Source organism: Mustela lutreola, chromosome 15 (assembly GCF_030435805.1).
Source record: "Mustela lutreola isolate mMusLut2 chromosome 15, mMusLut2.pri, whole genome shotgun sequence".
NCBI classification, from domain to species: Eukaryota; Metazoa; Chordata; class Mammalia; order Carnivora; family Mustelidae; genus Mustela; species Mustela lutreola.
Genome location: NC_081304.1, coordinates 25,951,348 through 26,012,295, shown reverse-complemented (window position 1 = coordinate 26,012,295; position 60,948 = coordinate 25,951,348). Strand labels below are relative to the sequence as shown.

General features: G+C 49.8%; 3 protein-coding genes and 1 long non-coding RNA gene across 4 annotated transcripts; 1 reads left to right on the top strand and 3 right to left on the bottom strand.

Annotated features, from left to right (window-relative positions):
* Positions 1 to 6,534: 6,534 nt before the first annotated feature.
* LOC131817113 (uncharacterized) lies at positions 6,535 to 24,071 on the bottom strand. Its single transcript, XR_009348331.1, has 4 exons — positions 23,328 to 24,071; positions 10,397 to 10,509; positions 6,808 to 7,047; positions 6,535 to 6,600 (listed from the first exon to the last, which is right to left on the bottom strand). It is a non-coding gene; the product is annotated as an uncharacterized LOC131817113 (long non-coding RNA).
* A 58-nt stretch (positions 24,072 to 24,129) lies between these two features.
* LOC131815614 (basic salivary proline-rich protein 1-like) lies at positions 24,130 to 25,936 on the bottom strand. Its single transcript, XM_059147405.1, has 2 exons — positions 25,868 to 25,936; positions 24,130 to 25,038 (listed from the first exon to the last, which is right to left on the bottom strand). Exons 1-2 carry the CDS (start codon positions 25,934 to 25,936, stop codon positions 24,130 to 24,132), a joined length of 978 nt encoding a protein of 325 aa, XP_059003388.1.
* Positions 24,216 to 28,354, top strand: TOB1 (transducer of ERBB2, 1). The gene is made up of 2 exons (XM_059150544.1): positions 24,216 to 24,517; positions 26,421 to 28,354. The coding sequence occupies exon 2, from the start codon at positions 26,566 to 26,568 to the stop codon at positions 27,601 to 27,603; it is 1,038 nt and encodes a 345-aa protein (XP_059006527.1). The 5' UTR covers positions 24,216 to 24,517; positions 26,421 to 26,565; the 3' UTR covers positions 27,604 to 28,354.
* Positions 28,355 to 46,694: 18,340 nt separating this feature from the next.
* WFIKKN2 (WAP, follistatin/kazal, immunoglobulin, kunitz and netrin domain containing 2) lies at positions 46,695 to 52,629 on the bottom strand. Its single transcript, XM_059150536.1, has 2 exons — positions 51,869 to 52,629; positions 46,695 to 49,180 (listed from the first exon to the last, which is right to left on the bottom strand). The coding sequence occupies exons 1-2, from the start codon at positions 52,067 to 52,069 to the stop codon at positions 47,660 to 47,662; spliced, it is 1,722 nt and encodes a 573-aa protein (XP_059006519.1). The 5' UTR covers positions 52,070 to 52,629; the 3' UTR covers positions 46,695 to 47,659.
* Positions 52,630 to 60,948: the final 8,319 nt, after the last annotated feature.

The following is a 60,948-nucleotide window of genomic DNA, read 5'->3' as shown; positions in this document are numbered from 1 at the left end:
ACGGTCAGGGGTGCCCCAGCAAGGAGGGAAGGGCATGGAGATAAACTTCAGAATGTGGGGAAGTAGGTCCAAGAGGACATACCCTGGCCTTCGCTGGAGGGATGGGGAGCCAGTGCTCAGCGCACAGATGTGTCAGTAGGTGGCTGAAAGACATGGGGAAAGATTATGTAACTGGGGTGTGGAGAAGGAGAATAGTGGCCCATTGCTGGAGACCTGATAAATTGAGAGCCTTCTTCCTGGGGGCGTGGGCCTGAAAGAAGGTCCAAGATGGCTTAATTACCCATGGTGGTCTGCACCTGGGATGAGTCACAGGAGAACTGTATTAACCCCCTTGGGCTTTCCCTGCCCCGGGGCTTGGGACAAAGCAGCGTCCCAGGCTGACCAACCACGGTCCCCTCCCCCGCTTCCTCTCTGGGAGCTGGGGGATTTGCATCATCAGGCACCTGCTGGAGGTGAGTGTCCTCCCCCGCCCACAGCCGCCTTCTGCAGGCTGAGCAGGTGTAGGTGGACAGCTGGCAGGGGTGGGTGGTGGGGTGGGTGGGGTGGGGGCAGGGTTGCTGGGGGCAGCCGCCCTGTCCTTAGGAGGAGCCTGATTTTTACAGGAGTGGATTCATGAGGTTGGAAACTGGTGGCTAGCGTGGCGACCAGAGCCAGCTTCTGTCACATCCGAAATGGAAGTAAGAACCTACTGGAAGAAACCGAGGAGCCGAGAGGTCTTTCCTCAGGGCCTCTGGGTTTCCGTCAGACTCCCCTCAGCAGAGGGCGTGTGACATTGGGCATTTCATTCAACCCCTCAAAGTCTTAGTTTGACTGCAAAATGGTGGTGACATACCCGCTCTCTGGCACTCAGACTACTACAAGTGGACCCTTATGAAGAGCTCATTGTGGGTGCCAGGCTCTGTTCGAAAGGCTCTACATACTCTACATACCTAGAGAATATTGTGTTATATTCATTAATGGCTCTACATGAGGTATTACCATGACTGCTACCCCCCTTAAAGATGAGACAGCGGAAGCACGGGGAAGTGAAGGGGCTTGCCCAAAATGGCAGAGTCTGGATGGAGACCCCTGTGCAGCCAGACTCACACACTCCACACCTCCACATGTCAGACCCCCGCCGCCTTCACCTCCTCCCTCAGCTGCGAAATCCTTTACCAACAGATGCCGGTGCGTTTTTCTCAGTCATGACTGACCTCCCCAGAATGCTGAGTTCAAGACCTCAGGCCCCACTCCCAGCGTGCCGTGGTCACCGGGGTTTTGCCTCAGGAAGGGATGGGAGTGACAGGTGTGTCCGCTGAGTGTGGGTCCTTACAAACCCGTGGAAGGCACAGGAAGGGAGACTCAGAGAACCGGCAACCTCCCACAGTCATGGAGCTCTGAAGCTCAAGAGGCTCATCTCATGGCAAAGTTCCCAGTGCAGGGTTTCTCAGACCTCTTGGAAAAGAAGCCAATTTGGTGGCTCAGGGCAAGGCCTCTAGAACCTGAGGTCGAAGCCCATTTCTGTCACTTCCCAGTTGTGGGACCTTGGGCAAATGACTTTACCTCTCTTGGCTTTGGTTTGCTTATCTGTACAATGGAGGTCCAGGGCTACCTACCTCGGAAGGTTATGGTGAGGTGCTCATGGAGTACTCTCCGTGGCTATCAGAGTGACAGCTCCAGGCTGGGGGCAAGAGTATAGGATTTGACTCAAGGTTTGCTTTGCCTAGAGGAGGCAGGATAAGGGCTATACCCAGAAACCAGAAGATTGACAGGGTGGTGGGACGTCTGTCTGGGGAAGATTCTAGACGGAAGCAAACGGTAATTTCAGGCTGGTAGGAGGGTAGCATGAGGTCCTAGGAGGCTGAAAGGCAGGTAAGTGCAGAAGGGTCTAATTGGACTGGTGGTTATTTTGGGGGGACCCACAGCTAGGCAGCTGGGTAACCTCTTTCCAGGACCTGTGCTCAGTATTCAGGAGGCCCGACCAGGCAGTCAGCGTAAGATAAGGATGTGGCCGCACGGAGTGGAAGCAGCCACCTGGAAAGGACTTTCCTCTCCAGGTGGCTGGGGGTTAAGGAACAGATCATGAAGCCTATGGGAGGAAGCCACCAGAACCGGGGCTCAGCTGACATTGGGGAGGCCAAGTCCAGATGTTAAGTAGATACAGGGGGGCCAAGGGGGTCAAACCAAGGGGAGGAGGCAATTAGCACATGCAAAAGTTTAGGACAGCACCAGGTTCAAAGGCCATGCGATGCATGTGTTGGTGGTGATGCTGTTATTTTTGATGGTCAGGATCTGCAAGCAGAAGTAACCAGACGGGGTTTTGATATCTTATTACTTCCCTCCATGAATCTGGGACCGATACTGTCTACTTTCTCATTTAGCCAAATGAGACCTTTTAAACAACCAAAAAATGCATCAGCTACCATCACCACGATTTCATAAAAGAAGAGCCATCTTCTTGCCAAAAGGAAGATGGGAGTAATCTCAGAATAGACATTTAAATTAGAAATGAAAATTAACTGTGCCAAAGGCTCACTTGCATTGTCTTTTTGTCAGGTGCAGCTGATGGAGGGAAACTTTGTCTGGAGCACAGCTACTGGGCAGAGCAGACTGGGTGACGTACTCCTCCCTGCCAGGGCTCCCCTTCCTGGGCCCTGGGCTGCCTTATGGACTTTGGTTTCGAGGAACATGAGAAAGGCTCTGTAGCCATGTACAAGGTGTCTGTCCTGACCCTGAGCTTTCATGCTCACAGCTGGGTCTCTGCTGTCCTGTGCAGGCCCTCCAGGCCCCTGGCTTCTGGGCCAGCCTGACCCCACTCCATTCCATGGCCACCTGGGTCCTCTTCCTCTTACAGCCCTCCGCTTCCCCTTTGGACGTGACACCTGAACTTGTCTTCCATTGGACCGTTGGCACTTTTTAAGGGCTTTGACAGGAACCTTGCCTTCTGCCCCTCCTGCTCCTGCCCAGCCTGCCCAAGGGACACCCTGTCCCATTCATTCCCACCCCTGGACCTCAGCCTCAACCCTTGTCCTTGATGGCTGAGGATCCACACGGAATGTCAGAGTGAAGACCAGCCCTCAGAGCCACTGTAGTGTGGACCCAGCCCTTCTACCCTGGTGCTCCTGCTCTCCCTGTGCGGGTGAGGGACAGAGGGAGAAGGCTGAGTCTCAGGTTTGCTCACAACCTAGAGAAATCAATAGGCCCAGGGCAAGGAGCTAAATGCATAATTAACCCACCACTGTGTCCGTTTGTCTCTTGGATATCTGTAAGCTCTTTGCGGTGGGAACCTTCCCTGATCATCTTCTATTTACTCTTTTATTTCCTACTCATCCTCAATTCCCAATGTCTGCCCCTCCCCGAAAACCAGCTAGTGAAGGTCATCCGAAATATATGTGTTGCCTTGAATTTGATTCTTTCATTCCATACACATTTACTGACCACCTGCCAAGAATGATACCAAGACAAAGCAGATAATGACATTGCCTTCAAGGAGCCTTCAGCCTCCCGAGTAGGAGGACCCATGGCCATGGAACTGGAAATGAAATAGAAAATACAGAATATTTCCAAAACAAGCCTGAAGGCTGAGCTGAACTGGTTTCGCCTCCAAGTGCTTGGGTGGTTTGGCCCATACGGGTCAGCCCAGCCTGGAAAAGCAATCTCCCCACTGGGGCCCCAAACATGCCCCATTCAGCCTTGAACACAGCTCTGAGCCAAGGGCGAGTCAGCCTCGCAACCGTGCAACCACCTTGTTTTGTTTCCAGAGAGGTTTTGTCCCCACCTTGGTCTGCTGGTGTTTTTCTCCCTGACCCCCTCCCACACTTATCCTGAACACGACAAGCCTCTCCTGAAAAACAAATGTCTCCCATTGCAAGATAAGGGTGCCCTTTCCGTGTTTCCATTAATTTGCTGACGCTTGTTTTCATGCTGAGTTTGGGCTGGCCTTGTACTGACCGTGGAAGGCCGAAGTTTGTTTAAGCAAAAGGACGCAAGAAAGGGGAAAACAAATCAAAGAAACACTAAATTCTCAACCAAAAAAAAAAAAAAAAGAATTTTCAGGGTGCCTGGGTGGCTCAGTCATTTGAGCCTTCAGCTCAGGTCATGATCCTGGAGTCTTGGGATCGAGTCCCGCATGAGGCTCCCTGCTTAGTGAGAAGTCTGCTTCTCCCTCTCCCCCCGCTACTCCCCCTGCTTGTGCCGTCTCTCGTTCACTCTCTCTCTCTCAAATAAATAAATAAAATCTTAAAAATAAAGAAAAAAAGAATATTCAATCAACTGGTTTAGAACAGTGATGAGGTTTCCCAAGAGGAGAGTCTAAAAGTAAGTGGGATGGGGGGACCCATCAGGCCGATGGTACAGGGCAGGGATTCCCGATTTTCTTGCTCTTTACTGCTCACTGACAGTAATGGTGGCTCAGACTTCCTATGGGGGCCGGGGGCACATCCCCAAGGGGTTCTGGAAGCTACTCCCAGGAGGCTGCCTTCTGATCTCCTTCCAGTCTCCCAAGGTAAGGCTCTCCAAACTTCCAGGAGCTTTGAGGGGGTACAGTGATCACTTTCTTCCCAATTTGTACCTGTGTGGAGTGGGGGCAGCCCAAGGGTGTGGGGAAGCATCCTGAACCCAAAGTTAGGAGTCTTGGCTGGGCCCCTGAGCAGGGCAGATGCCCTGACTTATCTGACTCAGGGAGTCTGTGATGTTCAAGGATTCTAGAATATCCACTTCCTCAGTTTTATTTTATTATTTTATTATTATTTTTTAAAGATTTTATTTATTTATTTGACAGACAGAGATCACAAGTAAGGCAGAGAGAGAGGAGGAAGCAGGCTCCCTGCTGAGCAGAGAGCCCGCTGTGGGGCTCGATCCCAGGACCCTGGGATCATGACCTGGGCCGAAGGCAGAGGCTTTAACCCACTGAGCCACCCAGGTGCCCCCACTTCCTCAGTTTTAGTTATGTAATTCTCAATCGAATGCGTGTTCGCTGTAAGAAAGCAAAGGTAGCAGAGAAATATCTCAAGACAGGTCCCTCACCCCCACCCACCACCAGCTCCAGAAATAACCACTGTTTGTTAGGGGAGCACCCTTTCAGAAATGCTCCCTGCCCACACAAAGCTATCACTGGGTACGCTCAGGCCCTGTTTCGAGTCCAGGGTTCCCACGGCTTGCCTAGTGGCTGTGGAGTTCCCCCATTTTCCAAAACAAGAATCTGCCTTCTCAACACGTTTTATTCTTTTGGCACTAAGAAAGGTTTTGCTTCTTCCTCTTCGTCTTTTTGTTTTTTTCTTTTTTAATCTGTATTCGCTTTTTCTAGAAAATTCCAAAGATAAGGAAGAGGTGTGGAGCTGGCTTGTCCAGAGCCAAAAATCAATGACTCATAGCTATTCCCAACTCATTCAGCGATGTCACACTGGTAGCTTGCAATTGGCTGCATCTGGTAGATGCTACAAGTCAGGACCCCACCCCACCAGGATCAAGTTTCCTGGCACATCCCGGGGCAGGGGTTGGGGGAGGGGTGGTGGGTGAGGAACGGGCTTTGACAACTCAGGGTAGGGGGAAGGGTCAGCCAAATGCTGCTACATAGTTTGATGGGCTCTGTGGAGTCAAGCAAACTCCATCTGTAGGTATGTCTCTGCTGGCAAAGGATGACAGAACCCCGGGCAAGATCATGGAAATAGATGTTGGCAGAGAGTGGGGACTTACGCCTCCTCCGTCTAGCCTGCTGTCCTGAAGCAAACCCTCGATAACGTTACATCCTGTAGAGAGTGCTAGAATTGTGGCCCCTATGAGCCGCAGCTTCTTGTGTCTGCACCCCTTTGCTGTGGGGGTGTTGCTGCTCCCCTCACTGAGCAGTCCCGTCTACTTTGCCAGCTCCTTGAGTCTGGACTGGCCTCGTGACCTTTCTGGCCAGCAGAATGCGTCAGAAATAACATGCACAGGGGCGCCTGGGTGGCTCAGGGGATTAAGCCTCTGCCTTCGGCTCAGGTCATGATCTCAGGGTCCGATGTAGGGATGGAGCCCTACACTGGGCTCTCTGTTCAGTGGGGAGCCTGCTTCCCCCCACCTGCCCCCCCACCTGCCTCTCTGCCTACTTGTGATCTCTGTCAAATAAATAAATACAATCTTTAAAAAATAAAAAGAAAGAACATGCACACTCTGGAGCTTAGGTCTAAAGGGGTCTTGTGTCTTCTTCCATCTCCCTCTCATAACTTTGAGGCCGCCATGCCCTGATGAAATTCCCTGAGCCCACTGGGAGATGAGAGACCACTGGAAAAACTGGCAAGCTGCCTCAACCACCAGACACGCGAAAGAGGCCATGTTGGGACACCCCCACCCCGGTCAGATGACCTTCGCCACATGGGCTCTCGCGGGATTGACTAACAGAACTGCCCACGTGGCCAACCCACAGCGCTGTGAGAAGCAACAAATCACCATGGTTTGTTATGCAGCAATAGCTAACTGAAAACAACCTCAAAATCTAGAGACACCAGTGGGCCTGGAAGGATGATGTCCCCAAGACCCCTCCCCCCATCTATAAGTGAATCCCCACTAGAGCTGTTAAATGATCAGGATTTATTTAAGCTGTTATCCCTCCCCTCCCCGGAGCTCCTGCACCTTCAAAGGAACAACCTTTTTTTTTTTTTTTTTTTTTTTTTAAAGATTTTATTTATTTATTTGAGAGAGAGACAGTGAGAGAGAGCATGAGCGAGGAGAAGGTCAGAGGGAGAAGCAGACTCCCCGTGGAGCTGGGAGCCCGATGCGGGACTCCGGGATCATGACCTGAGCCGAAAGCAGTTGTCCAACCAACTGAGCCACCCAGGCGTCCCAAGGAACAACCTTTTAACAGTGGGACTGCAGGCCCTTATCAAGGACAGATTTCTGGCCTGGGAGCCTCCTGCCTGCTCTTCAGAAGGCACATCCTTTGACAGCTTTCAGCTCATTTTGCAAAGGTGATGGGGCAGATCTACTTCAGAGGAGACAGCTGGTTGGTAAAGTAGAGGAAGTTGTGAGGAGACACTGAAGCACGTCCAACCTTCTTTGTAGCCAAACAAAACCATTTCAAATCCCAAAAGAGTCCTAGGGGAAAAAATAAACAAGGATTGGAAAGATGACAGAACGTGGGGGCAAACACATAGGTCGTGCCCTATACATGTCAGTGACATAAACATAGTAAAATGTGGGGCATCTGGGTGGCTCAGTGGTTAAGCCCCTTTTTTTTAGCTCAGGTCATGATCCCAGGGTCCTGGGATCGAGCCCCACATCAGGCTAGCTGCTCAGCAGGGAACCCGTCTCCCCCTCCCCCTCTGCCTGTCTCTCTGCCTACTTGTGATCGCTGCCAAATAAATAAATAAAATCTTAAAAAAAAAAAATAGTAAAAAGCCAGGTAGATCAAGCTAGAGTTTGACATCGTTCTCAATGTGCTTTCCCTCCCTAGACTGTAAGCCTCTTGGAAGCAGGGATCATGAATTGCTCATCTTTTTGACGAAGAGCCTAGCATGGGGCTTTGCACAGGGCAGACACACAGTGAATTTATACAGTGAAGTATAAATTCGAGCCCAAAGAACAGGGTGCGGAACATAGAAGCCAGTATGTCCCACGGTTTTGAGATTTTGAAAGGTTTGAAATGTCTGCGGAGGAGTCCAGAGAGCAGAGGTCTGGGCCCTTGGAAATGGCTGCAGGCAGGGTCCTGCAAGCACTTGGCTCCCCAGCACTACCCTTGGCAGGAGTCCATGCCCCAGGAGGTCCCTGGGGACCCTGGGAACTTCCAGGTGAGACTGCAAATCCTCAGACCCTGGTGCCCCTTTGAGCCCCCTTACTCACCAACCTTGTCCAGAAAGAGGTGGCCTTGGGCAGAGTGGAGCCTACCTGTGCCAAGACCTGGAGCCTGGAGTCAACCCCTCCACAGTCCTGAGGCCAAGCCAAGAGAGTAGAAGAAACCCTGGAAGGCAGAGAGCCCCAGGCATCCTCCCCCAGACAGTGGGCAAGTTGTCATTCTCCCTGAGAGGTCTCCCCAGGCAGCGGGCAAGTTGTCATTCTCCCTGAGAGGTCTCACCTTGACCCATCTCCTCCCTCTTGCCTGCACCCTTGGGGCACAGGGCCCTGGGGGTCCTGGGGGCTCCCCAGAACCTCTCTGGGTGAATGTGGGGGCTCTGGGGAGCGTCTCTCCCTCTCTCTACTACTCTAGCTCTGGTTTGTATATCTGGGGACAGAGCCAGGTAAAGGGGCCCCTCGAACAATGTCCCTTCCAAATCCCCTGCCACTTCCTTGAAACCAAGAGCATGTTCTCTGGCCCTCAGAGACTTTGTTTCTGGTCTGCAGAAGGAAGGGAAGCAAGGAAGAAGGAACGGCAAAGGGAAGGCAGTGGGAAGGGAGTCCTTACAACCCACCCAGCTTCCTCCATTACCTACGGCATAAACTTCAAGTCCTTTTATGGTGTGCAGAGCTCTTGCCAGGTGGGCTGCCCCACAGCTCAGTCTAATCTCTGCCTCCTCCCTTGGACCTGACAACGCAGGGCTGAAAGGCCCTTCCCCCTCCCACCTTTCAAGGCCTCCTTCTGTTCTTCGTGTCTTCCTCCTCTGCCGCCTTGGCCCCTTCTCTCTAGTGACACAACAGGGTCCCCCCGCTCCTTTCCTCCTTCCTTCCTTCAACAAGTGCTCAGTGAGCACCCGCATGAGCCAGACTCTGTGCCTGGTCCTACAAGGATACCACAAAAGAGACACTGTTCCCTTACAGGGCCCCCTCACAGACAGGTGTGGAGTCATGGGGGTAAAGAGCTCGAAGTGGGCACGGGGACAGCCTCCCACGGAGAAGCAAAATTAACAGCTGAAAGCGGTATAGAGGTTAATGAGGGTAGGGGTGAGGGCGGTGAGAGGCCCCAAAGTGGAAGGGAACCTGATATATACTTCAGGAAGTAGAAGAAGTGGTGGGGGGGAAGGTTGGGTCGACTCTGGGCTGTGGGCCTGGTAGACCACAGTGAGGACTCTGGGCCTCCTCCTGGGAGAAATGGGAGACACTGAGAGGTTTAGCCTGGTGGGGCTGGAGGGATGGGAACATGTCTGATTTGCACGTGGAGTGGTCAGTGATGGGGGCGGGAGTGAAACAGGAGAGCCCGCAGGAGGCCGCTGGAAAAGTGGAGGAAAGAGGCGCTTGCGTCCTAGACACTGGCGGGTGGACCAGATCAACAGGTGGGAGGTCGGACTGATGGTCAGGTTGGCAAGAGGGACAAGGTGACAAAAGGGCGTGTCCAAGATGGCTCCCTGGTTTCTGCATCGGGAAGGGTCTGTGCTCTGGCTAGCCTGGGGCTTTTCTAAGTTTTCAAGCCTCTGCACCCAGCATAGCATCTTATGAAGAGGTTGTGGAAGGGAAATCCAGACACCAGAGAACAAACGGGCAAAATCTCTCTATTCAGGAGAATGTCAGGTGTTGACTTCAAGCCATTTTAGCCACACTTTTTACAGAATCCTGGTAACAAACAGGTACTTCCAAATGCACAAAAATCAGATTCCTTCCAAAGTGGTAAATTAATGCTTTTGGAATGTAGGCAGATAGGTGGGGCATAAGCATTCTGTTCTCATTTTTCAAGATAATAGTTTGAACTAAAGGAAGCTTCTGGAAAAAAAAAACACTACATTAACAAAGAAGGAAGCCTTAAATATTAAGATATTTGAAGATATAAACTAGATATACTATGTTATATGATAAGTATTAAATATATTTAATATGATATTATATTTTTTTCTTTGTTTAAATCCTTTTTTTTTTTTTAAAGAGACAGCGAGAGAGGAAGCACAAGCAGGGGGAGTGAGAGAGGGAGAAATAGGCTTCGGGCTCAGCAGGGAACACAATGCAGGGCTTGATCCCAGGACCCTTAACAACTGAGCTACCCAGGTGCCCCTCTTTGTTTAAATTCTTTTAAATACAATACTATTTTTAATTGCAGTAGTACCTGCTTGCTGTGAGAAATTCCAGCAATATATAAAGAATGTTGTCAAAGTGAAGGTCCATTTCTCCAACCCCCCAAACTCTCTCTCATCAAATGTCACCATTTTTTCCTATGAACCAAAACATGTTTCCACTTTTCATAAATATGAGATTGTTTAATACCTTTCTGTGACATGATTTTCTCCCCATATCATAGTCATGTGGAAGCATGACTTAGGGTCATGGTCAAGCCACAGACTTTGGAGCCAGATCACTGGGGTTCAAGTCCCAGCTCTGCCAACCACGTGTGTGATCTTGGATGAGTGAGTCACCCCACTGTGCCTTGGTTCCCTCATCTGTGAAATAGCACAAATTATAGTATCTTCCTCATTGGGCTTCTGGAAAGATTAAATAGACAAAAAGCTTGGAGAACAGTGCTTGGTACATATGTTATCTTCCCGCATCAGGACAGCTTCCAAGTATAAGATGAATCGAAATTATTCACCTCTCCTTTGGGGATGGATTCCGTCTCCTTTGTAATTCTAAACTGCAATTATATGTTATCTGTAAAGGATCTTTAAAGATGTGTCTTTCCTGAGGAATCACAGATCTGTACCTCTGAAACCAATAATACATTACGTGTTAATTAATTGAATTTAAATTCAAAAATGTTTTGAAAAATGGCAGTACGGAGGATTAAAAACTAATCCTTGGGATTAGACACTGAAATTCATAGTAAAATAATTTTCTCCGGTAAAATTTTTTTCTAAAAAATAATAAATTGAAAAGAAAAGATGTGTCTTTTTGCAAACATGTGGGAATTCGTGTTCTTACTACAAAATGGCATCAATGTTCACTCCTACCCTCGTACTGAGCCGATTCGAATTCCTGTTAGAGATCCCTTTCCCCACGCTTTTGTCAATGCTACCAATCAGCAAGTTTTGGTAAGTTTCATCAAACCAGTGGGGGGGGGGGGGATATCTCCTTGTTGTCATTTGTGTTGCCCATTTTATTCATGAGATAATCATTTTATATGTTTATTAATAAGTTGTGGGGCTTTTTTTTCTCCTTCAGTGAATTGATTCCATTTTAATGTTGGGCAATTTCCATTGAGTTTATATCTTTCAGTTGTTGATTTGTAGAAGTTCTTTCTATATTAGGCATTAATCTGCTCTTTGCTTAAGTCGCAAATAGTTTCTCTTGGGTGTTTGTCTTTTAGTATTGTTTATGGTTTCTTTAGGTATACCGGAGATTTGTTTATCTGTTAATCTGCTTATTAATGGATAAATCGGTTTATCTGTAGTCTATCTGTTAATCTTTATGGACTTCGGGATTGGAGCCTTCCCTGGAAAGGCCTACAGCAAGTTAAGATTTTAAAAACATGTTCTTACATTTCTCTTGTGTAAAGGCTTTAAAAATGTTTTGATTTCAGGGGAGTCTGGGTGGCTCAGTGGGTTAAAGCCTCTGCCTTCTGCTCAGGACCTGGTCTCAGGGTCCTGGGATCCAGCCCCACATCAGGATCTTTGCTCAGCAGGGAGCCTGCTTCCCCCTCTCTGCCTGCCTCTCTGCCTTACTTGAGATCTCTGTCTGTCAAATAAATTAATAAAAATTTTTAAAAAGTTTTGATTTTTAAACCACCTTGAATTTCCTCCTCAAATTGATAACCAGTTGTCCCAACAACATTTTGCCCATTAAATTGTGATTGCCATCATTTTTATAAACTAAGTCCCTATTTATACAGGACATACTTCCGGACTCTTTGTTCCTACAACAATACCTCATTTTTTATTATTATCATCTTTGGTATCTTCGTTGTATGTCTTGCTGTATATAACAGGAGGTGCTCTTCTCATTATTCTTCTATTTCAAAATGTTCTTGGCTATTCTTGTATGTTGACTCTTCCCAGTGAATTTCAGAATCAGCATATCCATAAAAAGTCCTGCTGGGATGTCAATAGGAACTAATTTGGAGGAGAATTAATATCTTTTTAATTCTGACTTTTTTCATCATTTTCAGAAGATAAGTTCTTTCTCTTTAGAGTCTATATCTGTAAATCCTTTCATAAAGTTCATAAGTTTTTTTTTCCATAACTCCTGTACATTTTTGACAATTTGTTCCTAAGTACCTTTTTGTTTTTATTATTAATGCGAGTTATATCTCTTTTCTTTCATATTTCCTAATTCATTATGCTGATATATACGAAAGCTGCTGGCTTTTGTGTGTGTGTGTATGTTTCCTTTCTAATTTGCCACCTTGTAAGATTCTTCTATAAGCCATAATTATTTTTCGAGGTGTTGATGTTGGAGGTTCTACAGGAATAATCATAACATCTAGAAATAATGCCATTAGTCTCTTTCCATGTTGATGTGTACCTCTTCTTTCTTTTTTTTTTTTTTTAAGATTTTATTTATTTATTTGACAGACAGAGATCACAAGTAGGCAGAGAGAGAGGAGGAAGCAGGCTCCCCGCTGAGCAGAGAGCTCGTTTTGGGGCTCAATCCCAGGACCCTGGGATCATGACCCAAGCCGAAGGCAGAGGCTTAATTCACTGAGCCACCCAGGCGCCCCTACCTCTTATTTTTTCATCTTACTGCAATGACTGGGTACTCCAGGCAAGTGTACTAATAATAATGGTATTGGTGCTTGTGGGTAGCTCAGTCGGTTCAGTGTCTGCCTTCGGCTCAGGTCATGATTTCAGGTTCCTGGGATCGAGCCCCATTTCGTTTTGGGCTCCCTTCTCAATGGGGAGCCTGCTTTTTCCTCTCCATCTTCTGCTCCCCCTGCTCATGCTCTCTCTCTCTCCCTCTCTCAAGTTAATAAATAAAATCTTTAAAAAAAATAACAACCATTTCAACTTGGTTTGTCTCAATCCTGCCTTTTAAGAAAATGCTTATACCTTGCCATTAAGTTTAGCATTTTCTGTAGCTGTAGGTTTCTGATGGAGACTTTATTAAGTTCAGGATGTTTTCTTTCTTTTTTCAGCTTATTTATTTGAGTAACCTCTACACCCAGTGTGGGGTTCAAGCTCATGACCCTGAAATCAAGAGCTGTGCATTCCACCCACTGAGACAGCCAGGCACCCCAAAGATGTTTTCTTTCCCACTTCACTTGTGAGAAGGTTTTCTGTGTTGTTTTGTTTTTCCAATCATGAAATGGTATTGTATTTTATTAAATGTGTGTAGAGGTTTTTTATTTTTGCTTTCTGGGCTTTTTGTTTTTGTTTTGTTTTGTTTTGTGTCAGTTGAAATGATCAGAAGTTTCCTCTCTTTGATATAATAAAGTAGTGAATTTCATTAACAAATATCTTAATGTTGAACCATCCTTGCATTGCTTGAATACACTGGTGCAATTTGCTAACATTTCATTTAGGATTTTAAAAATCTGTGTTTATAAGCAAATTTAGCTTTTGCTTTCCTTCTTGGTGGTTCTGTGCTTGTCCACTTTGGTATCAGAATTATGCCAGCCTCATGGAATGAGGTCATGAGATCTTACCATAAAAGCACACTGGCCTGGGGCGCCTGGGTGGCTCAGTGGGTTAAGCCGCTGCTTTTGGCTCAGGTCATGATCTCAGGGTCCTGGGATCGAGTCCCACATCGGGCTCTCTGCTCAGCAGGGAGCCTGCTTCCTTCTCTCTCTCTCTGCCTGCCTCTCAGTGTACTTGTAATTTCTCTCTGTCAAATAAATAAATAAAATCTTAAAAAAAAAAAAAAAAAAGCACACTGGCCTCATTTCTTTTCCATGGGTAGATTTGACTTTTTAAATTTTTTTAAAGTAGGCTGTATGCCCAACCTGGGGCTGGAAGTCAGGATGCTGAGATCCAGAATCACATGTTCCACCAACTAAGCCAGCCAGGTGCCCCACTGTGGGCAGATTGGAAACTGTTTTCTTCCATTCTGGGTGGTCTACTTGAACTTGACACTATTTATTGAGTCAGTTGGGATCATTTATAATTTCCCTGAGAATTGTAATATTCACCCCGATTTAATCCAGTTGCACATAGGATTCTCTAAATTCTTTAATAACCTCTGTTTCCATAATCATGTTCTCTTCTTGTTTCTTTAAAATCATCAGTTTGGGCTCTTTCCCCTTAATCAGACTTATACAAATCTTATCTATTGTATCAAACATCAGCTTTTGATTTGAGAAAACTGATATTTGTTATTTTGTCCATTTTGTCTTTATTAATTCTTATCTTCTACTTGAGTTAGGTTTATTTTCGCTTCTCTTTTTTCCAGCAACCTGAACTGCATGCTTAGATGACTTAGTTTCAGTTTTTCTTGTTTTCTAATGTTTAAGGTAATAAATTTCCCTCCAATTTCCACTCTCTCTGCATCATATAGAACTTGGCATGTAGTGTCCATGTTGTCATTACTCTAAAGTGATCCATGTTTCAGCTTTGATTTCCTGTTTCGCTACAGATCACAGAAGTCTTGGTTCTGATTTCCTCTTTAATGCAAAAACTACTGCAAAAAGTGCCTTAAAAATGCAAATGGATAGATTTTCTTTTCTTTTTTCTTTTTCTTTCTTTCTTTCTTTTTTTTTGCTACATTTTTCGTTGATTTCTCACATTAAGGCTCTGTGGACTGTTTGGGTCAGAAGGTTTCTACTCTGGCAATTTATAGAAATCTTCTTTGCGATCTACTACACAGGCAAATTTAAACTTCTCCACGGATGCTTAAAAAGAATGCCTGTCCTTGGCAAGTCCTACAAGAGTACAGGTATCTATCTCGTAGACGACCTGCTTCTGAATCGGGGTTTCGTACGTAGCAGAGCAGCTCCCTCCCTGCAATCTATTGAAAGTCAGCCCTCAAAACAAGGGTTTGTCAAACAAAATTAAAAAAAAAAAAAAGAATACAGGTATCTACTGAATCAAGCGTGTAACTCAAACCTTTACTTTTTATCTAATTAATAAATCAATTTCTGCTTATGATTTAATTATTTCCTTCTGATTGTTTTCTTCACTCTTAACTTCCGGAATTCCAATTTTGGTCATTATTTAATCTCCTAGAGCTCTGCATGTTGCTTAGTATTTTTTCATATTAACCATAGTGAGACTAGAAGAACAGTGATTTAACTTTAGAATCCAAATGCCACTGGGCATGTGAAGTCATGTGGTGATTCATTGTGTAAGTACTGCCCAAGCGACACATTTTTAACGAGTTAAAAAAACACAGCATACATTGGGAGAAACGTGCTGGTGTGCGAGTGGCCGAATAGCAGAAGGCTGAAATTTATGAAATGGAAAAAGTCAGTTCAGCCAAATATTTACGAAGCGTTCTATGAATGGCACAGGCACAGGGAAGTGGAAGGTTCTGCCCTGCCCTGGTGGCCACACAGACCTCTTGGACAGCCAGGACCTGCACTGATTTTATATAGTTAAGTAACCAAAAGACAGCACAAATTTCCCTGCCAAATGAATGGCCCAGGCATCGAGTGTTACCACAGTCCAGGGAAAGGGCAGATGGAAGCTGTGAACACAAGACTGCTTATGTAGAAACCTACCCCAGCTGCTTATAGCCAAAAACCCTTAGATGCCTCTTAGGCACCCTTAGGTTCTCTTGGCCTCACCTTCTTTCCTTCTAATGTCTCCTTCCAGGCGCCGCACAAGCTCTGGCTAACTTCTCGCCGCTCAATCGGACAGCTTCCCAGCTCACCCTGTGTCACTGGCCTGCTACCTCGAGACTTCCCAGTTGACATGGAGGTGCAGGACCCTGCTTGTTCTCCAAGCGATTTCACAGGCATGATCTGGTTCGATCTTGACACAGCTCAGCCAGAGTTACTGCTTCCATATGTCAACTGAGGGCCAAGGCTCTGTGCAGCCGCACCAGGCTCATCCTTGGCAGAACAGGACTTAAACACAGACGCTCTCATTTCCAGTTCCTCATGTTTCCACTGCACTTGGCTACCGCTGAGGTAGCCACAAGGTGGGTGCAATGCTGGATATATCCTATGTCCGCACGTGAGTGTGCAAAGGCGAGAGGGACTATTTCAAGTAGTCACCACTCAACAGGGTGATGGGGCAGAAACATCAAGGAGAAAGAAGATTGAGTAAAGTCACTAGAATTGTTGTTGTTGCTTTTTTAAAGCACTGATAACCTTCAAATCGAGCCAAATGCTAAAAAGTCAAACAATAGATAAGAAATCAAGGTTCTAGGGGTGCCTGGGTGGCTCAGTGGGTTGAGCCTCTGCCTTCAGCTCAGGTCATGATCTCAGGGTTCTGAGATCAAGCCCTACATCAGACTCTGCTCAGTAGGGAGCCTGCTTCCCCCCCCCCCCGCCTCTCTGCCTGCCTCTCTGCCTACTTGTGATCTCTCTGTCAAATAAATAAATAAAATCTTAAAACAAACAAACAAACAAAAAAAAAAGAAATCAAGGTTCTGCAAAGAGGTGGAAGACCTGTACTCTGAAAACTATAAAATATTGATGAAAATAATTGAGGGCCATTGAGTGGCTCAGTCGGTTAATCGTCTCCCTTCAGCTCAGGTCATGATCCTGGGGTCCTGGGATCGAGTCCTGCTTTGGGCTCCCTGCTGGGAGACTGCTTCTCCCTCTCTCTCTCTGCCTGCTGCTCCCTCTGCTTGTGCTCTGTGTGTGTGTGTGTCAAATCAATAAATAAAATAACTGAGGATGACCCAAAGAAATGGAAAGACATTCCAGGCTCATGATTTGCAAGAACAAATGTTGTTAAATGTCTATACTACCCAAGGTGATCTACACATGTAATGCAATCCCTACCAAAATACCAACAGTGTTTTTCACAAACTAGAACAAACAGTCCTAAAATTTGTATGGAGCCACAAAAGACCCCAACTAACTGAAGCAATCTTGAAAAAGAAAAGTACAGCTGGAGATATCACAATTCTGGACCTCAAGTTACATTACAAAGCTGTAGTCATCAAAACAGTATGGTACAGGCACACGGGTCAATGGAACAGAATAGAAAATCTGGAACTAAACCCACAATTATGTGGCCAGTCAATCTTTGACAAAACAGGGAAGAATATCAGATGGGGAAAAGATAGTCTTTTCAACATATGGTGTTAAGAAAACTGGACAGCAACATGCAGAAGAAGGAAACTGGACCATTTTCATATACCAAGTACAAAAATAGATTCAAAATGGATGAAAGACCTAAAGTGAGACCTGAAGCCATAAAAAATCCTGGAAGAAAACCCAGGCAATAGTTTCACTGACATCTGCTGTAGCAACTTTTTGCTAGATAGGTCTCTGGAGACAAGGAAAACACAAGCAAACATAAACTGTTGGAATGACGTCAAAATAAAAAGCTTCTGGGGTACCTGGGTGGCTCAGTGGGTTAAAGCCTCTGCCTTCGCCTCAGGTCATGATCTCAGGATCCTGCTCAACAGGGAGCCTGCTTCTTCCTTTCTCTGCCTGCCTCTCTGCCTACTTGTGATCACTGTCAAAAAAAAAAACCCCAAAAAACAAACAAAACAAAACAAAACAAAAAAACCACAAAAAAACCTTAAAAATAAATAAATAAATAAGGTGGATGAAAAGTACAAGGGGAATATAGTCAATGATGTAATAACATTGTATGGTGACAGACAGTGACTACACTTATCCTGATGAGCACTGAGTAATGTCGATAGAACCGTCAAATCACTATGTCTTACCCCTGAAACTAATACGACATTGTATGGCGAATCTACTTCGGTAATAGATTTAAAATATTTTTTTATGTTTGTTAAATATAATTGTTTTTATACAGAAGAATTGTTAAGAACCCACATGCTGAGCAACAATCAAAGTATTCTAAATCAGCTAATGCAATCCGAATCAATGATAATTATGACAATGTTGAGTGTCAGGGGGAAATAGAAATAACACAATGCTGAGTGCGCTGCAGGATACAGATCTACAAATGTGGTAGAAATTCATTCATAAAGAATCAGAGCAGGATGCTTACAGTGGTTATCATCACAGCATGGAGAGATGAAAGGTGATCACTATTTTCTTTATCCGTGTTTTCCAAATTTTCTACAATGACCATTTTTTTGTTTGTTTCTTTGTTCAAGTAGGCTCCATGCCCAGCATGGAGTCCAGTGCAGGGCTTGAACTCATGACCCTGAGATCAAGACCTGAGCTGAGATCAAGAGTTGGATGCTTAACCAATGGGGTGCTTGGGTGGCTCAGTGAGTTAAGCCTCTACCTTTGGCTCAGGTCATGATCTCAGGGTCCTGGGATCGAGGCCCACATCGGGCGCTCTGCTCAGCGGAGAGCCTGCTTCCCTCTCTCTCTCTCTACCTACTTGTGATCTCTCTGTCTGTGTCAAATAAATAAATAAATAAAATCTTAAAAAAAATTAAAAAAGAGGTGGATGCTTAACCAAATAAGCCACCCAGACACCCCTCCAGGTTTTATAAGGAGAAAGTCTAGATAATATTCAGACTAGATAAATTTTCATTTTTTTTTTTTAAGAATCCCAAGTTCAGGTTTCCTTAAAAGATGTTAAATCAGTGTTTTCTTTTTTTTTTTTTTTTTAATTTTTTTTTAAAGATTTTATTTATTTATTTGACAGAGGGAGATCACAAGTAGGCAGAGAGGCAGGCAGAGAGAGAGAGGAGGAAGCAGGCTCCCCGCTGAGCAGAGAGCCCGATGCGGGACTCGATCCCAGGACCCTGAGATCATGACCCGAGCCGAAGGCAGCGGCTCAACCCACTGAGCCACCCAGGCGCCCCAAATCAGTGTTTTCGATGAGAATATGTTCAGCTGTAAGTCATGGAGCATTTCATGTGGGTTAAAAAGTAGAGTAGAGCTAGGTAGTCACTAGCTTTGGTCAGAGCCTATATCTCTGTGATTATCTTGCATCCTCTTCATGGTGCTAAAAAGGCAGCTGTAGTTCCTGCTATCAGATTCATGTTAAGGCAGAAAAAAGGTGGAAATTTCCCAGTGGTGATTTTTTTTATAATGGTGCCAAATTCATTGACATTCCTCCCTTTAGAGGTGGGGAGGGCGTCTCTGTGATTTCCTCTTGACTCTAGACAGGCTTATCATTACTTCCACCAATGGATATGGCAGTAGTGGTGCTTTGTGACTTCCAAGGCTTGGTCAATAAAAGGCCATGGACCTTTCATGTCCTTTTCTTAGAATGTTCGCTCTTCAGAGATCCCCCCCCACACACACACCCTTGGGATGCCTCCTCTCAGAACCAACTGCCATGCTGTGAGAAGCCCAAGCCACAGGGAGAGTTCAGAGGCCATTTGCAGATGTTCCAGTGGACAGTGCCCTGAGCCCAGCCTTTGGTCATCGCAGCCCAGGTGCTAGACAGATTAAGCAAAAACGCCTCCAGATTCATGCTGTTCAACTCAGGAGCCACTGACCACCTGTGGTTATTTCAATTACATTTAATTAAAATTAAATGAGAACGTTAGTTCCTCAGTCACCCTGGCCACCTTTCCAGGTCTCAATATTCACATGTGACTGGTGGCTATCCTATTAGACAATATAGGTACAGCAAGTTTCTATCATTAGAGAAAGTTCTATTAGACACATCTGCTCCAGATGATTCTTGAGTGCTTGAGTCCCCCCCCCCCCCCACCGCCGGCTGAAGCTCCAGATGTTGTGGGGCACAGAAAAGCCATCTGTCCCCTGCACCCTGTCTGAATTCCTGACCTATAGGATCCCAGAACACAATCAAATGGGTGTTTGATGCTACTAAGTTTTGGATAGTGTGTTATGTAGTAGTAGCAACTGGAATAAGTTCCTTTGATAAGAAGAGCAAAGCTTTCTCAGAAACCATCCCGGCTAACCTCTGTTTATGTCACATTGGTACAGCAGTGTCACAATGTCACCCTGTTGCAGTGAAGGCTGGGAAAACATGGAGTTGGCTCTTACGGTTTTGTGCATGGGTCGGTGTGTGTTTGTGTGTGTGTGGGTGTGAGCGTGTATTTTCTTTCTCAAATACCATATATATATATTTCTGGACCTTGTATCTATTGTATAAACTAGAATTTGGTGTATGTAATTCACTGAGTAAGCATAGCTGCATAACAGATGCAATCTATGCTTTAAGTTTATGTATTATTACAATAGAGCACTTTCAGTTTTTCTTAACATAGTACACAATAGGTGAGATCTAGAATTCATATAGTTAAAGCATTCTGATATTATTAATCAATGTAAATCAATTAATGTTCTTGGCATGCAGACTGTTGTGAACACTGTTTCACTCCCAGAATCTGCAACTACGATCTCTTCCTCCTTGGCTAATGGAAAGAAATTCAAAGATTTGGCTTGGATTTTTGTTCACGGAGATAATAGGGAGTTAAAAAAAAAAAAATAAGGAGTAAGCAAGTTATAAGGACATGTTCTCCTATCCGACCAATTCCTTCAGTGGAAATGCTTGCTCCAAAGATTAGTGGGTTTATTCAGTGTTATCTAGTTATTTTTCAATTCCAAATATCTGTGTACCCATCTTTTAGAGAATGTGTGGCCCTCCTTCACTAACCCCTATGAGAAGCCGTAGGAAACCACACTGAGGTTCCATTAGTCATAAATGTGCAACTTTCTTTGAAAAGTGTTTAGGGAAAAGTGGGCTTACTTGGTTTTTAATAAGTCAGTGATTAGTTTATAATTGTTCCTTGCCAATAATTTAAAATTTTCTACAGTTCAGGTTACATGACTGTCCACAAGAAATCAATGACATTAATGACAGAAACATTATGCTTGTTATGTCATCTTTCAAGTAAAGATACAGGGCTGATTCTCTAGAAGTGAAACAACCCTTAGTAGGGACACATTAGGTGATGGTGACTCTCCTATAATCCTCAGTTTACAAAGAAACAGAATGAAAATTCGAAGGTTTAGGTTTAGGATACATTTGTCAGAAATCCAGGTGTGAGTATGTGTGTGTGTGTGTGTGTGTGTGAATGAGATAATAATTCAGAGCACTTTCAAGAATCGTGTTTCACAATAATATTGAAACACATTCGTTTACCAAACAATCATAAGCTTCAGTGTGAGGCACTGCTCTAGTAATTAATTGTGTGGAACACAGGCAGGGAAAGGTAAAGACTGTGATTTTCAGTGACTATTAGTTGCCCACAAAGAGGAATTCCTATTGTTGTGATACCACTCAGAGCCTCATATCAATGCTTTTTTTCCCCTCCATAAGTCAAAATAATCATTTGGCAATCCAGTCCCCTGTGCAGTTTCAAAGTAAATGTGAAATAGTAACAAGTCATCAAGGGGCCTTTAAAGATTAAAACTTGGATAAAGGGAGTTTTATCCCTTGTGACTTGGAAGGATATGAATCTGGTTTCCCTTTTACTTGCAATCTATATCTTTAAAACAACTACATTGTTTACCTTAGGGGCACTGAGTTTTAAACGTGGAATTTTTTAATTGAAAGAGATATTAGAGATTATATAATCCAACCCCTTTCTGTAGGTGAGAGAACTGAAGGTTGATAGAAATGGATAAAATTCAGATCTTCCAACACCTGCCCTTCAGATGACATGGGACCTCTGTGTGTTTGTGTGTTTGTATGTGTGTGTGTTCATATTTGTTTTGAAACATTCTCATACCCTTGGACTAAGCTGCAATAACTCATACATTTTTGACGTCTAAATTTTTTTTTTAAAATTCAATTTACCGCTATCGCTAATTAATCAGAACCTATCAGATGTCTGCTCTTGAATTTTAAGCCTGAGATTATAGATTGGGGACGTTCAGAAAAGAGAATTTGTGCCTTCCCTTTGAGAATTTGTGGAAAGTATAGATAAGGTTGACAAAATTACAATTCATCTATCTTTGGTTAGACATTTTAATCTCAGCTGAGCCTAATATACTCCTCTAATTATAGTGATATACTTTCCAAATTACAAATCAAGACACATGGCCAAACACAAGGTCCTGCAATGCTGGGTGTTTGGTACAGCAAATATTATTTGCCTAATGGTAAGAGAAATTATGCCTTGGGGCACAGGAAAGATGAAATGTTTCTCTTGATAGGCCATTCCCCAAATATCCTATCTTTCTTCTTGTAATTACTGCCCTCAACTAATTATAAAATTAAAAATAACTCATTTTTTAATAACAAATGGAGTGGATATTCATTTTAGAAAACAAACAAACAAAAAAAACCCGACTGAGCAAAAAGTAGTAAACACTGAAAGAATATATCTTTTTTTTTTTTTTTTTTTTTTAAGATTTTATTTATTTATTTGTCAGAGAGAGAGAGAGAGCAAGAGTGAGCACAGGCAGAGTGGCAGGCAGAGTCAGAGGGAGAAGCAGGCTCCCTGCGGAGCAAGGAACCCGATGTGGGACTCGATCCCAGGACGCTGGGATCATGACCTGAGCCGAAGGCAGCTGCTTAACCAACTGAGCCACCCAGGCGTCCCTGAAAGAATATATCTTGATGCAGAGAAACATTTAACTTAAAATGTTTCCAAAAATAAAATAAAATAAAACACATCCACACTTTCGCAATCAAATCCCACTTTTCCTTGTTACAAAAAAACCCAAAGACTAAAAAAATCGGAATTTAAGGAGTCTTTGAGTAAAACTTGAATGTTCTTAAAACACGCCACCTGAGCTTTAGGAATCCGTGCAATAAACATGAAATCGGCCACCTGACCACTCCCACCCTCAACCCATCGCACACACCCTTCCCTCCTCCTCCGGCACACATCGGGGACTTTAGATATATCCCCTATTGATTGGGTTCCTTCTAAAGGGGAACAGGGGGAGGGGGCGGAGGCAGAGGGCATGAAAGGGTGGAGAAAAAGGCTACGATCGGATCTCGCATCCCTAAAGCGCAAAGCCTCTAGGCCTAACACCTACAGCGGGTGCGTGTGCAAAAAGCACAGCTGGTCTACACAGCCGGCTCCGCGGACACCCTACTCCGCGGGGAGTTGCGCTTTAACTTCCTTAGAGCAGGTTGAGAGTGCAGGCCCCACAGTTTTAAGAGGAAGGCGGAGCCCCAACTGGTGTTTTTCCAGGAAGCACTTCTGGAGTGCAGAGCAAAGGGAGGAGAAGGCCAGCGCTGGGCGTTTCATTCATTGCTCCTCTCTTTCCCCTTCCACCCTTCCCTCGCCTTAGACTTTCTCTCCCCTTTCCCCTGGCGCGTTTGACGTCGGTCTCCTGGATACCAGACAGCCAATCGCCTAGCTGCTACGGGAGAAGCGCGGCCAATCAGGCGTCGTTGCTACCTGTGAGCAATATTTTTAGCAGAGAGGGACGCTCGGTTCCACGCCCAGGCAACTTCTTGTCTTTCTCCGCCGCAGGTTGTGAAAAGGGGCGCTTACCGGCTTCCCTTGAGTCCCTCTCGTTCCGCGCTCCCTATTTACCCGCTCGTAGTTCAACCGAAGAGCATCCTAAACGCACCTTCCAGGCGGGCACCGTGTGTATTGTGTGTATTGATGGTAAAGGACACTTGAAATACACGCATGTATATATACACTTAGATACGTACGCAATTTGGCACGGAGGCCTAGGCTAGGACATTGGGAACAAAACGTGGTTCTTCTTACAGTCTCAGGCCACCCGCACGTCCGAGTTGCTGCCGGGTCGCACGGGGAGGTTGTGATGTGGGATGCAGAGGCAGTTAAACTGTCACCCAGGCGGGAGGTGTGGCCAGGTGGAGTCCCTTCCCCACCCCCAGCCTAGCACGGCCGCTTTGGGTTCTGCTGTTGCCACTCTCTGGGTGGCAGTTGGCCTAGGCCCCGGAGGTGATTGATATTCAATTAACCGGGTGCGGGTGCACGAGTCCCTGTCACACAGTTCGCCCTTTCTCTCGGCTCTCCCGGGTGCACTGGAGACCGATTTGGTAGCTCGTCCACGAGTGGGATTTTCCTGGGCCACAGTCCCACTCGGGTAGGGCATTTTTTGTAAACTGTCCCCTCCCTCTCGAGGCCTCGGGCTCTTCTCCCCGTTGTTCCCCGCCGCTCCGCCACCTGCCTCGCTCCCCTCCCCCCTTCTCTCCCGGGCTCTCCTCCAAGACCAAGCGTCAGCTGCCCCACCCACCACCGTCGCCCTCACTGGCACTTCTCTCCTCCAGTCCCTTTCCTAGTTTTCTCTTAGTCCCGCCCACAGTGCCGCCAGGACGTCGGTTCATTGGCCGTTGTGGAGCCCGAGGGGTGTGGCCTTACGTACGGGGCCCTCCGCCGCCCGTGGGGACATGGGCAGGCGGGACCTGGCCAATGGCGTCGAGGGGCAGGGCAGGGGCGGAGCCGCCGCGGAGGGTCTGGGGTGAGGGGCGGGAGGGCGGGGAATGGTTACGCGGCCCCGAGCTGTGTGACGCGAGGCGGGCGCGCGCGCACCCCTACGGGAGGGGATGGGGGCGGGGAGGAGACTATAAAACGAGAGGCGGGGCGCGCGCCGCGGCAGAAGGAGCGAAGCTCTGGCCCGGCGCGCAGTGGTCGTACTACGGGGATGCTGGGCCGGGCACCGGGCTGTGTGGAGAAGTGAGCGCGCTCGCCTGACCTGTCCCCGTCACCCCGAGCCCCAGGGGGCGAGTTCCCGAGGCCCGCGCCGAGGCCCCCGTCCTCCGCCCGGCGACGCCGTCTTGCATTCAGCCTGCTGGCCGCTGCCGATCCTCCCGAGCCCCCGCCCTGCCGCCCCTTCTCCCCCGCCCCGCGGCCGGCTCTGTGGTGGAAGCAGCCCGTAAGTATCGAGGGGCGGCGGGCGGGGTCCGGGGACCGAGGGGCTCCGGCGGCGTCGAGCCCCGGGCCCTCGGGGACGGCGGATTCGCGGCCCGGGCGCAGAGAGGAGCGGCTCCGAGGGGAGCGGCTCCGAGGGCCCCCAGCGCGCCCGGGACCTGGAGGCGGGGCCGGCAGGCGCGTCGGGCTCGGCCGGGCCGGGAGGGTAAACGGGGAAGGGCTGCCCTGGCCGAGCTGACCGGGAACCGGGGGTCGGGGCGCCGGGGAGGAGCGGCGAGCTCGAGGGAGACCGCGGGGTCCGCGGGGCTGGTGGCCGCCGGGACCGAAAAGGGTGCGGGGGAGCCGGTGCTCCCCGGGCTCTGGCCGGGTCCCAGGAGCCTCGGGCGGGGGGCGGGAGCGGGAGCGGCGGGTCAGGTTACGGCGGGGGGAGGGGAGCGGCTGACCCGGAGCAGCGGGCGCCCCGACCTGCCCGGTGCCCGGCCCCGAGTAGTTGCTTTGCCATTTCTCGTGGCCTTCCTCCTCCTCCTTTTTGGAGGAGACTTGTACTCTCCTCTCCCCTCTCCGTCTCCTCCTCCTCCTCCTCCTCCTCCTCCTCTTGCTGCTGCTGCTCCAGCGCTTGGGCTCCGAGGGCTGTGAGCAGAAATCTAATGAGACCCAACTGGCTGTTTATGTAATTCTTCACACTCCTGTCTTAAGGCGTTGCTTTAAAACTACCTTCGGCGGAGCCTGAATTTCGCTCGGTGGCACCGTCAAGCGTTTTGGCTAAATCAGCTGCCTCTGCCGGCGTTCAGGCTTCGAGCTTGCAAAGTGTAGTTTGAGGGCAGCCAGGGATCCTTTTCCCTTTGTCACCACGAATATGGAAAATGGAACAGATGGATTAATACCAACTTGATTTTTAAAACGTCCTTGTAAATCAACCTCAGTGTACAAATAGATCCCTTTTGCAAATATCTTCTGTTTGCCCTTGATCTTTTCTTATCCCCACCCAGTGCTGATCCAGCAAACGTTTAAAGGTCGACCTTATCGTACAAGCCTCTCCGGCGGTCCTCTTATCGTGAAGGAGGGAGGTGGTTTTGAAAATCAGAATAGAACTCAGAAACCCTGGCCTTTAAAGAGAAGAATCAATAGAGTTTTGAAATTAATTGTTGCCTTTGTTACATTTGCTGCCAAAGAGGTATTTTCTGATTTTGAAAAATACACACTGAAAAGAAGAGAGAAGCTCGATTATTACATTGTATGCCCTTATATGTGTATTTAAGACGGCAGCTATGTAGGATAATTTGGTTCATAATTATCCTTCACTAGGATGGCAATTCATTTAGCATTTAGTATTTTTAATTTTAGCATCATGTACTTTGGAAATTAATTTTCCTAACTTCTCCAGTGTCTGAAGGTTTAATGATAGTGCAGATCTAAGGAGCATATATACAGGATGAACTGAAATACAGAATTCACTCCTAAATTAGTGAATAGGAATATGATCGCTTTCTAAAACTGGTATAAATGTGTGTGGAGGTAGGTGGATGGGTGTGCGGAGTAGAGTTTCCAATAAATATTCTTTTGAGAACTGAGGGAAGAAACACACTGCATATGCTGGAGATATATAGATACAGATATATATCTATATCTATTTTTAGAGTTGTATTCAGAAAAAAAGAAGTAAATAATAGGATTTTAAATACATTGTTTTAACTGTAAATCCCAAATTGTCCTGTGAGATTTTGAACTTTAATAAACAATTTTGTATTGTATGTTCCTTTATTTTGTGCTGATTTTATTTTTCTGACTTTCAGCCTGTTAGACTTTTTTCAAAAGTAAAATTACTCTGGGGGTAAGAAGAGGTTGTGGGACTTAGATTTCTCTTATTTGGACATGTTTGTTTTTGTTTTGTTTTGTTTTTCTTTAAGGAGCAAGACCACTGAAGGTGAAGGATAATCTACAAAGTACCAGCACTTTGAATGAAAATTTGTTTCTCTGCCACAAACTGAACACTTTTGTGTGCGTGTGTGGGGGGAAGTTGAAACACAAATCTCACTTTGTGGCATAGCAGCTATGCAGCTTGAAATCCAAGTAGCACTAAATTTTATTATTTCATATTTGTACAATAAGCTTCCCAGGAGACGTGTCAACATTTTTGGTGAAGAGCTTGAAAGACTTCTTAAGAAGAAATATGAAGGGCACTGGTATCCTGAAAAGCCATACAAAGGATCAGGGTTTAGATGTATACACATAGGGGAGAAAGTGGACCCAGTGATTGAACAAGCATCCAAAGAGAGTGGTTTGGACATTGATGATGTTCGTGGCAATCTGCCACAGGATCTTAGTGTTTGGATCGACCCATTTGAGGTTTCCTACCAAATTGGTGAAAAGGGACCAGTGAAGGTGCTTTATGTGGATGATAATAATGAAAATGGATGTGAGTTGGATAAGGAGATCAAAAACAGCTTTAACCCAGAGGCCCAGGTTTTTATGCCCATCAGTGACCCAGCCTCATCAGTGTCCAGCTCTCCGTCGCCTCCCTTTGGTCACTCTGCTGCTGTAAGCCCTACCTTCATGCCCCGGTCCACTCAGCCTTTAACCTTTACCACTGCCACTTTTGCTGCCACCAAGTTTGGCTCTACCAAAATGAAGAATAGTGGCCGCAGCAACAAGGTTGCACGTACTTCTCCTATCAACCTCGGCTTGAATGTGAATGACCTCTTGAAGCAGAAAGCCATCTCTTCCTCAATGCACTCTCTGTACGGGCTCGGCCTGGGCAGCCAGCAGCAGCCCCAGCAGCAGCAGCAGCCCTCCCAGCCACCACCGCCGCCGCCGCCACCGCAGCCGCAGCCGCAGCAGAAAGCCTCGGCTCTTTCTCCCAATGCCAAGGAATTTATTTTTCCTAACATGCAGGGTCAAGGTAGTAGTACCAATGGAATGTTCCCAGGTGACAGCCCCCTAAACCTCAGTCCTCTCCAGTACAGTAATGCCTTTGATGTGTTTGCGGCCTATGGAGGCCTCAACGAGAAGTCTTTTGTAGATGGCTTGAATTTTAGCTTAAATAACATGCAGTATTCTAACCAGCAATTCCAGCCTGTCATGGCTAACTAAAAAAGGAAAAAAAAAAAGAATCCTACAAGTTAAAATGCACGGGCCCAAGGGGGATTTTTTTTCACCTCCTTGAGATTTTTTTTTTTTTAAGCTTATAGTAAGGATACATTCAAGCTTGGTTACAAAAATAAAACCTGCATCATTTTTCATTTGCCAACCAAGCACAAAGTTATTTTATACTGACTGTATATTTTAAAGTATACGCTCAGATATGGCCTCTTACAGTATTTAAGATATAGCAAGGACATGGCTGATTTTTTTTTTATAAAAAATTGGCACTAATAAGTGGGTTTATTGGTCTTTTCTAATTGTATAATTTAATTTAGTACAAAGTTTGTAAAATATCAGAGGATATATATATTGTTTCTACGACACGGTATTGCATTTATATCTTTTTACTACAGTGACCTGTGACAGCAGCAGCTTCATGTATTTTTTTTACTGAAATTGTAAAATATCCATCTTAAAGACATCAACTATTCTCAAAATTGTGTACAGGATATTCCTTTAGTGGTGGAATTAAAATGTACGAATATTTGCTTTTTCAAAAAAATGTATTTTCTGTTAAAGGTTTAAAGATTTTTGCTATATATTATGGAAGAAAATGTAATCGTAAATATTAATTTTGTACCTATATTGTGCAATACTTGAAAAAAACGGTATAAAAGTATTTTGAGTCAGTGTCTTACATGTTAAGAGGGACTGAAATAGTTTATATTAAGTTTGTATTAAAATTCTTTAAAATTAAAAACGCTTATCGTGGTCTTTGTTTTGAAGCCTTGGCCAGGAGCTCCCTCTGGAATTACGATGTAAATGCTAGTGGTTGCCGAGAGGTCTGACTCCCAGAATCACGAAGTAGTGGTGGAAAAGCCATTGTACTGCACCAGATAGTAGCAGTTGGCCACGTACAACATCTTGTCAAAACAGCACAGCCTGACCAATGCTTGGGATGGCTTTATTTACATATTTTTAAGCGACTTGATTCAGCCCACATCTGTCTCCCTGTGAAAGGAATGGTTAGACTAAGTCTAGGCAACCGTGTTTTACAGCATGTGTTAAATTGTGTTGTGCTGACATCTAAAAGTCCGATGATGAAATTTACTCCTGTAACCAGAGAGGATTTATTTGAAATGTATATGGGGAGACCACTGGATCGGTTTTCTGTTTCTGCATGGGAGATGAATAGCTCAGAAACCTTGCTAGGACAAAGCCGCCGACCTAACTAATTTAAAAAGATTAGGTCTGTTTACTAATCCTTACACTTAAAGTTCAGTCATATTTAGCTGGAGAATTTATGATCAAAATCTGCTCAGGATACGGTGCTAAATGTTGGTATTTGTGTGTGTTTTCCCAGTAAGAAAGTTTTTCTTTTTTTTTTAAATACAATTGTTCTGCCAACCTGCTGCTTTGGGAGAAGAGGGGAAGGTTCAGAGGTTACTCACCTGTAATGTGTCAAATTGTAGTGGCCTGGTAGGGATGGAATTTTTAAAAAGTGATGAGTTGGAAGTAGGAGACAACTATTTTTAAAGTAAAATGAGTCACTGTTTAAATGTCCATTGGTAGTGTTGACATAGTATGGCTGAGAAAATTGCCTGGAATTGGAAGGAAACTACATTTATAGTAAGGAACCAGCACTGTCTAGGATACTGGTGAAATAAATTTGGTCTTAAATGAGTTTTTTGGACACCAGTGTACAAAAGCCTTTTGTCTGCTATCCATGCAGTTTAGAGCAGTAAAAAGTTTTAAGGAAACAAGCACTGGGAATAACCGAGCTGAGTTGTTCATCCACTCCATGGTGAGGCCTTTGTCCTTGAGTGGACAGAATGAGGCTATGAAGAAGTACTGGGATAGTGAGTGGAACAGGCAGAGAGCTGGTCTGCCAGCATTATCAATTATGTGCTTTTGTGATCCCCAAGTCTGAATGGCTGTAAGAACGATCATAATGGTTTTAAGCACTAGTTTCTGCTAGAGACTTCGGGGTGAAGTTATCATAGGCTTAACAGATAATTGCCTTTTTATTTTTATTTATTTATTTATTTATTTTTAAAAGATTTTATTTATTTATTTGACAGAGAGAAATCACAAGTAGATGGAGAGGCAGGCAGAGAGAGGGAAGCAGGCTCCCTGCTGAGCAGAGAGCCCCATGCGGGACTCGATCCCAGGACCCCGAGATCATGACCTGAGCCGAAGGCAGCGGCTTAACCCACTGAGCCACCCAGGCATCCCATAATTGCCTTTTTAGAAAGACAACATGCTCTTTCTGAAAATCAGAATTAAAGCAGCTAGCTAGTAGGTACACAACAGAATTTGTAACAGTCTGGAACACTAATACAATCAGATTTTAAACAATTGACCTTAATGTAAATATGAATATCCTCCACGTCTTAGGGATGTGCATAGTGCCAAAAGATTGGAGAAATGTCATATTGCTATGTTTGTTGGCTTGGTGCTTGAATCTTGTTCGGTTTCAAAAAAATCCATTTAATTAGAGCTTGGTATTCTTGAGGACTTTTTTTTTTTTTAAAGGATTTTATTTATTTATTTGACAGAGATCACAAGTAGGCAGAGAGGCAGGCAGAGCTAGAGAGGAGGAAGCAGGCTTCCTGCTAAGCAGAGAGCCCGATGTGGGACTCGATCCCAGAATCCTGGGATCATGACCAGAGCTGAAGGCAGAGAGGCCTTAACCCACTGAGACACCCAGGCACCCCTTGAGGACTTTTTTTTTAAAGAATGAACTGTTTTCATGTCCTTTTTGCTCATTAGGAAGGTGTTTTAAAAGTTTTATTTCCAGTTAACATACAGTGAATTAGTAGGTTCAGGTGTACAATACAGGGACTCAACATTTGCATACATTACTGGTACTTATCACCAGTAATTCCCATCGATTATTTCATCTATCCGATACCCTGCATCCCCCCTCTGATAATCATCAGTTTGCTCTCTACAGTTAAGTAGAGTCTGTCTGTTCCTTGATTTGTCTCTTTTTTCCCCCTTTGTTCTGCTTCTTAAATTCCACATATGAGTGAAATCACATCATCTTTGTCTTTCTCAGGACTGAGTTCTTTCACTTAACATTATACTCTAGCTCTATGTTTGTCGTTGCACATGGCAAGGTTTCTTTCTTTTTATGGAGGAATTACATTCCATATTTTGTGTGTGTGTGTGTGTGTGTGTGTGTGTGTATCCATTCCTCAATCGATGGACACTTGAGCTGTTTCCATAATTTGGCTACTATAGATAATGCTGCTATAAAAGTCAGGGTGCACGTATCCCTTTGACTTTGTATTCTTTGGATAGATAGCTAGTAATGCAATTGCTGAATCATAGGGTAGTTCTATTTTTAACTTGAGGAAACTCCATACTGTTTTACAGAGTTGCTGCACCAGTTTACATTCCCACCATGAGGCTTCCCCTTACTCCACATCTGTGCCAACACTTGTTTCATGTGTTTTTTGATTTTAGCCCAGGAATGGGAATTTTTCTTCTTAAGATTTTACTTTTCAGTAATTTCTACACCCAACGTGGGGCTCGAACTCACAACCCTGAGATCAAGAGTCATAAGCTCCACTACTGAGTGAGCTAGCTAAGCATCCTCAGGAATGGAAATTTTTTTAAAAGGTGCTGCTTTTTTTTTTTTTTTAATTTAAATTCAATTCGCCAACATAAAGTGCATCATTAGTTTCAGATTAGTTTCAGTAGCATTCAGGAATTCATCAGTTCCATATAACACCCAGTGCTCATCACATGACATGCTGTCCTTAATGCCTGTCACCCAGTTACCCCATAACCCACCTACCTCCCCTCCAGAAGCCCTCAGTTTCTTTCCTGTAGTTAAGAGTCAAAAGGTGTGGGGCACCTGGGTGGCCTAGTGGGTTAAGCCTCTGCCTTTCGCTTGGGTCATGACCTCAGGGTCCTGGGATTGAGCCCAGCATCCCAGGATCCAGCCCCTCGTAGGGCTGTCTGCTTGCAGGGAGCCTGCTTCCCTCCCTCTCTCTGCCTGCCTCTCTGCCTACTTGTGATCTCTCTTTCTCTCTGTCAAATACAATTTTTTAAAAAATCTTAAAAAAAAAAAAAAAGAGTCAAAAGGTGATTTGCTTAGCACTCCTTAATAGAGCCTTAGAAAAGCTTACTTATATCTTGGCCCCAAATCTTTTGCTTCTCACTCTGCTACCATGTTTTGGTTCCTTTGTGGAAAATGTTTTGGTTGATGATTTGATGAGTTATCTTTTTTTTTTTTTTTTTAAGATTTTATTTTTAAGTAATCTCTAAACCCAGCAGCCCTGAGATCAGGAGTAACATGTACTACTGTCTGAGCTAGCCAGGTGCCCCTGATGAGTTAATTATCTTCATAGGTCTTTCCCATTGTTTTCACTTCTGTAAATATGGACACGACGGCAGCCCGATCCTGGTGTCCCAAATACTGCCTTACAGATGGCATAGGTTGTTGATGAGTGAATAAGTTGGTACTAAAAAGTAGCTCTTATACATTGCTAGTTTGACTTAAAATGTTCTTCTAAAGAAACAAAGAGTAAAAAAGGCTTCTTCTTTCTTTAAATGGTCCTTTGAAAAAAAAATTTAAAAAAATAAAAAGTAGCTCTCTGGGTTTCAAATATTCCTTTACTGACCATCTTCTCTAAAGTCAGGTATATTGTCAAATCTCCTTTGAATAGCTTCAACCTATATTAGATAACAAATGTAGGCCTTCAGTCAAAATACCCCCTTAAAAATAATGATAATCTTTATTTACTGTGATTAACTTCTTTGTTTTTGAAGGTGAAATTAAAGGTGCCCTGAGTTTAAAATATTCTGTGTTGGTGTTAATTTCATTCTCATATACATGGCTTACATGCATTTTTTAAAAAAAGATTGTATTTATTTATTTAGTGTTGTTGAAAGTATTTAATTTAAAAAATTTTTTTATTTTTATTAACGTATAATGTATTCTTTGTCCCAGGAGAGGATTTTATTTATTTATATGACAGAGAGAAACACAGCGAGAGAGGGGACACAAGCAGGGGCAGTGGGAGAGGGAGAGAAGCAGGCTTCCGATTTAGCAGGGAACCCGATGTGGGGCTCGATGTGGGGCTCAATCCCAGGTCCCTGGGATCATGACCTGAGCTGAAGGTAGAGGCTTTAACCCACTGAGCCATCCAGGTGCCCCTCTTTTGTTTTGTTTTTGTTTTTGTTTTTTTGATAGGAGTTTAGGAAGATACTATCTTCATGTTTAATGAAACTTAGATTGATATCTGTGCATATAACTGGAAAATTAGTCCAACACTTCCATTAAAGCCGTTTTTAAAGAAATGCTTTTAATCATTTGGTTAACAAATACTCACACAGCACTTACTATGTACCATGCACAGTTCCAACACAGTTGAAGGGGAGCTCAGACAGTTAACTCACCCACGATTGTATGGCCAGTAAGTGGCAGACTTGGAATTCCAACTCAGTAAACTTCCAGAGTTTATGCTCTTCAAGTCAATGCTTTGTTCCCTGGGATTAGTTGTTCTTCTGGTTTGAAGTCCGGGGAATAAGACTATTTTTGATGTATTAGCCACATGACTGGTAAAATCTACAGGAGCGTTTGTGAGAAGAGCCTAATGGGAGAGGCTCTTGGCCATGCTTAGAAGTCATGATGATATATTGGGGGAGATCTTTTATATTTCTGGTGGCCACATGGAAATGTTTATAGAAATCATTCAGTCAGTGCTTTAATTCTGTTGATTTTCTTAATTCAATTGTGTAAATTACTTCTCTCCTTTTAGAACCACTGCATGATTCCCTCCGACAATCAGGACTGTAGACTTAGTGGCCCCATTCCTTCTAAGTAAAATTGTAATTGTTGGCCTCCTAGAGCTGTTTTCACATACATTTCTCACCTGTGCTATTGATAAACACCAAAAGGAAAGGTCAAGTCAGTCACCAAAATAGTCTTCCAACAATGTGTTCCCTAGTACCTATGATCTGTTTCTAAGTTACTTGAAAATACATGATTTCTGTATGTATAGATGTGATACATGGTCTTCTAACATTAAGGACGTCAAATGACCTCTTATTTCAAACTGGTTCTGAAAGCCTTCCTTGAAAAAAATAAAAATAAATTTTGGTTTAAAAAGTCACATTTTAAAAGCATAGCTATTGTGGGTGAACTCACATTCCCATTGGTGTTACTATGAGTCTGGGGACATGTATACACTGCACAGTGGGGGCACCTGGGTGGCTGGGTAGGTTAGGTGTCCAGCTCTTGGCTGGGCTTAAATTATGATCTCAGGGTCATGGGATAGAGCCTCAAGTCAGGCTCTGTGCTCAGTGTGGAATCTGTTTGTCCCTCTCCCGCTGCTTCTCCCTACACACACACACACACACACACACACACACACACACACACACACACACTTTCTCTCTCTCTCAGATAAATCTCAAAAAACAAAACAAAAACTGCACAGTAAACAGAAGAACCCATTTTTTAATGGCTCCGAATAATTTTGGTAGTTTCGATGTGGATTAAATCTTGTTATACTGGGTGCCAATCTTTTAGATTTGGAGGTAGTTAGAATTTGATTGGACCAAGTATTTGCTGAACCCTTGTCTGGGCCTTTTGAACTTTAGCTTGGGCTAAAAGTCATCTTTTTAATGGAATGTGAAGTAGTAAATGTCTACTAACCATTTCTTAATATTTGGGGTTTAAGATTTATATTTTAGAAGACTTGCTTTATATAGAACCCATAAGTGGAGCTTTGAGATCACCTCACAAATCCTAGAAGAAAACTGTGAGGGGACAGTTCTTGTGTGGAGGCTATTTGAAAGGGAGTCTAATTCCTTCCTTAAGCATAGTAAGTGATCTGGCTCTGATGACTCAGTTTCTTCATCTGCAGAATGGGTAGGGTGGGTTCCGTGTATTTCCCTAGGCAGTTCGGGAGGTGCTAAACCCCTAGCTATGAAGAGCTGTCAATGAGGTCATGGAACATATGTTCTCAGGGGTTTACAGTAGTTAGAAGCCATGAAGTCCAGACTTTGACCCTCAGTTTGTTGACCTTTGAAATCAGAAATGTAAATGCAGACCCCCAACCACCTTTATTATCGTGACATTTTGTTGTCCAGGCTGTTATTTGCATCCACGGAGAATTAAAAACTCTACAGCAATATCCTAAAAGCTACTCTATCCATGTTTCAGTGATAAATAGCACTGAGTGTGTGTATCTGGTTTTGAGGCACTGGTGGGGAAACCGTGTTTCAGCATTCTTTTTCATCCAATCAGCAAGTTGATTTAAACCCAGAACACAAGTTAACGTTCCTTTTGAGAGCAGCCAAAAACGTGGCCGAAGTGTCCATGCTGTTGTGAAAAGTATTGAAATGGTGGTTGCTATTTAAACAACACTGGCCCAGGCATAGGAGTTAAAGGTAGCTCTGGTGAGAGGTGTGTCCTACTACAGAGAATGGTGCTAGCTTTATTTTAGTGCAGGTAGAAAAGAAGAGGAGGTTTGCTTTACAGAAGGGAAAAACATTGAGAACTTGGAAGGAAAAACACATTCTGCCTGGCATTATGAGTACTTTACTTCACTGATAAAATATGACCACTGTGCAGAACAGAGAACAGGTGTAAAATATTTTTAGACAAACCTTGGCATATATTGTAGGTCCCTTCCCTTCTGTCTATACACCCAAGTCTTTCAAAGATAATTGTGGAAAAACCACATTTACCAAATAAGCTAAACCTTACTTTTATGGTTTTCAGGTACTAATGTTAAAACTAAATATAAGCTTCCTTCCCAGCCACCAGGTTGCAGCCGGTTTCAAACACTGGGGCTCCGTGTGCCCTTGTACAGATCTGGAGCTTCCTTTTCCTTCCTGAGCACTGTGGAGAGAGCTGGGGGAGCATGGCACCATGGCCCCTTCTGGAGCATGCGGGAAGAAATGTGACAAGCAAGCATGGACATGGCAGCACGCTAGGTTGGTTTATAACAAATGGGTATAAATTGATGCCTTCTGGATACTGATGGAAGGGAATGTTGGATTATCCCTTCTGTCGGTATGGGTTATGAAATGGAGTCACGTTGTCCGTTTTAGCCCGGATGCTCCATGACACCAGCTTGGTCATTCTGGACACGTCCCCTCCTCTACATGCAGGTGCCCCTTTCAGTTGGCTTGTCCATGCTACCCCCACCCCCACCCCAACCATCCATCAGTTAGTTCATTGCTAGAAAGGATGAAGGTTGGATTTTGATTTGTTCTGTAATGGGCACGCCTGGTCTTTTCCCACTCTGATTATCCAGATCTTGCCTACTGACCCCAGAGCTCTGTTCCCAAAAAGAACACTCTGTGTCTTTTAAACTACTTGTGAACTTGGGAAGTTCCAGTGGAGCTCCAGTGGCTTCCTTTCTGCTAACTCCTTTCCATTTCCAGGAAACGTGATGGGATCTCCAAACCACTTCAGTCCAAAGCTTAAGACAGCTGCAGTCCCTGGGCACTCTTTCTAGAAACTGAGGTGTCACCAGAGGAACTACCCAGTTTTCAGAGGGCTATAAAGAATCTTACATGGGGGACGCCTGGGTGGCTCAGTGGGTTAAAGCCTCTGCCTCCCGCTCAGGTCATGATCCCAGAGTCCTGGGATCAGCCCCACATAGAACCCCACATCGAGCCCCACATCCGGCTCTCTGCTCAGCAGGGAGCCTGCTTCCCCCTCTCTCTGCCTGCCTCTCTGCCTACTTGTGATCTCTCTCTCTCTGTCAAATAAATAAAATCTTAAAAAAAAAAAAAAAGAATCTTACCTGGGACATGCCATCTTTCTGAATTCTGTGATAGAGTGGGAGAAACTTCTTTTGTTTTTTGTTTATTTTCTTTTGTAGCTTAGGAAGAAATGTTTTTTGGGAGGAGACTTGTTTATTATCTGAGCCACAAAAGTTCAAAGAACTTTTTGGATTCTGTGTAAAGGGAATAGACAGATGGAGGTGAGACCTTACGTCCCCCAGGAGCCTCTGCCTGAGGAGAAGGATCTGGCAGCAGGTGGTCTGTGAGGACACACGAGGGTGTGTCTCCTCTATCTGTCCCTCCAACAGGATCTGGGAAAGGGGAGAGAAGAGGGCAGGGGGAGCCTCTGTATACCCTGCATTGGGACTTGTCCTGGAGATCAGTTCCCCTTAGTGGAGGCTTTGCAGAAGTCCGGAGACCCAGGACAATACCCCTAGTGTGGACACACCACTTTCCTGACAGCTGTGTGGGTTTTTTTCCAGACTTGGAAGGAGGGTGGCTGTACCGGTACCTTGCATGCTGCCTCTTTGAGTGATCATGACTTTGGCATTATCTGGACTCGGCAGGAGTCCAGAGGGAACAACCAAAGTCAGAAGCTCAGTAATAACAACCAACGCTTTGTAGTATTTACTACGTGCTAGATAGTGTTCTAAACACTTGTACGTTTCAACTCCTATAATTTCACAAGAGCCCTCTGAAGGCTGTGCTGTTTCCCGCATTTATACATAAAGAAATGGAAGCAGGGAGCTTGTGATGGATATGGCTAGGGGAGCCAGGACTTGAGCTGTGGGATTCTGTTTCCAAAGTCTTCAGTCCTTTCCCATTACCCTGCATGGCCCTCAATTACTCAGGGGACGTTATCCAAAATGCACTTTGCACGGAGCTCCCTGGGCACGCCCAGTGTGGTCCTAAAAGGGGTGGTTTGCTCAGCAGGCCCCACCTCATTTTAATATCGCCTGTGCTGCGAAAGTCCAGTGGAAGAGACTGTGAGAACTGGAGGGTCACGGGCTGGTAGTGTTTATCCACATCACTGCTGCCGTCTGGGCACTCAGATTCTGCAGAAAATCACCACCGGCACTACCCACACCCGAGGTCTACAGTCCTCGGTTTTCCTCCTACTTAGGGCGGCACAAGGGTGAGGCTGACTCAGTAGCTGCTCTGGGGTCAGATTCCACTCAGGTCCCTGGATTGCCTCAGACAGAGGGAGATAACATTTGAACCAATCCCCGTGTCAACCACTCAGTACATTTATTGAGTATCTACTGGATTAGGAACTCGTGGTGATGCATAGAAACCTTTAGGACCTTTCAAGCAGCTTACGTTCTAAGGAAAGATAACCCACACGCCCTAACGACCAGACACAGGAGAATGTGGAGGTATGAACAAAAAAAGGAGTGCATGTGCCCGTCTGAGGGATTCTAGATCGCAGGGGGAGTTACCACTTGAAGAAGGGGTCGTGCAGGGAAGCCCGTGGACCCTCCCAGTTCCAGCCTCAGTGGCAGAAAAACCTGGTCCTGGTTCTTTTTCTCCATCGGATGTGTCCACAGTGGGAAGAATGTGTGCTAACCCTTGAGGGAAAAAGCCGAGGAAACCAGAACGAGAGGCTCGGCTGCCAACCCATCACTCCCAGGAGAAACTGCCTTGGACTTTGGGTATTTTAATTTTTTTTTTAATTGTTCCGAGTTTTGAACAGAAAGACACTGTGAGAGAGAGCTGGTTTAGAACTCTGTTCATCAAGCCCAAGGGTGGGATGGGGACATTAGGTAAGAAGTCCAAGGGAGGGAGGGGTGGTGGTCAGCGGCAGCCCGGGAGGGGCGGTTCTTTTTATTATCTTCTCAAGATGCTTATCCTGGAAACCTCCTCAGGCTAGAAGCTCCCTCTAGGGGTCATTGCATTTGTGTTCCTATCTTTAGAGACAAAACTCTGTTAAGTATCAGGGTTCACAGCAGGTAACACCCTCCCAGAAGCTGGTGTTGGTGGAATGCACGTGTTCACTGCAGAAACTCAGATACCCCCGGGCACTCCCACCTGCCGTCTGCCATCACCACACTCTACTCCTAGCCAAGGGAACCAGTCTTTTCAGAGCTCAACGGTTCCGTTTTCCAGTTTGGCTTTTTGGACGCTTACAGTATCTTCCAGTTTGAGCATAAATCAAAGAATGGGGCTTTGAAGAAAAAGCTTAATATAAATCCAAGCCAGAAATGAACAGCCCCAAATAACTTTTCTCCTGGGTCACTTTCCCTGGGTAATGCCCTTCCCCAGGCTCCCCCAGGCTCCCCCGGGCTTCCTTTGTGGCTGAGCACTCTGTCATCCTCTGAAAATACTGCTGCAACCTGGCCAAACCCCTTCACGTGACCCGAGATGTTCAGAGAGCCTCACTTCTCTAAAAGGAGGATGTATCTTGCTTTGAAACAGAAAACACCAGTGTCTGATCCCTGTCTCACCCTACTTTCCCCAGCAGGGACGGAGGCCTGGGCCCCTCAATTTCCCCTACAGAATCCTTGGTAACTGCTAAGAACTAAGTAAGAATTTTCTAGAGTAGTGTAGAGGCCTCATTAAGCCTCCAAATAAAATTATTCCCAGTAACCCTGCGCAAGAAAGAAAATGGGCTTTGGAGGAACACTTTGAACTGAATCCCAACGCACCCTTGAATAGCCATGTCCTGCTAAACCTACTCATCCTCAGATCTCCTATCTGAAAAGTCCTGCTTGTTACGGGCAGTGTGTGGACTATGTAAGATACAGAGCGCATTAAACCTAATCCTCTTCCCTGTAGGGAATCACCGGAACTCTCTACTCTTCTGTGAGATGGGGCTTGAACCCCTTGTGCTCCCCCCACCTTCCTGTGGCTTAGCCTCAAGGGCATGGGCTCAGCCTTCTTAGCAGAGGACAGCTGGCCTTAAGACATGCACTCGCAGGAGAATCCTACGCAGTGACACTGCCCTGTGGATTAGCCTGGAGAAGAGAGGAAGCAGAAGTGAGAGAAAACCATAGGCACTGTTCTGTGTTGGAAGATGCTGTACATTTATTTTTTTTTTTTTAAGATTTTATTTATTTTGGGGCGCCTGGGTGCCTCAGTGGGTTAAGCGTCTGCCTCCGGCTCAGCTCAGGGTCCTGGAATGGAGCCCCGCATTGGGCTCTCTGCTCGGCGGGGAGCCTGCTTCCCCCTCTCTCTCTGCCTGCTTCTCTGCCTACTTGTGATTTCTCTGTCAAATAAATAAATAAATAAAATCTTCACAAAAAAAAGATTTTATTTGTTTTGAGAGAGAGAGAACACAAGCAGGGGGAGAGGCAAAGGGAGAAGCAAAGCCAGATGCGGGCCTCAATCCCAGGACCCTGAGATGATGACCTGAGCCAAAGGCAGACACTTAACCAACGGGCCACCCAGGTGCCCTGATGCTTAAATGCACGGGCTTTGGAGTCACATACACCGACCTAGGCTTGGTTCGCTGCTTGGCCAGGGGCCTTGGGCAAATGATTCAGTCTCTGTGAGCTTCAATTTCATCATCTCTGAAATGGAGAGAATACTAAATGGGCGCAAATAATACACACCTGCCAGGGGTGTGAAGCTTTAGTGAGATACTGTGAAGATTGTGAAGATTTAGTGAGATACTGTACGAGCACATATTAGGTGCTGTTAACGCTTAGTGACAGAGATGACTCATCCTGTCGCCAGGCATCTAATTGGTAACACCTTCTGGGGTGGGGAGGGCATGGGTCACCAGGTGTGTAAGTCTCCCTAAGGCTGCATTCTGTTCATCCAGGAAGACCAGTGTTTTCCTCTTCTTAGGGTCATGAGGTGAAATTGTTGGTTGTGATGATTGTAAGGATTGCTTCAAGTCTGAGTCATTTGGTCACATCAAGACTCCACGGCCTTTACTCTTCTATTCTGTTGCCCCTTGTGGTGCATTGGGATGGGGGGTGATGCTTGAGACAGGAGGTCGGTGAGAGCCCAGCTCCATGCCCTGAGGTTCTGAAGCCAGGAATGAAGGATTGGGAAACACTCCCAGGGCCTCCATGGACACCATTACTCAACACCATTACTAGACTTTGTTTCTGCTTTCTGGTCTCTGGCTGCACAACCTAGAGTCTCTCTCTCTCCTTCTTTCTTTTCTCCCCTCCTCTCCAGCCGTCTTCATCCTGGACTCTTCCTTTGTCCGCAGAAGAGAGTGCATCTGTTCTTACTTTGCTGTCCAAGGGCAGCTTTGGGGGAAAGGAGCCTGTTCTCACGTCCGGGTTCTTGCTCCAGCCATGGGCAGGAACAAGAAATAGCTGGTATCCACAGCCAACTGGAGCAGCCAGGCCCAGGACTGACTTTGCTATTATTATTCCATTTTGCAAATGAAGATGCTGAGGTCCAGGGACAGCCCGTGTGTGAGCCCAGGCAGTCTGACTCAAGCGCCCAGGCCCTTCCAGCACTCTGACCTTTCCTCATTGCTACCCACCCTAGACACTAAGGAGATTTGGAAACCCTGAGGCCTAAAATATATGGTGCCCTTTTATGCGATTAAATTAGAGCAGCAATGACCATAACAAAACAACTCTTAGACCTTCGGTCAGCTCTTCCGCACAGGAAACAAGATGGCGGCTGCTGCATGGGTCTCTGAAGAGCTGTGGAGTGACTGACTTACTGGTAAACCAATTCTTGGGAGGCGTGCGGCAGCAACTGCCATGGGCAACCGTGCCATGCCATGAGAGAATGTGGCCTCTCGTTCCCACCGTCTCCTCCTCATGGGCCGACCCTCTCCATCACATTTAGCTGGAAGCATAAACCTAGTGTCCCCTGGTGTCGTCACCCGATGGGGCTGTGTGTGCGGGTGTTAATCTGTGTGCCTCTTTTCTTTAGGGTGGGGAGCAGGACAACAGTTTATTTATTGAGAGAGAAGTGTCTTTTGCTCACATCCTGCTTTCTACCGTAGTGGCTCCCCTGGAAAACCCAGGTTGGCAAGAGCTGAGGGGAGGGAGTTGGGGGGAAAAGCAGAGGAGTGCTCATGGGAGCCAGAGACAAGGCAGTCTGAGGGGAGGTGGGGCTCATGGTGTCAAAGGTGAGGCAAGGTCAGAAGTGAGGGGAGGCCCGGCAGAAGGGGTCGATGGTAAACTGGGACTTATAGGTTTGGGGGCACATTGGGGTTCATGGGGGAGGTCAAAGGTGAAGGAGAAGTCAGAGTGAAGAAAGGCTCATGGGGTTAAACGTGTGGCTTGCTAGGTCACCGGTAAAGAGGGAGTGCTGTGTCCAAGCTAGAAGAGCTCGAGGGGGTTGGACATGGAATGGGGCACAAGGGTCAGCAGTCAGCTAGGGCTTGAGACAAAGTGGGGTTCGTGGGCTCAGACAGGAAGAGAAGCAGGGCTCCCCGTGGGGCTTGGGGTCAGGGGCCTAGCAGCTTGGCCTCCTCCTCGACCTTGACCTTGGCCGCCTCTTCGAGGCCACGAGGGGCGAGGGGATGTCGTCACGGCCATCTTCACAGATGTTGGGATCCACACACCGGAGAAGGCTGCTCCGCTGGGTCAGCTCACCCAGCACCTGCTGGTCCACCTTCTTCGTGGACATGCGGCCCGGGAAGCCCGGGAGCCACTGTCAGGCCACTGCCGCGTTCTTGGTGTGGTCGAAGGCAGGCAGGGGCAGCAAGGCCAGGCGAGGTCAGGCCACTGGGGCCATGGGCAGCTGGCCCACACTCGCAGTCCACACACCTCCTGAGGAGCTCAGGGAGATCAAGCACTTCATCAGCACGAGAGCCTGTGAGCCTTCCGCGAGATAAGCTGAGATTTCCAGGCGGAGTTCAGAGTCTGGAGACAGTGGGGTCATTGTTGTGGGACAGCAGGACCAAAACCAGCACCTGCCCTTGGAGTCCTTGTCGGGCCAGGAGCTTGGAGTCAGGGGCCACCTCAGAGAGATCCCTTGCTCCAGAGAAAACAAGAACGATGTGCTAATCCTTTATAAGAGAGCCACAGCCAAGAGCATTTTCTGTGGTGATGGAAAATTTCTGGGCGCGTCTTGTCTAATACGGGGGCCATCGACCACATGGAACACGACCCTAGAAATAGGGCTAGTGGGACTGATGAACCGAATTTAAAATTTTATTCCATGTGACTTCATTGACATGAATTCAGTACTCACTATATGGGCGAGTGAGGGCTTATAAGCTTTCTGTGAAGCCTTGAGACTCACGGAGGTCAGGGACCAGTTAGAAGTGGGGGTTACAAAAGTTTAAGAGAAGTGCTGTTTGGGGTCCTTAGCCTTTAGCCACTATGATTAAAATATATGTCACCCTGGGAAGGATATAGGCACTAAAGTCAGATAGGCCTGGGTTGGATTCTTGTCTCTTCCACCTGTGAACACGGCAACCGGGGGCAAGATTCCTGTAAAGGTTTAGAGTCTCAGATTCAGTGTCTGTAAAAGACGGAGGAAAATTATCTCTTTGAGGTGTTTCTTCCTTCGTAAGGTCTACAGGGCTTGCTTTGTTCATTCATTCAGGAGGGTCCAGTCTAGGAGGTGTCAGACCGGAGTCCTATTTCCCCGTCACCTGAGTGGGGCTGAGTGTGGCCAGGGTGTCATGGGGGACCCGGATAACGCAGGTCCCTGTCCTTGGGTAACTGGGGATGTGGACATATTGATTCTTACTCACCCCTGGAATAGTGCTGAAGAGCTTGGGAGCCAGAGAGGCGGGAAGGAGAGGGACGGTATAGGCCTACCCACCTGCCAGCCCTTCCCTCTCCCTCAGGAGACCGCCAGCTGGAGGGCTGTCTTTCCTTCCTCCTGACACAGCCTGTGACATGAGTGTCACTTGACCTCAGGGCACATTCCAGAATGAGGCCACAGCCAAGAATAGGACCCAGGAACCCTGCCACCCATCCCGCCTATATTAATCACACATCCCCAGAGCGGGAGAGAGACTTCTTCAGACTCCTTGAGGAAGTGGGAGGAGGAGGGCGAGACGGCATCAGGAAGTAGAGTTGGGGAAAAGCAGGGAACACCCCGGAGAAACCCCTCCACAGCCTGCGCCCTCCCAGGGCACCTTGTGGCCCTTGGTCCCAGGACCATCAGTTCATCCAGAGAGTCCCTTGTCATCCGTGGGGAATGGGCTCCCGCAGACCTCTGCCCCCCCCCACCCCGCAGTACTTCCGGCCTGGATGGCGCCTGCGCAGAGGCAGACAGACAATGGAAGGGTCTTGCTGCGGCCAGGGGACAGCAGAGGCTCCCCCCGGGGATCTGGGTCCAGGAGGATGAGTAGGCATAAGGCTGATGTCTCCCTCAGGAATGTAGGCCATGACTGCTTCTGTGTGTGATCAAGATATCATGTCACAGGACAAGGTCAGAAGCCAGCCCCAGCGAGGCTGATGGGAGGCAGGCTCTTGGGAGAGGTTTGGGGCCCTGATGGGACTCCACACTGCCCAGCCCGGAGCGGGGAGTATGGGTGGGCTGTCTGGGCACACGTGCATGTGTGCACACGTGTGTGTTACACACTGAGAGAAGCCAACCGCCTGTATTCAAGTCTTGGCTCTGCCATGTGATGGGTGATCTCGGGTAAGTTTCACGTCCCCTCCAGCCTCAGTTTCCCCAAACACAGAACAGCATTCTGTCCTGTAGAGTCCTGACGGGAGACAAGAGGTGATGACTGGTGCCTGTCCCATGGTGAGAAGCTGCTCAGTGTTGATGTTCCAACAGTAGAGCTGGACACTGGGCGCTCCGCCCCCGCCAGTCCCCCGCCTGAGGAAATCGCCCTGCGGCTGTGTGTTTGTTCTCCTCCTTTCTTCCTCAGTTTCCGCCCCTGGTCCCGGCTCTCTGGTCCCGCTGTCCAGGGGGTGACATCAGACTATGGAGCAGCTGGGCAGACAATGGAGCAGAGTGTCCTAGGAGGCTGGAGGTGCTGGGGGAGGCGGAGGGTGGAAAAAGCCAAGCTGTCCTGCCCCAGAGGCCTCGGGCCGGCCCGGAGACAGCCGGCGCCAGAGCAGGCCTCTGAAGTGGCCAACAGAGATGGACTGGAGCGGGAGGAGGACGGGGGGCAGGGGCGGGGGCAGACAACAGATGCAAGGAGGGAAGGAGTGAGTGTCCAGTGTAGATAGGAAGGCAGGTGAGTCTGGCCTCAGACCTATAGGGGGGGCTCCATCCCCCTGTGTCCTGGGGCCCAGACTGGGGCCACACTTCCCAAACTTAGTGGGCAGCCTCCCAAGTTCCCAGGCAACCAGGCCCTGCGAATTCGGTCCAACCTCTACAGAACACCTGCCAGAGGTCGGTTACTGTGAAACACCGGAGTAACACAGACCAGAGACTCACACGTGGTTTCAAGGACCAAGAAATACATACCATGTAGAAGGTCCAACATTATGATAAGTGCCCATTCCCTAAGTGCCTGTATTTTCTGACACCCACCCCCCCAGACACGTGGGGTGATCTGTCTCAATGTGCTTTGAGCAACAGAATAAAATACCTGTAGCCGTATATGTTCATGGAGTCTGTGAGATCCTGGACCCAGCAGAAGAGGCGAGGGGTTTGAGTCCTGGGGCCCCGCTGTCGCCCAGCTGGTTGCTGAGGGCCCGGAGGGGCCGCTGGGGCAGCCCTCTGTGCCAGGCTCTGTCTCCTAGGCTTTTCAGTTTGGCAAGGTTAATAGGGCCACGTTCCCCAAGTCTCCAGGAAGTGCATTTCCTACCCTCTGTTTTACAGGTGAGGACACAGAGGTGCAGACAGACACCGGGGAAGTGTCGGAGACCAGATGCAGACCAAGGTGGGTCTGATGGCACCGGCTGGGCTTTTTCACTCTGCCAGACTGGGGCTGGAGTGGGAGGGATGGGGTCTGGGGCTGTGAGTGTGCTGCAAGCTGACGAGAGGGAGTCCTGCCATTGGTGTCCCCTGGATGTCACACTTCAACCAGGCAGCCACAGGGCTTAGGCCCCATGGCCGTGCAAGAAGGGAGGTGGCAGGAGCTAGCATGTGGACGGACACTTGGCCCATCCGGGGCAACAGGATGTCCCCACGCCTCTAAGTTGGGTAAGGCGCTGAGTCTTAGCTCCCTGGTTCCCTGACCCAAGCAGGGAGGGCCGGTGGCCAGAACTCATTCCTTCCTGGTGGCCAAGTGCTCTGCTCAGCATTTCCCCAAAGGTGACTTGAGAAACTCCCACTCCTCTGGCCCCAGGAGGAGCTTGTCTTCCCGATCCAGCCCCCTCCTTCTTGCAGGAACTATCTCTAAGGACAGATTGGCTAGATGGGCTGGGCTGGGCGGGGCTGGCTATGCATTCCCCCCCTTGGGGTGTGGCCCTGGAAGACCCAGGGAAGTGGACAGGGGACAGGTGTCTCTGGAGCTTGGCTGGCTTGCACCCTGAGGGACAGGTAAGCTGTGTGGCATGCCACCCTGGTCACAGGCTCCCAAACACATCTCCGGAATCATCTCCAACTCCTGAGACCAAAGGTGCTGCTGTCCCATCTTGGGAACCGAACCATGTGCTCAGAGTACACATAGGGCTTTGGGACCAGGCCCCACCCAGAGGTCCCCCTAGGGAACTATAGCTGGGTGGCCCACCTCTTTCCCATTGTGCCATCAGTGACAGGGACTGGAGTCTGCCCCTGGTCAGCCATGCTATCCTGATGGGTAGGGGGCCTGAGACATAAGTTAGAACATGTGGGCCTAAGTCCCCCATCATCCTGCCTCTGTATTCTTGGGGATGTTACCTTATCTCTCTGGCCTCAGCTTTCCTAGCTGTGGGAGGTACCACAGTTAAGGAGCCTCAGAGCTGCAAAGTGGGATGAAGGTTTGTGTCCCTCCATCACCCAGACGTGGTCCTGTTGGCCAGACTTCCCTCCTGGGCACCACAGCAAATGACAGTAAACCCCTCACCCCCGCACACCTACATTAACCCAAACAAATCACACAAGAAGGGCTGTTGATACTATGAACTTTTAATTGGTATCTTCCTCCCTACATTTGAGGAAGAAACGAGGATGCTCCACAATGACCTTCTTCGACTTTGGAGGGGCCTGGACAGAAGGAAAGGCTGAGGAGGGAATTGGGGGGGCGCAGATGTAGAGCTGACAGTGACTTTCCCAAGTCCTTTATCTAGTGTGTGTGTGTGTGTGTGTGTGTGTGTGTGTGTGTGTGTGTGTGTTGGGGGGTGGCTGCACCTGCACAGGAAGTCCATAATCAAGAAGTCACCAGCAAGGTGCCACATCCCCAAACCTGCCCTCCCACGTCTCTCCCAGAGCCTCCCTCAGGTCCCTGCAGCTCCCAAGGCCACCACCAGATGGAAGCATCGAGCAACATTCCTTTTCCTTCCCAAGCCTGACTCCCCTCCTCCCTCCCTCCCTCCTTTCACCCCGCTCCCCACCCCAACCCCGACTTTCCTTTTATCTCCCTTTCCACCAAAACAGATCCTGGGGCTTCTATCTGCTTTCTGTCCAAAGAGGCCGGTGGCAGATGAAAGCTCACTGTCCATCAGACGGGACCATTGGACAGCTGGGAAGACCAGCCATGGGTCTGTTTCTGGGGGCCAGGGTTGGGGAATGGGGGTCCAGGGGGTGGGACCCTGGGATCTGGACACTCACATTCAGTCACTAGGAGATGGGCAGTGCCTAACTCTGTGTCCTAGCGCCTGGCACCCAGTAACTGTTCAGAAAATGCCCACTGAGTCGGACTGAACAGAGCTAAATTAATACATCAACAATCAAAACCATCAATAAACCAACCAATAAAGCCAAGGAGAAACACGAAGAATGTGGTACCACGGTGGCCTCAGAGACCACGGGGCACCCTTACCGAAGCACAAGCTGACCACCACCTCAGGGCGAGGTGTGTGCTGGGTCAGACCATGCCCCACCCCCACTTCCTACAAGCCCTAACATGAAGGTGGTTCTGTTCCTAATGATCTAGGGGGCTCTGGGAAATTTGCCCAAAGAGTCCCTGGGCCCTCCTTTCTCTCCCCACCTACCCCTTTTGCAAACCGATTCATTCTGTGATTCCCATGACCGTGCAGATGCCATCTCTGGCTGCCTGGCTGGGAGCCAGCTGGGGGCTTGAAGAGCCACCGGAAGGGACTGGCTGGCAAAGAGAAAGGGTTGCAATGCCCGAGCCAGCTAGTCATCAGGAATGGTTTGCAGGTGTCTCTTGGCTTCTCCTTTTGTCCCCTGCAGCTACAGGAGATACAGACCCCTTCTTGAGCCTAAGACTAGAAATTGTTCTAAGAATCTCCAGTGGATTGTTCCCTGCTGGCCTCCAACTGTCTAGCCTGACCTTGCCCAGTCTGCAGACTGAGGAGCGTGGGGGGTGGGGAGGTGGACGAGGGCCAGGAAGGGGACCGGGGAGGGGCAGAGGGGAAGCGGGGCTTCAGTGCAAGCCCAGAAACTCCTTGAGGACATCGCAGGTCTTCTTGTGCAGGACCTCGCGCAGCTTCCTGACCCGCCGGCTGCTGGACGCGCCCACGAAACTCTCTGGCCGCAGCACAGCCATGCCGCCGTCCACCTCGCCCATGATGATGAGCGGCGTCTCGCCCACCGTCACGTTGGGGCAGGGGCAGCTCCAGTCCACGTGGAGCAGGGTGACCTCCAGCGGCTCCCGGCCCAGGAACTTGAGGCCCATCTTCTCATCCTTGAGCACCTCATCCACGGTCACCAGGGCGCGCCCCGCGTCGGGTTCCTCGGTCAGCTCGGACACGCGGCCCAGGATGACGAAGTCGCTCCGACAGAAGCTGGTGACAAGTTTCTGCCGCGGCTTGCAGGCCCGGCAGCGCTGGTGGCCCCGAGGGAAGGGGCAGGACTCCTCGCAGGCCTCCCGGCTCTCGAAGTTGTTGCCGTTGCCCTCGCAGCCGCCGTAAACGAAGGACTGGCACTGGCCGGTCTGGCCGTTGTAGGCCCAGCGGGGCGCGTAGGCCTTGCAAGGACCCTGCAGGGCGGGCAGGCTGCACACGGCCAGCGGCCCGCTCATGCAGGCCAGCATGCAGGCCTCGTAGGTCTCAAAGTGGTTCCGGTTGCGGTGGCAGTGGCCGAAGGTGAAGGTGAGGCAGTTGTTGGCCTGCGCATCGAAGTGCCAGCGGGTCTGCTCCTCCCCGCAGTCCTCGCTGTCGGGGGGCTCGAGGCACTCGGTGGCGGGGAAAGCCGTGCCATTGGGGCTGCTCTCCGACGCGGCCACCGCCTGACCCGCGCGGACCACGGACAGCGGGAAGTCGGCGCGCAGGACCCCGGCGGCGTTGCGGGCCGTGCAGGTGTAGATGCCGGCGTCCTGGGGCTGGGCATTGTAGATGACCAGCTGGGCGATGTTGGTGACCACCACGTTGCCGCGCACGTGGTTTGGCCGCATGACCACGTTCTCCCGGTCTTCCAGCTGCTTTTCCCAGGTGATCTCCGGCCGGGGCCGGCCCACCACGTCGCAGAGGAAGCTCACGGTCTCGCCTACGGTGACCGACTGATGCACAGGGTGGTTGAGCAGAGCCGGGGCCACCGTATCCAGCCCCGGGGTCTCCGGGGAGGCCGTGGTGGGGCGCACGGTGGTCTCGGGCGGCGGGGGACTGGTGTGGGGCCAGGTGAAGTGATAGCGGCAGGTGACGACAGCCAGCGTGATGCCCTTGGAACAGGCCTCGGCGTCCATGTAACAACGATTATAGTACGTGAGGCCGTCGGACGCGCACGTGAAGCTGGGCTCCTTCTCACAACGGTCTTTGCATTTACACACGGGCTGGCCGTCCCAGATGTCGCACTCGGAGCCCTGCTGCAGACACATGAAGTGGTCGCAGGTGGCCTCCTTGGGCATGCCTACCGGGCCTTTCTTGCCCTTCACGTCCATGTACCGGGCGGCCACACAGCTCTTGGTCCCACACACATTGGGGCAGCACTTCTCATAGGTCTCGCACTCCTGCGGGGAGCCAGATGGAGAGGCCTGAGCAAGGGGGAGCAGGACATGGGCCCAGATTTCCCCTCCAGCCCTCACCCCCCACCCCCGGTGTCTGTGGAAGGAACGGTCACAGGCTCACCGCCTGTGGCCAGCCACACATTCGGATGATGACAGGAGCTGGCAGATATGCAGCCCTGCTATTTGCCGGGCCTTCTTCTGAGAACGTTTGCACCTGTCAGCATCTCTCCTGCTCATGGCAGGCCCCAGGAGGTGGGCACAGCCATCAGCCTCACTTCACAGGTAGTGATCACAGAGGCACAGAGACATGCAGGAACTTGCCCAAAGTCACACAGCTGGTAGTGTGAGAGGAGGCAGGCCATGCACCTCCCAGAGGGGACATTTCTCTGACTACCATTTTACAGAAGAAAATGCAGTGACTCAAGAGAAGAGACCCCCAGGAGCTGTCCCAGGAGCTGGCAAGGGACAGAAAAGGGCTCTGAGCTCCAGGAGGATGGGATTCTGAAAGGAGATGGCTTCTTCCACGTCTTCATAGGGTTGCCACAAAGGAGGTCTAGGTGAGAACAAAGGAGTCTGCCTTTCTCTCTTTTCTCCTCTGGGGTTGAGATGCCCTGGCCGAATTGAAGAGCTCACACCAAACCCTAAGAAGGGAACACGGGACAGCGCTGGGACAGAAGTTTGAGGCCGGCCACACACGCGTCACAGAGCGGGCCCATGCTTGTTCCGAGCCAAGGGGAAGGGCAGGCGGGACAGGCCCGGGACGCCAGGTCCTACCACGGAGGGCTGTGCCAGGCCCAGGGGCTCCACTCTGACGTGTGCAGCATTTCACGGGGGAGCAACAACAAGGAAAACAGCCCCTTGGGTGGCAAAGGTCGGCCAAGCCGTCAGCAAGGACTTGCTAGGGCTGTAATTCCCCTTGATTCTCTGTGGGGCCACGTAAAGCATTAGTTTAATTCCTCGAAATTAGCAGCGTGCTCTGGGACAGGCACAAACAAGGACTTCACGTGGTGTTTTCGACAATAACACCTCGTCCCCACTGGGCAGGCGGGCAACGGTCCTAATCCTGCGTCCTGGTAGTAGCTCTGAGAATTGCTCCGCATTCGCGCTGGCCTCTTGTGGCTCTGACTTTTATATCCCAGCCTCTTGGACATTCCTCATCAGCTAAGAGCAGGGAAATATGCCCCACCGGAGCCGTGTGAAGCCTGCCTGCCCGGCTTGTTTACTGTGTTCCCCCTCTCGGCTCAGAATGGGGACTTTGTTTTGCCGTCTTTGCTTGGCATAAGCTTCTAGGCCACCCAGGGCAGGCTTTGGGACAGGGATGGGCAGATCTCAGAGCTGGGGTCTGAGGCCGAGAGACACAGAACGGGGTGGAGGGCAGGAGGAACGGGGAGCAGACAAGGAGAACCTGCTCTTCAGCCTGAGGGTCATAAAATTCCTTGAAAGACGGGCCCAGGAAGCTTCTTTAGGATCCCGAGGTCCATGAAAGGTTGGGTCGCCAGAGTCGATGGATGGAAGGATTCTCTGGGCACAGGAAACCTAGAAGGAATCCTTATAAGTTTTTGCTTGAGGGCCCAGAATGTACCTATAGGCGAATGAGTCCTTAGCCTTTTCCGCAAGACACACAGCATCTGCCAGGCTCACCATCCCTTACCCTACCTGGTTAATCCCGCCAGCTCGTGCGAGGGGAACAGACTTCCCTGCAAATGTAGCCAAAGAACCTTATGACCTCAGTAAAATGGGAGCTCTCTGCCCCCATCTTCCCTTTCCTGAGCACCACCACTGCTCACGGGCAGCATCTGGCCGGAGAGATCTGACAGTTGTCCCCTGGACACCGTGGGGCCAGACACTACTCACTGCGGGGCAGTCCTGGGCTTTTCTGTAGAGTGCATGTGTTTGCCAAAGGGAGCAGCTCTCGTATTCCTTGGTGCTGCCTGGCCCGGATACCTAGGAACTGGCCGAGCCGGCAGCACGTGCCTGTGTCCAGGCAGGAGCTGGGTACCAGCAGGCTTGTCTTCATCAGCCATGGGGAGCGGCTGGAATGACCCTGGGATTCGGGAGCTGGGAGAGAACTGCTCCAGCGCCAGGCCTGCCTGGCTTGCCCCAGGCTGCTCTGATGAGAGCAGAAGGGAGGACGGAGGAATCTGGCAGGTTGAAACTTAGCCCACTTCCTTCCCAGGGACAACCGGAGAGTCTGTTCCCACCCACTCTCCCCATCAGCCTGGCCTGATCTCAGGGTCAGGGTGCGAACCCCTGGGTGGGGCGGGGGGGGTGGCCTGGAGGCCTCAGCTTTGCCAGAGAGACGCCGGTGCCAAGCCCACCCTCCCATCCCTGGCAATGGGACCACGTGCTGCTTGCCGACATGCCCTGAATGTCTGCTCTCACCTGTCGCGGCGGGGCTGTCCCCAGGGTGTGCCTGGCTTAGTGCTGGCTGGCAGCAGCTCTCCACAAACATGAGACCAGGAATCCCAGGATTCCATGTCCCTGATGAACTTGGATGTCACACCCACCTCTTCGTCCGGACCTTGGACTTGGACAGACATCATGCCCTATTCCTGTGGCCTGGGGCCCAACTTCCTTCTCATTTCCCAGATCCTGCCGGGGGGGCTCCTGAGTCTCCCCACCCCAAGGCTCCCACGTGCCCTCACTGACACACTCACGTGGTCCATGTCAGGCTTCTGGACTCCCACTCACCTGGTCCGTCTCACACTCCCGCTTGCAGGTGCTCTGGGCATCCACCCAGAGGTTGGGGTTCATGTCGTTGGGGCAGATGCCAGCATGGGAATAGCGGATGGGCGGTAGTGCCAGGCCCCTCGGGGGCGCTCCAAACAGCAGCAGGAGCACCGCCGCCTGCGCGCAGCAGGACCAGAGCCGGCTGCACCCTGGGGCCCACATGATGTGTGGTCTGCGGTGCCTCGAGACCTCCCTTGCGACGAGGCCAGGGTCTGGGGCCCACCAGGGCCTTCTCCTTCTCTGGGCTGCAGACACCTGCCCTCCCCACCCCAGCGGGCTTCCTCTCGGCCGCCGCGGCCCCCTCCACCAAGTCAGCGCAGCCCCGCCGGGCTGTGCGGCTTCAGATAAAGCGAAGGTCTTTGCAAGCAAACTCCCTCTCCTGAGTGTGCAGGAAGAAGAGCGGCAGCAGGGCCCGAGCCTGGATTTATATCCTGGGCGCGCCACCCGAGTGGGAGCGAGCTAACCTGATGCCTGTCACAGGCAGGCTGCTGGCTCCTCTGTCCCGTGGCTGATCACAGACTTGTTACAGAAGGGGAAAAAAAAAAAGCTGGAAGCGGTTTAGCTGCGTATCTGGCACGGTGGGACACCTGCTTGTTTTTGACTCCAGGAGGCCTTTAACCCCTTCAAGGGCCAGAAATGGCATGTGCTCTGGGGGGGGAGCTGGCTGCAGGACACGCAAGCTCCCTGTAAAGGGGCGTTTGTTTCCCTCTCCCCCACCTCCTCGGCCCGGGCCCCCTCCTCCCTGTGACTACCTCTCTAGAACACACGATCGCTTGTTGCAAGGAGGGACCTGCCGCCGCAGGGTTAGCATCGCCTGGCCCGATAGTACATTTGAGAGCAAATGACGTGGAAAAACAACAAGTTCACGGCCATTCCAGGGCAGGCCGAGCAGCAGCGCTGCGCCGCGGCCTCCCACCCCCGCACCCGGGCCCTCTGCGGGGGTGTGTGCGCGCGCGGACAGCTCCCTATCTCTCGGTCCCCCGCCCGTTTGTGTCTCAAGTTCCCACTTCGGTGAATTTCCCCCAAATCATTCCAGAGACACATACCAGATATGCTCCGGCTCCCCCAGCTGCCGGGACGTATCACATTCCTCGCTCCTCGATCGACACACTCGTCGGCTCCCAGAAAACCCATGGGGTAAGTGTCCCAGGACGGTGCTGGGCGGCGGCTGCTCTCCCGAACGACCCCCTTGGTGGTGTCTGAGCTCTGTTGTGCGCCGAGCACCTCAGCCATCCCCTGGGTTCCCCCCAACTTCACAAAGGAGAAGGTTCAGGGCCGGAGAGGACCAGTGACTTGCCCGAGGTCAGCCACCGCGGACAGGGATAGTCGTCCCTCATATTTACTGGGCTCTTCGTGTGTGCCGGGCTCTCTCCAGGCATCACGACACTGCATCCTCATGATAAGTGACTTTTATTGCGGACTGGGGGAAAAGGAGCCCAGAGAGGCTAAGCAACTCACCACCCCCCACCCCGTCACACAGCAATGGGATGCCACCAGTAACACAGGAAATGCCAGCTTGCAGGGTGCAGGCACGGGCCTTTGGGAGGCCCCTCCTGCCCACCTGGGTGTCAGCACTGCGGTCAAGGTACAGCTTCAACTCCGGTTTTTACAGGTGGGATAAGAAGTTTGTGGAAACATCAGATGCCGTGTGGTGGGGTGGGGGAATGGTCAGGGAAAGAGGCGGAAGCTCCCGTTGGAGGGGGTGGGAGCTATTTCTCCCCACTATGGCAGAAAATGTCAGGTACCTCAAACAGCACCGAAAAGTGAGCTGGCTGAACGTATTTGCGTGGCCGCACGACCCCCGGAGTGAGCAAGTGGGGACGCCGATCCCTGCCAGAGACAGGTACCTCGCAAAGGCCAAACCACAGAGGGTTTGAGGAGCAGTAACCGAGCTGCTGTGTCCCAGGGATAGTAGATGGGGTAGCCCCAGCCCACATCAGAGCCAGAAGAGACCTGGAAAGTCCCCAGCAGTGCTCTCATTTCACAGCGGGGGAAACTGAGTCCTGAACACAGGCCCCTCCTCTTCCAGGTCCACTCTCACCTTGAGGGCTAGGGTCCGCCATCGCATTTGACTGTAAAAAGGCAGCCCAAGGCTTCTCGCAGCCCTGCAGACTACCCCCCTCCCCAGGGGTGGTGTGCCGCCTTCTCCCCGCCTCTGCCAATTCTTCCCCATAGTGTGGGTCATTCTGCGAGATCTGTCTTTTCTGCTTATGTCAAAGAGCTAATGAAGGGTGTCAGATCCTAATCCCCTAAATTATTGGAATAAACTTCCCTCCGAGGCCGGGGCCCGGTAATGAAGCCAGACAGCGGGCGACGCCGGCTGCTTTGAATTCCCTGTAATTTCATAAACCCGTGTTCCAGCTGCTCAGAGCAGGGCCTCAGCCCCACGCTTGACGGATGCAGCTTGTGCCGCCTTCTTTGAAATCACAAAGGGGAATGGATGGTGACACATTTCTAAGCAGGACTTAGAAAAATTGTCACAGCCCTGTTACGTGAGGACAAGTGTCCAGGGAGAGTCACCTGAGACCACTGGAGGTGATGGGAGGGCTGGGGGCAGGCAGAGCAGAGGCAGCCGGCAGGGGTGGGCTTAGAGGCAGGGGAAGCTCGTCCACCCCACGCGCTCCTCGCTCGCTCGCACGCTCTCTCTCTCTCTCTGTCGTCGGGGTTGACTGAGAAAGGCCTCCATCCACCCCGCTCAGCCCTGTCAAGAGCCACCGGCCTCTTTCCCACCCAGGGCCCCATTTCTGGCCATTCCACTCAGAGCTTTCACAACAGCATCGGGGGAAGAAGGGGCCTAGAACATCCCGGCTCTCACTCTCGGTGCTTCCAAGACTCCCACCAAAACACAGCTCAGAATAATAAATAACATCTGATCAGGGCTCGGAGCCCACGCAGCGTTTTCCCCTACATCATTCCGCTGACCCTCCCGCCAGCCCTGGGAGGGAGCCGGGGAGATGTGGCTGGGACCTCCCCTGCACGAGAGAGGAAACCGAGTCACGGAGACGCTAGCTGGGCCTGCTCAGAGCCCTGCGGCTCACACCCGCCCACCCCCACCATCCCAGATGCCAGTCCTGTGCTCGTCACACAAGCCACTGTTGCTTCCAGGACCTCCAGAAAGGCCCCCGCCCGCCACCCGGCCAGCCCAGCGTGTTTCTAAGCTGTTCTCAGAGCACTTTGAAGTCTCCTGGGCCCCTCCCCCAGTTCCTGGGCCCCTTCCCAGTTCCACACCCCTGGTGCTGAAGGGGGGGGCTCTGCGCGCCCCCCACCCCCGCCTCCCTCCCGCCAGCATGAGCATCAGGGACGTAGACCTAGGGCTGAGTCACCGGAGCAGGTGACCTAACCTTGGGGCTGTCACCCGCCATTCCCCCTCTCCAGGGACATCGGGCACAGCGTGGTCACAAGAGGACCCGGCTCAGCCTTCTCCTCCAAAGAGCTCCCTCCAGCTCCCGCCACCATGCAGGGAGCATGGCCCCTTCACACCCTCCAGGGTGGGTTCAAGGCCAGCTCTAGATGTAGCTGCAGGAGGTGACCCTAGACAGTGGACTCTGCGTGACCCTTGACCTCAGGTTCACCCTTCACATAACAGCTTCCCAGACACTGGGGCCTGGACAGGACAACACAGCTGACATCGTTTTCCCAGTTGGCCAGGCCTCTACCCTCTGGAGACCAGCCGCATGTGTGGAGGGGACAGCAGTGGTGCCACGCCAGCCTCACGCATGGACCAGACCTCTTACCTTCCTTACTGGATGGTTTTTAAGGCACCTACTATGTGCTTGGTACTCTGAGTACACAGAGGAGATGACGGTCCTTGTCCCAGAGAAAGCACAGCATGCAAACAAATGATCAGGTTAGTGAAGGCCGTCTTGGAGGGGGAGGGCTGGGAGGGCAGGCAGGGGGAGGGAGGCCCAGGGCTGCAGGCGTGAGGTGGAGTGGGTCTTGAAGCCTGAGCAGGAGTCTGCGAGACGGAGCCCAGCAGGCGCTTTCGTCCACTCCCCCTCGGAAAGGCCTGGCCCACGGTGCAGCCTCCTTGGCCAAGGCCTTCCCTCTGCAGGGCCCAGGCCTCCAGAAAGGGGAGGTGAGGGGAAAGTCAGTAGGATTGGGAGACGGGGTGGGGGTGGGAGCTGCGGGTCCTGCTTCTGCCTGGGGCAGCCCCAGCAAAGTCAGACCAGCAGCCTGTGCTGGTCCACCTTGCGTGGGCCCCCAGACCCGAGGCAGCCAGCCACACGTTCTCCCAAACAGCTGGGGGAGGCCAACCCTCTAAGAGCCCCCTTGCCCTGATCCTCGATTTCAATGGATTGGGGAGGAGGAAGAATGTAAGGAGAAAGAATCGGGAGGCTAGGGAAGAGGAAGGCCCCAGCCAGGGTGCTCAGATAGGTTCTCAGAAGGCCCAGGCTGCCTCGGCTAAAGGCAGAGATCAGTCCGACCCCAACCAGGGAATTCAATAAAGCGGGCAGCTCATTACCCAGCTGGGGACCCCCTGCCTGAGCGGCCGCAGGCCTGGGTTACATTACAGGGCTGTGTGAACTCTCCCCTCCGAGTGAGACTGCACCGGGTTTTGGAATAATTACGGGGCCTCAGCAGATGGTGGAGGCGGACAGGGGCGGCCTTCAGCTGTGGGACACGTGACTTGCCGGCATCTGTGCAGAGAGGAACACGGGAGGGTCCCCATAGGGCCTCAGGGGAGGCAACACTGAATCGAGATCTGAGAATTATGGGGTTGGCCATGGTGAGGCCTGGCCCCACCCCCTGGGCCAGCCAGGCCTCCTTAGACTGGGCCTTTGGGGCGGTGGTGGGGGGGGGGGGCTGCTGGTGGCGCTAAGTCCCTGGAAGCTGGTTGGTGTCTGTCTGAACGGATCTGTGTGTCATGAAAGCAAGAAGAGGAGACACAACTGTGGGCAGCTGTGAACCCCCACATGCCTTCCTGAAGAAGGCGGACAGCATGTGGTCTGTGGATATGTTCGCACTGTGTCAGAGCCCTTGCCCATGTGGGCAGCTCCGTGGCACTCAGGTAGAGCACTGTGTGAGGAGTTCTAGGTTCTCAGCCTGGTCTGCCACCAACCCACTGTGCGACCACCTCTTCGTCCCCATCTGAGGCCCCTTCCAGCTCCTTCCTCTGTGATCCCGTGTCCTAATTCCTTCAGCGTCACCTTCACGGACGGACTCAGCTTCAGAAAGCCCCGAGCTGCTCTCAGCCAAGACAAACACGGGAGTGAAGAAGCCAGAAGGCCACGGGGCGGCAGGGCTGCTGCGGGTCCACTGCTCTGCTCTGCTGGCAGAGAGCAACAGCCCGTTTCCACGCTTCCCAGGCCTGGGGGTTCCGTGGGACCGCCCCGCATTGGGGCATAGCCTCCCTCTTGCTCCGGTGCCTGTCCTGGAAGCTTCCTCTGGCGACTCCTTCCACAAGCCCCCTCCCTTTCTGCCTTACTGTTTTTTCCCTCCAGAGGAGAGAGAAATGGGAGGATCTCAGACCTGTGGGTCTCTCTGCTCACCTGTGCATGGGTGCTCCAAAACCAGGCGCATTCCATCCCCGCTGCAGGGGTACCTCACGGTGGGGGTGGGGTCACGAGAAACAGGCCTTTTCCTGACAGACCATTACGTCAAGACTTCCGGCTTAAAGATGGCTTCCTTAACGCTTCTCCACGCTTTCAAGATGAAGGCCACCATGAACATCTGCCTCAGTTTCCCTCCCCAGCCTTACCATCTGCCCCACGTTCTCTCAAACCCTGGAAGCTGCCACGTTGCTCTTTCAGATCATATATATATATATATATGTATATATATATATATATATGATTTTATTTATTTATTTGACAGAAAGAGAGAGAGATCACAAGTAGGCAGAGAAGCAGGCAGCAAGAGGGGGGATGCAGGCTCCCCGATAAGCAGAGAGCCCGATGCGGGGCTCAATCCCAGGACCCTGAGATCAAGGCAGCTGAAGGCAGAGGCTTTAACCCCCTGAGCCACCCAGGCACCCCACTCTTTCAGATCTTTAAAAGCTCCACACTCTCTCTCCTCCTCAGCCCCTCCAATGTTGTCCTCTGCCATGGACACTCCCCCTTCTCCGAGCCAACTCCTTCTCAGCCTATCCTGGAAGCCCCGAGCTTTTCGGGAGGCCTCTCTGATCTCAGAGGCTGCAGAAGGCCCTCACCACTTCTCAGATGCGGTGAGGGTGTTTCCTGGTATTGTCTTTACAATGAAAAAGCAAAACAAAACAAAAATCCGAAACTGGGTTATAAGACCAGTGGTGAGGTTTAACCATTGCTGGCTGTTGGGACAGAATCGCCATTCGCGTGGGTGTCAGTAGGTTCTGGGACAATGTCAAAATGTCAAAAACTCACATTTGAGGCAGTCTGTGAATGCAGCCTGAGCCCATGACCTTCCTGGGGTTGCCTATGAAATTTCAGGGTGCAGTTTATACGGCATCGAAATTACTCACGCCTCCTCTCTCACCCGGACCGGGCTGGGAACCCAGGGCAGGCAGAGAGCATGCACTCAACCAGCATACGCTGAATGAATGGATGAGCCCGCTGAGCAGATGGCGTCCTTGCAGAGCAGGGGTGAGTATCCCTGCTGACAGTCCTCCCCGAGAGAGACCAGTTGTCCCAGGGCAGGAAACCAGAACTCCAAAGACCAGCGGGAGACAGGCAAGGGAAGGCATGGCCATGCCTGGGCCCCACCAACTAGTCTGGGTGAGAAGGAGCCTAGAGTCTTCAAGGGGCAGCCCTGGGCTGTTTGGTTGGAGAAGGCTCGGGCGTCATGTGGACAGCCCTGGAGGCAGAAGGAAGGCACCCCAGTGGGGTCCACCACACCCCCCATGCCGCTCTTCCTGGCTCCTCCCCCGGCTGCCTCGAGACCCTCTTCCACCATGCTCTTCCCTGCTTCCAGAGCAATCTTTCCCAAACTCGAACATGTCACCTCCAAAAAAGATACGTTCCGTGTCCTAACCCCCAGAACCGGTGACTGCGATCTGACTTGGGAAAGGGTCTTTGCGGAGGGAATTAAGGATCTTGAAATGCAATCATCCTGGATTATCCAAGAGGGCCCTAAATCCAGGGACAGCTGCCCTCCTAAGAGAAAGGCTGAGGGAGTGCTGAGATGCCCACGATGGGAGGGCCAAGTGTAGATGGAGGCCGATGGGAGTGAGGCGGCCATAAGCCCGGGCGCGCCCCAGCCACTGGAGGCTGGAAGAGGCAAGAAAAGGATCCTCCCCTACAGCCTCCAGGGAGCCCGTAGCCTGCTCATACCTTCACTTGGACCTTCTGGCCTCCAGAGCTTCGAGAGAGCACGTTTTGTTGGTCTAAGCCATTGTGCTTGGGGCGATTTGTCACAGCAGGGACAAATTCATTTCCACCCCAGGAAAGGAATACACCTGCCTAGACCTTTTGGAGGCCTTTCCCAATCAGAAATGAACAATCTCCAGAGCCCCCTGCGACGTGATCCTGCCCCCTCCCCGACCTCACTGGGGATGGTCCCACTAGACAGAATAGCTCGTGTTCTCCCAATGTCCCACTAAGGTGACCAGTCCTCCTGGACGGTCTGCACCCGGCTTAGTTTTAGCACGAGAGTCTGGTCTCCCAGGAAACGCCTTCATCCTGGGCAAAGAACAGCAGCTCACTGGTGTGTGCCCTGCTGTCCCTACTGTCGTTCAGGCCACTCCCTTGGCCTAACATATCCAAGAGTTTCCACTGCAGGACATCACCTGGAGAAGTGAGCCTTTAGGAGGCCACACCTGGACACACGGAGAACTTTGAAGACTCTGCTTATCTTGCCAGGGACCTGGAGTCGGCTGGCGGCAGAGACTCGGGCCCCCGCTGCAGGGAAGGGAAAGAGAGACCCGGGGCAGGCTGGTCGCCAGAGTGCAGCTCCAGCCCCGTGGGGACCGTGGCAGCTGGCCTTGGTGCAGGTGAATGGAGACAGAGGAGTGATGGTGGGTAGAGTCACGGCCATGGCCACTGGGTAGCAGGGAGGTATGAGCACACACATCCAGGCAGCAAGAGTCCCGGAGCAATGATCTGGAGGGTTAGAGACCCACAGTCAGAAGGACTGTTGATCAGGAATGTACCCAGTGGCATCTAACAGAGACTCTGAGCCCTGTGGCTTCAGTGCCCAGCTCTCTGTTCTCAGGCTGAAGCTGCTTGGGTTACTCCTAAGGGCCCTGGCTCCTATACTTTGTCACCTTTAGCACATGGCCATTGTCCCTCACATCCAATGATGGCTGCGCCCCTAGACACCGCCTCGTTCCGGACCCACATTAGGGGGCAGAGCCAAAGCTCGTGAAAATACGTGCATCTCTTTGGGGAGGGGACACATCCTGAGAGCCCACCCCCCCCTGCCAAACATTGGCTGACTCTGCCCCCACATGCCTCTAGTGGCGCGGGACTCCAGAAGGTGACGGTTCTGGCTTTCAGCAAGGGAGAAAGGAGTTCTCTGTGGCTGGGTGGGGGGGCCATCCCTAGCATCTGCCGCAGCAGCCTTTCCTGGGACCCGCTAGCTGGTGGGGTTTCTCATTCTTGCAGCTCCTGGTTCTGGCTACACTGTGAACCACCCTCTGTGTTTAGATTGGTCCGTTGCTATGAAGGGCAGTGTGCTGGTAGGTAAGGATGGGTGTGGATTTTCAGAGAGGCCCACAGTTCTGTAGGATACTGGTGAGCCCCCATAAAGCTGGGTGGAGCCAGCCCCAAAGGCCCTGGAAGCGGAAGTGCGTAGGGTGCTCTGCACACAGAGGATAGGACCCACTTTTTGTTAAGCAGAGCTCATGACTGCAAGCCCAGGAGAAGCTGAGCCAAGGAGGTCCCTGGAAAGGGACCTAGCCCACCCTGACAGCGACCATCTCACAACTGAATCTTGCCCTAAGGAAGGAAGGGAGGCCAGTGGCAGATGAGAGCAGAGTTTTGGGAGGGTGTTCAAGTCCACGGTTCCAAGTCCGTGGTGCCAAGTCCAGAAAGCCCCAGACATCAAGGCAAGTGGTGGGAAGGTGGTTTCGGGGGGAACGGAATTGCTGGGCGGGTCACAATCCACCACACACTGGGACGATTGGAGGG

Bases quoted from the DNA above. Each gene is read 5' to 3' on its own strand.
- TOB1 (XM_059150544.1), top strand. From the start codon at position 26,566: ATGCAGCTTGAAATCCAAGTAGCACTAAATTTTATTATTTCATATTTG.
- WFIKKN2 (XM_059150536.1), bottom strand. From the start codon at position 52,069: ATGTGGGCCCCAGGGTGCAGCCGGCTCTGGTCCTGCTGCGCGCAGGCG. The intron at 49,181-51,868 runs GTGAGTGGGAGT...GGCTCCCCGCAG, and splicing joins GGGAGTGTGAGACGGACCAG to GAGTGCGAGACCTATGAGAA.
- LOC131815614 (XM_059147405.1), bottom strand. From the start codon at position 25,936: ATGCTCCTTAGATCTGCACTATCATTAAACCTTCAGACACTGGAGAAG. The intron at 25,039-25,867 runs GTACATGATGCT...TCCTCCAAAAAG, and splicing joins TAGGAAAATTAATTTCCAAA to GAGGAGGAGGAAGGCCACGA.